Genomic DNA, 72,089 nt, shown 5'->3' on the forward strand with positions numbered 1-72,089 from the left:
TTTTAGACTCATTAAGAACACATTTGAGGACAACTAACATATTATGGACTTTTTTATACAAAATTTCCATATCAGCAATCAAGGACCTCTCATGCCAAGCTAGATTCTTAAACCTGTGTAAAAGTTGGACCAGATTCTTGTTGTTGGTCAAAAGCAATATCCTAAGAAATCTGTTGTTTTTGGCTGTGATGACTACTTCCATCAAAGATTCCTGTACAACCCATTTGTTGAATTTGCATGGCTGGTAACTACACCATACAATTTGGCAAGCCTCAAGCTTTTTTTTTTTTTTTTTTTAATTTCCAACCCTTGTTAATTTCAATCTGACCGTTGCGTACTCCATTCTGATTGGGTCCCAAGAAATGACACTGCAAGGTATATAACTTTTACAGGTTGTACAGTTTTGCCACGTGGCATTCAGGGATGAAAAAACACAGAGTGGGAGGGACAGAAAATGGGACCCATTGGCTCGATTTGCGAGGAGAAATTGTGGTGGTGACGGTGACGTGACCTGCGGGTGATATAGAGTAGGGGTCGCTGATTGGGTGGGGGGTGTGATTTTTTACCCCTGCTGGTGAAAAATTAAATTTTTTAAATTTTTTTAAAGAATATTATTTATTGTTTAGTCTATCTTTTAAAAATGTATAAATTTTTAAAATTATTTTTAAAAAAATTTATTAAAAAATTAAATTAGTAAATTAATAGGGATATAATAGAAATATTAGTAAATTAATGACTTTTATTTTTAGAAACAGGATAATATTTTGAGACATTTCAAAATGAAATAAAGAATAAAAAAGAAATGAAACAGAGAGAGAGAGAGTATTTTTTATTTTTTTATTTTTACAATTTTTTTAATTATTAAAAAATAGTAAAATACTTTAATTTCTGGTCCCGACCACGATCTTCTACTCCGTCTAACGGTCACGTTCTTGGGGATCTCGCTTCCTTTAAATTCGTTGTACTTTGTTGGTGGCATGGCCGCCCCTATCTAACCAATTTCAATTAGTTAAACTAATTTAATATTGCTTCCTTTTTTTCTTCCCCAAATTACCCTTTCATTCTTTGAAGGTAATTTCCTTTTTCTTTTCTTTTTTAAGATCAAGTAAAATAAAAGTGAGATTATGTTATAAATTGCACTCTTTTTCTAAAATTCAATTTAATCATGTAAGTTCATTTTTTTTTCAATTTAGCTATCTAAATTTAAGAATTGTGTTATAGAAAGCAATTTGTAATTTAGGCTAAAAATAATTCATTTTTTTATTTTGGGGGACAATGGTCCTGATCAGGTTGGGTTTAAGGTATTTTTTTCAAACTCAACCTAACTATTAGGAGTCATTTGGGGACATTTTGTTAGTTCTAATGAAAAAAGTTAGATATGTATTCAACTATTTAAGCTCATAACTCAATAACTAATTACAATTTATATAATTTAGCCTAATATTTCAATTTGATCTAAGTCTAAAAATAAAGAAATCAAACTAACAAATTTGAAATGCAACAAATAATAAGTCTAACAAATTATAGTGCATTTGTTTGAGTAATACCATGTAATACTTTTGTTTTACTTCTAATGTGGTTATGTTTTAATTTTAGTAGATAGAGTATGATGGGGTGATGACCATGGTTTTGAGAATTAGCCTAGATTAGTTGATTGAATTGGGTTAATTGAGAATTGATTGTCAGTCCAATTTTTACAAAAAAATTTACGAGTCATTTGAATTGCAGTTAGATCTACTAGTCCAACAAATTTTTATTGTTCAAATGATTCAATGGCCAATCTTAGCTATCTAAGCGCCGCAAAGTTGTCATTCGTCACCTAGATGGCTAATCATCACGCTACCATAAAATTGCATGTAATGTCGCCATGAGATCACAAATCACATTGTCACGAGCTCAAACCACATGGCCATATCTTAATCTTCAAGCAAGATAATGTTATTAAAAATATTTCTTAACTAATGCTTTTGGGCATTTATTAACCTTTTCCCTTTTATTCTTTTATTTGTCTTATAAAATTTGTAAACATACTTCTTGAAAGTTGTGTAAATGTATTTAAAAAAAAATTTTAGTCAATTTTGTTAATTTATACAAACTTACTCTATTTTTTATTTAACTAATCGTGAAATTATTGTAGTTGCATTCATGAAATAAAATACATCTGTGAAATAAACAAACGAGTACTTTTCAAAAAAAAAAAAAAAAAAACAAACAAACGAGTAGTTTGAATCTCTGTCTAATCAAATCAAAATTTGATTAACCAAGGCAATGGCACCTGTACCAAGATACAAGAAAGACAACCCCAAGAATGTTTATTAACCTATTGACCTCATCCATTTAAATATTCTGTACTTGTACCTTCTTCTTTTTTCTTTTTTTTTTTTAATTATAAAAAGTTAGAAATTTGTGTACTTTATACTTAAATATTACGAAATATACGAGGTTAATGTTGGTTAATTTATAACTACAATTGTCTAATAGATGGAATAGCCAATAGCCCAATAGTGACCAACAGAAAAGGAAATTAAGTAATGCATCACAGATGTCATCTTTTGCATGAAGCACAAAATAAACGAGTAGCATTTTGAGTTTTGACCCACAACCAAGAGCATCAGCAATGGGCTTGCAAATGCCAAATCTTAAGAATATTTGGCATTTAAGCCCCAAAACTGCTCAGCAACTAAGAAGGCATATGTCATATGCCAATTTTTTTTTGAGATTTTGCTACAGTACCATCTCAAATGTAAGATGGTACTGTAGCTCAATCCTATAAAAAAAAAAATATTTTAATGCACTAACTTCTCTCTCCTCTCTCATTTTAACCGGGAAATTCTCTCTCCTCTCTCATTTCTCTCTTCCTTCTCTCTTTATTTCTGCTCTCTCTTCTTCTTGCTCTATGATTCTTCTCAACGTCTTCAATCTCCGACAACTCTCTAGATCGGCGTTGGATCGTCTACCACGATCGGAGAGGATCGGCGTTGGATCGGCGTTGTACCATGATCGGAGAGGATCGGCGTTGATCGGCGTTGTACCAAATCTAGATAGTGGTGGGTCTCGAGATCGGCGGTGGTTTCTAGATCGGTGGTGGGTCTCCGTGTTCTTCCTTCTCCGGCAACTCTCTAGATCGGTGGTGGGTCAACAAATCAACTTCCTTCAAGCTTCCCAGCGGCGAATCCGCTTCCTTCGAGCTTCGGTGGTGGTGGGTCTGGTTTTTGACCGTGGGTTGCTGTGTTTTTTTTTTTTTTTTTTTTTTTTTTTTTTTGTGGTGTTGATGGGCGGAGAGGGAGGGTGGTGGTGGTGGTGTTGATGGTCGGAGGGCAGTGTTCTGGTCTTTTCTCTGGATTTTTTTTTTTTTTGTGTGGTGTTGATGGGCGGAGAGGGTGGTGGTGGTGGTTTTGATGGATGGAGGGCAGTGTTCTGGTCTTTTCTCTGGATTTTTTTTTTTTTTTTGTGTGGTGTTGATGGGCGGAGAGGGTGGTGGTGGTGGTTTTGATGGACGGAGGGCAGTGTTCTGGTCTTTTCTCTGGATTTTTTTTTTTTTTTTTTTTTGTGTGGTGTTGATGGGCGGAGAGGGTGGTGGTGGTGGTTTTGATGGACGGAGGGCAGTGTTCTGGTCTTTCCTCTGGATTTTTTTTTTTTTTTTTTGTGGTGTTGATGGCGGAGAGGGTGGTGGTGGTGGTTTTGATGGACGGAGGGCAGTGTTCTGGTCTTTTCTCTGGATTTTTTTTTTTTTTTTTGTGTGGTGTTGATGGGCGGAGAGGGTGGTGGTGGTGGTTTTGATGGACGGAGGGTAGTGTTCTGGTCTTTCCTCTGGATTTTTTTTTTTTTTTTTTTTTTTGTGTGGTGTTGATGGGCGGAGAGGGTGGTGGTGGTGGTTTTGATGGACGGAGGGCAGTGTTCTGGTCTTTTCTTTGGATTTTTTTTTTTGAGTGTTGATGGTAGATTATTGGTTGCCGGTGATGGTGGTGGTGTGCAGCGGTGGTGGCGATGATGGTGGTTCTTGAACAGAAAGAAAGAGAAAAAGAATAAAAAATGAATAAATAATGTGTTGTATTGTACAGTGATAATTGTGAGATATTAATATTTTATTGCAGTAGAAATATTATTTTAATGAGTAGAATTGAGATATAAAATTTGGGATGTTGGACAATTGGAAAATTGTATTGTATAATTGATAAAGTTGCTTTTTGAGGTGGTAAAATAGGATGGGATATAGAAACCGGCTGCGGATGCTCTAACTGTTGGCCATTTTAAGTTGCTCTAAAGCAATAACTAAGTGTCAAAATCATTGCTTTATTTATTTTTTATTTTTTTGGAGTGGGGTGGATCCTAATTAGTAATTAAATAATTGGTTGACACTTCTTACTTTTCTAAATTAATACATTTAGATTTCAAATCTCTCCTTCTCTAATTATCGAAATATTTATATAAAATTGTTCTAATTTTATTCAATAACTCTAAGATAAATCACTAATCATATTATTTTAAAAAATCAAATAGGCTAGTTAATGAACAATTAAATTTGTGTTGTCATCCTATCAAAAAAAAAAAAAAAAATTGTGTTGTCATCTTTCTTCTCAAAAAAAAAAAAAAGGGTGAGTTGTCATCTAAAATCAATTTCTCTTCAAAGGGAAAAAGAAAACTAATAAGAATAGCTTAAAGGTATTGTAAATAAATGATAAATAAGCTCGTAAAGTTTATTTGATACATCACTGAATTCTCTCTCTCTTTATTTATTTATTTATTTTTAACTTCAAGAAAAGGATACTAAAAAAAAATAAATAATAAAGGGTTGGATTACTTTTTGATTATTACCAACCTTTTCAGTTTATAATAATTGGGTCAAGGGTTTAAACTTTAACTTTGTAGTAGAAAATGAGTTAGAATTATGGTGGTAGAAAGAAGTAGTCACCATTTGCAAGCTTATGATTCCAAATAGAATATATCTTATATTAAAAAATAAAAAAAAAATAAAAAAAAAAAATCAAAGAAAAGGAAAGAAAGTAATTTCCTTGGTCATTACTCACGAGCCATCTCAAGAAATAAAGGAAAATGAAAAAATCACTACAAATTTTGATACAAGGATAAAATTTAAGTACAAGTACAATTATTATTATTAATTTTGTATGCAAAAACAACCAGTAGGATTTTATTCTTTCTTATAACTCATTGAGATTTCTATATCCATCAAATTGACCCTTGAAACTAACTTTTGTTAGCTCTTATTAATGAAAGAATCACGTGATTATTACTTACGCGACCAATAACACAAATCAATTGATGAGTTTTCTTAATGTAACCACGTGATGATTGTGTAATTTTTTTGTCCATTAAACATATCACATGGGTTACTTAAAGGGGTAAAACATGTGTTGTAAAATTAATCTGGATAAATTGCAAACTATACACCTAAAGTTTGGGGGTATTTAGATTTTACATACTAAGTTTAGATTTTACAATTTGAAGTTCTATTTTGTCTACATCAACAGTCTCTCCATCTATATTTTCTATTAAATACCACATAAACTTGTCACGCGTGTTTAGTTCATCTAATAAAATGATACCACATTATATTTGTAGCCTAAAAAAAAAACATGGCATAATAAAAATAACGTAACATCATTTTATTGAACAAACTAAACACGTGCAACAAATTCATGTGGCACTTCACATAAAATACGGATGGAATAACTGCTAATACAAACTGGATATAACTTTAAGTACTTCTAAATTTTAGGAGTGTAATTTGAAATTTAACCAATTATTTTTTTCAAAATTCTATATTTGGTAATCATATTAATCATGTAGCATTAACCTGAAAAAGTTTGTTTCCCATAAAGCTAAAAAAAAAAAAAAAAAAAAAAAATTTGAGAGAGAGAGAGAGAAGAGGAAGGGTAAAACCTGAAAAAGTTTGTTTCCCATAAAGAAAAAAAAAAAAAAAAAAAAAAAAAATTTGAGAGAGAGAGAGAGAAGAGGAAGGGTAATTTGGTGAATTGAGAAGACAGAAATAAATAATTAATAATAGTGTTATCCCGTAATAAAAGGGTAGTTCTGTCAAGAAAAAAAAGGCGGACAGGTTTGCAACTAAATATTCAAGTGGTGTCAGATACTACATTATTCTGATTAGCGATGGATTTCCCCCTCTGCCAATTCTACCTTTTTTTTTTTGTTTACACGATGAAAACTAAAAAGCAAATATAAATAATAAAATAAAATAAATAAAGAAAACACAAAAAACAGAGAGAGAGAGAGAGAAAAAAAAGGAAGCGAATTCAAATACCTTCCTAACAGCAACAAAGCAAAGGGCCTTTGAAATTTTTTGATTTCAAAGATCCTCTCCTCTCCTCTCTCTCGCTCTCGCTCTCTCAAACCCTAGCCTCTCCATGAAGCTTTGAGTGAGAGATTACCATTTTACCCCCCCACCGGAAATATCACAGAAATGCCCAAGGAGCCTCCTCCGCCACCATCTCCGGTGGTTTCATCATCATCATCATCATCAAGTCCCACATAAAACCCTCACGCGGAGAGAGAGAAAGAGAGAGAGATATAGAGCGAGACACTCGTGCGTTGAATTTGAAAAAAATTAACAAAATTCAATCCAACAACGTACATTCGTTGATTGATTGAGAACCGTGGGATTGATTGGTTGATTGAAAATATGGCGAAAGGAGGCCCTGTGGGAGAGCGAGTAAGGAGGATCTTGCGGACGTTGTTTTTCATGGTGGCGATGGTGGTGTCGCTGCTTGTGTCGTCGCTGCCTTTGCTCGTCGCCATTGGCGACGTGCTCGTGCCGTTCGTACTCATCTCGAGCTTCACCTGCATCGGATGCTACGGTATCAAAGAGCATTTGAGACGATACGCTTTCAAAAGCTCCTTGACCGATATTCCTCTCGTCTCCGTTGTTAGATCTCTCATCATTATCTGTACGTTCTCTGATTTTTCGCTCTTGAATTGGAATCTTCGTTTCGCTGGTTCCTTAAAGGAATCAAAATTCAAAGCAATATTGATTTTATTACTATTTTTGTGATTTTGAATGAATTGTGATCTTCGTGTTTCTGGTTCCTGAACGAATCGAAATTCAGAACCGTATTGATTTTTATTTATTTATTTTTGGCTTCTAGCTTTTGTTTATTTTTAGTTGTTTTTTGAAGGATTGGCATCTTCTTATTGCTAATTCTTCGATAAATCAAAATTTAAAATATATTGAATTTTTTTTTTTTCAAGTGGAAAATTGTACGGATTTTTTTTGTGTCTTGTATCTTTTCTTCGACTTTTAATTTATTTATTTTTTGTAATTTAAATTTAAATTTTAAAATTTTGTTGCTTTTGAATACATTTTGATCTTCTACTTGCCGATTCTTCAAGGAATCAAAACTCAAAACTATATTTTATGAATATGTTTTTGTCCTCGTAAAATCATGTGTATTTAAAGATTTTTGTTTTTTTTTGGGTGAATTGCAACCTATGTTTGGTTGCTGAGAAAGTACAGAAAAAAACAGACTTTTATAAACGACCTTTTTTTTTAAGCTGGTGTTTGATCCAAAAATAAGGCAAAAATTAATTTGCAGTGAGATATAACTGCTTTTATCACTGTTAATTGTTTTCTTTTCCCTTAATAACTTCTATGCTTTTATGGAAAATACTTATTAATTTTGTTAATCTTCTTCATTTTCTATATTTGAATTTTACGTTTAGATAAAGGAGATTACAGTCCGTACAAGGTTTTTTTTTTTTTTTTTTTTTTTTTTTTTTTTTTTTTTTTTTTTTTTTTTTTTTTTTTTTTATTTTTTTTTTTCATCGTTGTTTTGATTACTAAGAAGCTTAAAAAGTAAAGTCCTTTATGAATCTAAAATTTGCTGTATTTGGCTCAGCTAGCTAAGCTTTTTGTTCTTATTATAGTTCCTAAACAATGAAAATTTTGAGGTTGTAAAATCTGAAATTATAAGATTCCATTTTTTGTAGCTTACAGTACAAGTTTCGTTCTTTTAAGGTGGGCAACTGCTTTTACGTGTTGAAATATAGAAAGTGTGGATGCTCTGTTTTTAGGGAAAAAATAGGAATCAAGTTCTCTCAATTGCATGTGGAACCTAAGAAACACGAACTCCCACTTTGTTGCGCTGAATTTTTAGTATTCTTTTTTCTTTTTGTTATTCTTTTAAATTCAAAATAATATATGGTGTATGATTCCATTCACATTATGAAAGAGAATTTAATGTTTATGAAACTTGATCTTTTTCTCATGCCGTTATTCAATTTTGGAAAATGCTAAAACCACAAAACTATTTTACAAACTGCTGTTTTGGGTTTGTAAAAGAAATTGTGTCTGTAGCATTACTCTTCAATTTTGTCAATGTAATTTTACCAAGGTGTTCCATTGAAGATTTCTTTAGAATTTTGTAGGCAGAATGTTACAGAGATTGATGGACCTCATACCATATTCAAAATTTTATCATGTGGGCTTGGTTATTATCAATTTCAAGTATTTGCTGAATCTGATCCAGTGTCTTTTGACTGCAGGTGTTTATTCAATGTGTGATGCCCCTGCTCTCTCACATGGTCCATACCTTGGAACTGTGACCTTGTGTTCATTTCTCTCAATTCTTCTTCTTTCAGTTAAGGCTTGTGTTTTCACTGTAAATTCTCAAATTGAGGCTGAAGCTTCACATTCCCTATCAAGGCAGAAGCTCCATTTGAAGAAGTCATGGGGTATGCCTGTCTTGTTTCTCTCATCTGTAGTCTTTGCTCTAGGCCATACTGTTGTTGCATATAGAACAAGCTGCAGAGCACGGAGAAAGCTCTTGTTTCACCGAGTTGATGCAGATACTGTAAGTTTGCATAGTATTTGTCTTGTGCTTTTGCAAATTTCGAAATACATGTTTACTTATCGAAAAGTAAGATGCTTGTAAATGTTGTTAATGCCTATTTGTTTAAGAATGAATGTGCTCTTTTCAATTACATGAGGATGTTTTCCTTACAATTAGACCTTGAAGTTGGTGCATGTTCTTGATCTTATAAAACTTGGTTATGCAACTATATTCACTTAATTGTTGTCAGTTTCTTTGGTAGCACTATATGGATTTATATGGTCATAATGTCTACTGTTTTTACTGACTACTCTTTCAATCAAATTAACAGGTCCTTTCATGCAAAAGTGTTTTGTCTGGCTTCCAGAAGGTCCCACGATCTCCCACACCTTGTGGAGGAAAAACCCCAAAAAGTGACAGTGAAATGAGGCGAAAGCCTTTAGGGTCACCTCGTGATGAAGGGGAACTCCCCGTCAGTTTACTTGCCGACATTGACAGTTCATTCATAACATGTCGAGGGCTTACTCTCCATTACAAGCTCAGCTTTCCTGGTTCTTCACCTCGTTCATTGTCCTCCACTGTCTTTCTTGAACCCAGTCCTAGTTGCGGCTCCCCAAAAAAGGCTGTGGGAAGGCCAAAATTTGAAAGGCATGCGTTAAGTGTGTTGTCAAAAAGCCAATATCAAATGCACAGGAGCTATAGCAATCAATTTCACAGCTCTTCACTATATGCTCCGTTATTGGATGGTTCCACAACTCCTCCTGTTCTTCCTGAAGAAATCCCTATCTTGAGCTTAGATGATGCTGGTGAGCAGGGTGAAGTTGGTAAATTGAACTCTGGGACTTTAGAGAGGGACTTGGAGGCAAATTGCCTGTTCGGTATTGTTCTAGTGCATGGATTTGGGGGTGGAGTCTTTTCATGGAGGCATGTAATGGGGGTACTAGCTCAGCAAGTGGGTTGTACTGTTGCTGCTTTTGATCGTCCTGGTTGGGGATTAACTTCAAGAATGCGTCGGGAAGATTGGGAGGAAAAAGTATTGCCTAATCCTTATAAACTTGATACTCAGGTAATTGGGACTAAGATTTGATTGTTATAATCATATTCCTATAAATTACCAGGAAAATGATCCTTTCCATTTGAAATGGATTCATCTTATGGTTCAGATTAAATATAATTTAAAGGTGCATCCAGTGCCACATCAATTACAATTTTAAATGATATGGCATTTTGTACTTTGTTGGATCCAGGGTAAAATCTTAATTGTGAAATGGACTATCTACATTTCAAAGGAAATGGAGAAGATCCCCCACTCGTGTATCTCTCTTTTAATTCTCAACAAAATTGAATTTCTGTCTCTCTTGTTGGGAAGGTGAAGAGATATTAATAGTGTTGTATGGAAGGATGGAAAGTGAAGTTAAATGTCCCTAATACTTGATTTGTCAACATATTTGGAGTTTTGGAATTGGACTTAGATTGAAGTTGGAGTCCTCACTTCATGGTTTTAGATAGGAGTCCAGTTTCAAATCCAAAGTGCAATTTCTGCTGCCAAATGCAGCATCAAGTGTGACAAACTGAGTGATCCATTTGTAAATCCAAAGCACATTTAACATGTACTGGGGGCATTTCCACATTTGTTGATCTCATGATCCTGTTGTGGTTGCTCATTTTTTTTTGGGGGGTCTTTCTCCCACTCATTTTATGTATTCATTATCTTCACCCTTTCTGTCTGGAACAAATTTAGATTTAGGTCTGAATATTTTATCTGATGTTTCAGGTAGACTTGCTTCTTTCTTTCTGCTCAGAGATGGGGTTTACTTCGGTAATTCTTGTTGGTCATGATGATGGAGGCCTACTTGCTTTAAAGGCTGCACAAAGGGTTCAAACATCAATGAATTCTTACAACGTGAGTAACCATCTTCTTTTTCTATGCCGATTAAATCTTTACACACCAAAGGAAAAAGGGAAAAAAATGAATATTTTAAATTTCACCTTTCAGGCAGAAAAAGGATCATATCATTTGGTGTAAGATCTAAAATGTCAAAATACAAATACCTTAACACTGTGTTTGGGTTTGGATGAAGTAATTAATATTTTCATGGAGAATTGAAAATGTAATCCTGCCTAGTAATTATTGTTTGGCATAAATAAAGAAATCTCATTCATCTAAATCACCAAAAATTCCATCCGACTTTACAAGTAAATGATTAACTGGATTTGACCATAGCCAGTAATGATCTTGAGCTTCACGATCTTTCTCTCTGTAGTCTGATCCAGGGAAAACCACTGTACTGACTTTCATTCCTTTTAGCATTGGTATTAAAATATAATTATATGCTTGTTGGGTATCAACAAAGCAACTGGGTTTTTTGGTCAATACCAGTTCTCTGGAGACTTCTTCCAATTAAATTGGGTGTAACTCCATTTGAAGGAAATTTCCATTTTTCTCAATCTCTCAGCATTGAAATTCCATTTTCTGGAAATTCTATTATAAGATTTGAGAAATCAAGATGGAAACTAGATCAATAATCCAGGCTCTTGGGACTGTAAATTTGCATCCTTTGTTGAGCACATTCTTTGACTACTGTTAAGCAGAATGAAAGTGGAGAGAGGACTTTGTAATAATTGTAATGGACATTTTGTCCGGAGGCATGGCTCTAGTTGTCAATGTTCACTTTGCTAGTGATGTTTGATATTATTGGATATATGATGGTCAGCAGATAATGGTGATGGTGTTCAATGTAAATGGCATTTTTTGGGCAGGTTTAGCACAGGGTGTGTGCATTTTATTGGGAGGATTTTGGAAATAAAGCATCAGTAGATGGAAGTTCTTGAATTCCTGCCAAAATTTTCCTATAGATATTTGAAATTCTTCCCTTGCTCAAGCCAAACAAGGAATTCTTTGATGCACTAAAATTCAGCCTGCAACCTTACCTAAACAAAGGATAAGAGTGCTATTTCGTCCCTTACTCATCCATGAATTTTATTTGCACTATTATCTTGAGAGTGCTACTCCAGCTTTTGGGTTCTTGAATTTCAGATTTAAGCTAATTAACAATTTATAGGCTCAAACTAATTCTAACATAATGTCTAAGAGTCAGAAAAGTTGTATAAATAACTTTTTGTTCTGTCATTTTGTGCAAATGTTTCCAACAAATTCCAAAATTTTCACCTTATTTATTTATGTGCATCATTCAGTTTGCAATTCGAGGAGTAGTATTGCTAAGTGTTAGTTTGTCAAGAGAAGTGGTTCCAGCCTTTGCAAGGATTCTTCTGCATACTTCACTTGGGAAGAAGCACTTGGTTCGTCCTCTACTGCGAACAGAAATCACTCAAGTGATAACTCGCCGTGCATGGTATGACGCTTCCAAGCTAACAGCAGAGACTCTAAGGCTTTACAAGGTACACCTGCACCTCCTTAAAACATAGACAGTTTTATAAATATATCAGTATGTTAACAGTCAATTGGTTCGCTGTTGTGTAATGCAATCAGGCGCCCCTATATGTAGAAGGTTGGGATGAAGCACTCCATGAGATAGGTAGATTGTCATCTGAGACGGTCCTTTCCCCACAAAATGCAGAATCATTAGCAAAAGCAGTTGAAGACATGCCGATGTTGATTATCACCGGAGCTGAAGATGCCCTTGTTTCTCTTAAATCTTCTCAAGCTATGTCTTCAAAATTTGTAAATTCTGTAAGTATTGTTCTATGATTTCCTTTCTCTATTACTTACTAATAGTAAAGCCGATCTTGGGACTTCACCAAACTTATTGAGGCAATGTTACATGGGAGATGATAAATCTTGTTGTATCAATTCCCATTGTGGTAGCAAATGCTTGATGATTGTGTGGAAAATCCAGGCAGTTAAGAGACATTCATTCCCGTCTCTTTTAGTCTCTCAATGTTGTTACACATGGAGAAAAAACCTTGGTTCCATCCCAAAAATCCTAAGCAAAAGACCTCTTTTCTGGTTCTCTTGGATCAGCCAGTTACATTGAAATTGATTCCTTGTTTTTAGAAAATACATGAATATCATAAATATTATTTCACAAGGATAGGATATGTAAAAGTAATTTCCTCTCTACTCTAATTGATCTAATATATACCATGATTTATTTTGCGATGCAGAGACTAGTTGCTATATCTGGATGTGGCCATCTTCCACACGAGGAGTGCCCCAAGGCATTACTTGCAGCTATATTACCCTTCATAAGCAGACATTTATTTAATCCAGAGTTGCAAAACCAATAGGGGGATTCATTTGTTTAACTTATAAATAGGGTAGGGGAGTTTCCTTTTGTTTTGCTTTACCTCCTTTTTTTTGTCTCTCTCTCTAATCGTTTTCTTTTCTTTCAATCAATTTACTCAATAGAAAGAGACAAATGCCATCTCTTTCTTTTGGGCATTTTTGATTTGCTAGTTTGGAGCCTAATCCTTATTCTCCGGGGTTGTAAAGCTCTCTCACTTGTATTTTTCATTTGTTTTCTTTTTTATTTTCTTTTCCAGGTTTTCGTTTCAAAAATACTTGCTAAAAGAGACTGTTATTTTCTACTAAAGGAGTGGAAAATAGCATATATTTGTACATGTATCTACTATAAAATTGGGAACTAATGCAATTGGGCATGGTTTTTGTCCCAAAAAATTCACTCTTTAATTATTTTTGGTTTTTCCGATGCATGCTGGATTCCTTTGTCCTGCCCAACAATCGGCTTTAGTTATATATAGGACTAGAATTCAGAATCGGCTAACTGGGAAGAAGTGGCATATTTCCATAAAAGAGATGGTGTAGGAGCAAATATAGCGTTGGGTTGCAATGAAGGTGGTGGGAAATTGAGCTGAAGCTGGTTTGGTCACATTGAAAATGAGTATGGTTTTAACCATAGGCTTAGAATTCACAAGGTTGGCTAAGCCAGTTCTGGCCTAGTAGGGACCAAGTTTGGCTCTAACCATCAATAGGAAGATGACATTCGATCTTGTCATTGTACGACTCACTTAATCCAACTAATCAAGTGAGTTATGTGCAATGCACATGACGGGACACATATCATTTTTCTATTGGTAATTGAATCCAAACCTTTACTAGTAATTTATTCCTTAGTTTTAACATTTTGTAATACACTTAATGAATGAATAAGTTAGGCTCTTCAAAAAAAATTGGTGTAAGTTTTGTGTTCCGATTAAATAAACCCATTTTAGCCCAGCCAATTGAATCGATAAGCTAGTGAACAAGAATCCAAGGCGGTCTAATTGTTTAATTAGACCACTCATGTAATTGAGTCAATAAAACTAGATAAAATTTTGTGGGTTTTTTTCCAACTCATGTAAATAGTGACTCATTAAGGCAATATCAAGTCTGAAGAGGTTGTTAAGAGCCGTGTGTAAGTTGTAGCTTAATTGGCACCTTTTGGTGCACAAGTGTTTGGGGCTCTAAGAGGAAATAGTTCGAATTACAAGATTAACAATATATTGTAACTATTTTAGGGAAAAAAAAAACAATTTGGAGAGGCTATTATTAGAACTATCAAATAGGAAGTTATAATTATAAATAGGGAGGAAAGCAGGGGCTATTTCTGCAATTCTGTTTTGAACGGAGCATTGTGCTGCTCTTGGGGCATTTCTCTTGCAAGCCTTAGAAATTCTCCTTGCTGTTCGCACTTGGTGTAGTTTTTTTCTTTGTATCCTGCTGTGTGATTCTTTGGTTTTTTTTTTTTTTTTTTTTTTTTTTTTTATTTTTTGGTGGTGTTGGTTATCGCAACAAGATTTGTGAAGTGGTTTCTCCAATAACTTGCTGTAACATTTTTTTTTTTGAAATATAATTGCTCATTTATTGAAAAATAAAATATGATTATTTTTTAAAAAATTGAATGAAGATTAAAAACAATGAAAAAAAATCTCAAATGGTCTCACCAATTTCAAGCTTTTCATTGATATATATAAAACAATAAAAAATTTTGAAATAACAATTAAAAAAGACGAGAGAAAACTTGAAATTGGATCTATATAAACAGATTCCGAGATGAGTAATTTAAAAAATTATATAAGAAGGTTTGAAATTTCAAGCTTTTTCACTAAAAATTCAATAAAATAAATAAAGTTGAAATAAAGATTAGTGAAAGAAAAAACTTAAAATTGATTGCAAATAGACTGATTTCAAGAGGTGTAATTTAAAAAATAAAAAAGTGCTCATCTTGAAATCAATATTTTTTTATAGGGTTACAGCCTAAAAGTAATTGAAATAGTACCACTTTTCTTAGAGTAAAGATTAGATTCAGTGCTTTGTTTTAATACATTAAATTTGTCATGTTGGTGACAAATGGTCAAAAGTGGTCATGTGTCATCATTGTGACGAATTCAGTATACTAAAGTATTGGACTTGAGATAAATCTTTTTTTTCCAAAACTCTTAATTACGAAAAGCTTTCTTGAAAGAGAAAAGGGAAACAAATTGCACTTTTCTTAAAATTCAAAGTGATTTAATGTGTTGTGTGCATTAATAATTCAATTAGCATTGACAGAAGGACATTAGAATATTGGTCTTATAAACAATCTAATCTTTAACATACTTAGATTTAATTTCTCTTCCTTTCCCTTTTCTTCCTTTCAAACAAACAAAGTTATTGTTAACTCAAATGTGAAAATGCGTTGAACTAGATAGCATCCTAATCCTATCTTTGTATTTTTAGCATTTGGGTATTAATAATCACTTTCTTCTTTTCTAGGGGTGGGATAGGAAAAAGGATTTTTTGAAAAAAAGAAAAAATCTTAGGGAACCATAAACTTTCGCAATAAAAGGAAAATACAATTGATTATCAAAAAAAAATAAAAAAGGAAATACAATTTTTTTTTATTTTTTTATTTTTAATGAAACAGATGGAAGAGACACTTGCAGATCTTCAAATCACAAATTAAAAGTGAACCTAATATCTTGAGCCAAAATGATATTTTTACGAAAGAAGGTTGTACAAAGTATTGGGGTCCTAAACTACAGACTTAAGGAGTCTTTTGGCTAAATATTACTAAAATTAAAATATATTTGTGTTATAGGTACTGTTTGAAGTTATTTGTGGAAATGAGGAGAGAGATTAAATTTCAGCAACAGTGTTGCCGAAATTCAACAAAAAGTAGGAGAGAGGATGAGAAAAAGGAGAAAAGATAAAAGCCTAATGTTTGGAACAATAAATCTTGAATTTCGACAACAGTGTTGCCGAAATTCATCTGCCCAAATTTCCTACGCTGCCCAGATTTGTGAGAAGTGCAATAATGAGTGGGTGCCAAAAAAAAAAAAGTAATTGTGGAAATGGTATTGCCAAAAATGGTAGGAGAAAAAAAAAAGTGAATGCGGAAGAATTAAAGAAAAATATATAAAGTGTTACGTACACAATATTTTTACAATATTTTCACAATAAATTACAGGTAACTGGTTATTATTAATTCAAATTTAAATTTAACTTTGAAATTACTATTTTAATTCAACAATAACAATAAGTAATAACCTGACACTTAGAATTTATTGTAAAAATATTGTAAAAATTGTGTGCACTTCATTTCTAAAAAATTAAAAAAAAAATTCAATTGTGGCCGAAATACCATTGCCACAATTGAAAAAAAAAATTCCTACAATTTCGGCAATGGTATTGCCGAAATTGTGGGATTTTTTTTTTTCCAAAAATGTGTCACACAATTGAATTTTTTTTTTTTTTTAGAAATGAAGTGCATACAATTTTTACAATAAATTCTAAGTGTAAGGTTATTACTTATTGTTATTGTTGGATTAAAATAGTAATCTCAATGTTAATTTTAAATTTGAATTAATAATAATCAGTTACCTGTAATTTGTTATGAAAATATTGTAAAAATATTGTGTACGTAACACTTTATATATTTTTCTTTAATTCTTCCGCATTCACTTTTTTTTGCCTACCATTTTCGGCAATACCATTGCCACAATTACCATTTTTTTTGGCCACCTACTCATTATTGCACTTCTCTCACACGTCCGGGCAACACAGGAAATTTAAACAGATGAATTTCGGCAACACTGTTGCTAAAATTCAAGATTTATTGTTCCTGACATTAAGTTTTTCTCTTTCCTCCTTTTTCTCATTCTCTCTCTTACTTTTTGTTGAATTTCGGCAACACTGTTGCCGAAATTCAATCTCTCTCATCATTTCCACAAATAACTTCAAACAGTACCTATAATGTAAATATGTTTTAATTTTGACAATATTTAGTCAAAAGACTCAGGCTTAGGGGTATTAATAATCACTTTTTTCTTTTCTAGGAGTGAGATAACAAAAAGGATTTTTTGAAAAAAAAAAAAAATCTTAGTGCACCATAAACGTTCGCAATAAATGAAAAGACACTTGCAGATCTTCAAATCACAATCTTTTAATGATGAACCTGTGTAAGCCACGCTCTACTGAACCCTCCACCATTTGCACCAAAAGGACGTGCACTCACTCTCCCATTCTGACTGAAAAGTGAAAACAACCCACCTTTGCATGTAAATATCATTTGAGCGGTCTTATAGTTAAATTGGTCCATCTTTATTTACAAAATGTTTGAGAGTCTAGAAAAAAAAGAGTTTAAACTATGAAATTAATAATATGTTGTAATTATCTCTAAAAAAAATTATCATTTGAGCATAAATATGGGTCATAAATTTTTCTTTTGTTAAATATGGGTCATAAATTTTTTTTATTTTTATTTATTTTTATAATCAAATATGGGTCATATCATATTTATCATTAATATAACTTCCTCAATGATAGCGAGTTACAAAAGCAGTAGAGTTATCAAAGTTTAAGACCTCCATAATAGCTAAAGGAGGTGTTACATGATAAACAAAAGGCTGTGACTGCGAACAACCAATTTAACATGCATAAATGATGAGGAAGAAGAAAGATTTGCATGATTTCAAATATTTTATTAGAGAGGATATGACTTCTTTTCAAATGGTAATAGATTATTTAAAGTATATATCAAAACTATTTGATGATCGTGTGATTAGATGACATTGAATATATAGAAAAATGTTGGACAAGTATTTAACACTTCGTTTGCTATATTTATTTGGGAAAAGTTAACAAATATCTTAGGGGTATTGATTTAGGAAATATTTTTAGAAATTTTTTATGGGAAAAAAAAAGTAACTGAATTTCTAATAGTTTTAAAAAAAAAATTTCATAAAACAATATTAAAACTTTTTAAAAGTAGTTAATTAACAAATGTCTTAAGAACACCCATTAACCTACCTTATTTATTTATATAATTAGCATTTAATTCCTACTTACCCTAAGGTGCACTTAAAGAATAATAATAATAATAATTAGAAGATATATATATATATATATTGTATCTATGTTTAAAATCGTGAATGTTCATTTTTAATTTTGGCCAATTATTAAAAGAAATTTAATTTTGTAAAAAAAAATTTACTAGAGTATGAAAATTATTTTTATTTGTAATTTATGGCCAGTTTTAACTTTTAAAAAGAAATAATTAGGTATATATTGACCTATTTATATACTTGAAAAATACAATAAGTTTTGTTGAGGTTCAAAAATCAAAGCCCAAGGCCCAAAGAGATAACACATTGGACTAACCCCATGAGAAATAAAAAATAGAGAAATAAAAAAGTTGGGCTCAAGTAATGAAGAGAGAAAGAAAAAAAAGAAGAAAAGGATGAGAAGCCTAAAGAAGTGGGATCCAAAGACTCATGGAGGAACAAACTTTTAAAACCCATAAAGTAAAGGAAAAACCCAATTGGTAAAGATTAGCAAGCTAAAAAAACAAAGAAGCTCGATAGGAAGAACTAGGTCAGGATCTCAGAAACTGCCAGGGGTTCGAGATCCCTGGGACGCATAACACAGCTTAAATAGGATTGAAATGACTCAAAGGAAAACACTAAAGAGCACAGAGAACGAAGGACAGATGAGTCCTTCTCAAGCGCCCAATGATGCAGTCAGGAACCAGAATGTATAAAGCAATCATTCATGAAGAAAGGATCGATATCCCAAGGAACCCAGAATGAGAAAACAATAAGTGGGAGTGGCTAGAAGGAAACTTTGACCCAACAGAAAAGGATTCCGCTCACTTGAAAAAAATGACAAAAAGGAGGACGACCAAAAGCTAGGTTTGAAAAAAGTAAGAAGTTTTGAGAAACATGAAATTGAGAACAACTTTCTAAGCACACCCTAGAGGGAAAAGTCGGCCATGAACTTTCAAAGAAACAGCACCGAAAAGAGGAGATTATGAGAAACGGGAAAAGACTCAGCCTTCTAAGTGATAGGAGCAAAACAAGCTCTAGTGTCTAAGGAGGGGCAAAAGAGAGAAATCACTAGTACTCCGGAGCCCTATGGTTATGCTATAAAAGGAAGAAGTAACCAATGTTGAAAGCACTCAGCAATAGAAAAATCATAAGAGAATCGCTAAGATAACTCTGTAAAACTCAAGGAAAACAGAGGAATATTTTCCGGTATCCCCGAGAACAGCCACTATAGCGCATACTTGGATTCAAAAGAATTCAAACTTTGCAAGTCTTGGAGGCTTAAATAGCCAACTAAGTCTGTAATTTTTTAGTTTATTTGAACCTTGTATCATGTCTTAGTGAGCACACTGTAATTATGATCAAAGAAAATTAACAAAGTACCTCTCATTAATCTAGGGATCCTTAACCATTGTTTTGCATATTTCTTGATTATTTTGCGTTTTCTTTGCTGTTTTCGTTGTCATTCAATATGGATATTCTCGTTTGTTAGTTTATTTGTGTTGTAGGAAACTTGCCATGTGCACCACTTGGATCTTCAACAACCATTTAGCTGCGGTGAACTAAACCCAGTCCACTAAATTATAATTACTTGGCCCAGGATCCTTGGGCTGGTGTGCTGAAGAAAAAGACACGCTCACAAGTTTCAATTAGACCCTAAAGTTGGCCAAGTCATTTCTAAGGCTTTCATGAGTCCAAAACTCTTAACCTTTAGTGTAGAGAATTTTGGACACCTTTATTAAAAAAATAAAAGAAAAATAAATCAATCAAAACACACCATCTCAACAATAGTTTGATTTTTTTCCCATTATTATTCACAATAATCATTGTAAGAGACATCATTTTTTTCTTTTTCTATTTTCAAACCATGATGTTATTTTACTAAAACAAAAGAACAATATAGAGTAAAAAGATTTCACAAAAAATTTTAAAATTTTTGAGGTGACTAATTTTTAATGTTAGGTAAAAATGTGATATAATAAGAACTAGTAGAAGAGTTATGTGGGGCTAGAAAAACAGGTGGCCTTGGCCCACTCCAAGCCAGGCCCAATGGCCCACGCCGAGGATGCATGAAAGGTCCGAGGATGAAAGCGCGATGACCAACCCCCGAGGAACATATCCGAGGATGACCCCGTCCTCGGGCGTCCGAGACCTCGGAAGAACACGAGCACCAACCCACCAAAGGAGACTCCTTGAATATCCAAGGAGGAGAGGGCCCAGTGCCACGCGTCGGCGACGGGAGCACGGCGAAGAAGCAAGCCTTAGGCGAGCTGTCACCTCTGCATTGAATCGCTCACCTAACCTCCCTGGCCGCATTAATGGGGATGTAACCTCTTGACAAGGCAACATCGATCATGGTGAGCCACTTGAGTACGGATAAGACCTGTGATTGGACGGACGGTCAGAGGGAAGGCCAATGGATGATCAACGGAAGGAAGAAGGGGATAGGAGGAAGAGAACTATATAAGAAAGGCGAGCAAAGCAATTAGGGGGGGATTTTTCGGATCATTCAAGGGAACGACATAGAAGGACTTAGAGGTCGTGTTAGTTTCAGGGAGAGGGGTCTCCTCGGACGAGTGCCGAGGAGCTACCCTTAGTTGTAAACTGGGCTCACTCCCCTTTAATAGAAGAAGGCGGGTTTGTATTCCGTTGCTAGTCTGTTAGGGCCTAAACCTTCGTTCCACTCTCTAAAAATGTATTGTTGGGGAACCTTTCTAAATTGAGTCCCTAAAATTGGCGCCGTCTGTGGGGAGGATTAGTGCATTGGCAGGCGCAACGAGCGGCCGTTCCTAAGTAGTTATTTTATGGAAGGTTGGTAGCGACGCATCAAAAAAAAAATTGCAGAAAAGTAGAAGATTCAAAGTACAAGATACAAACAGAGGCTCAGGCAGGCGTGTTTTACAACTAACTTTACAAGCTAATTCTACAAACAGAGGCCTAGGTGGACCTGTTCTAAAACTAGCTAGAGGGAATGGGGCTGAGGCTAGTATGCTCCAAGGCCACTAACAACTCCTTGTTCGGTGCGGCGGAGCTGGAACAAAGAGAGGAGCCGACGCAGGTGCTCTGGGAAGCCCTCCCCCATGACGTTCCCTTGATTCTCTCTAATCCTCATGAGCGTTGGCCATTGGAGACGGCAACACTCGGGCACCATCCATGACATGATTTCGCGCGTTCCTCCGGCAGGGGTGCGCCCCGGGGAAGAGCGTTAGGTACTTCAGGGACATCCCTCCTGGCCACCCGCGATGGCACTATCAGGGTTACGCCAAGGCTCTGCCGCGCCGGAAGTCTGGTGGGGCTGTGGTCACGACGGCTCCTGGCAGGGGCAGATAGGACCTTTGGCCTGTGTGTCCTTACACCAACCCAGGGCCGCCCCATATCTCCTAACTATGGTCACAATCTTGGCAGGGTTATTGAAGGGGCTCGGGGAGCTGAAGAGGACGTGTTTCTAGTTGCGTTGGGAAGTTCATGGAGTGTGGAGAAACCTTTCCCCGAAAGCCTTATATAGAGGGTGAAGACTGGTGGGAATTAATCCACACAGAATTCGAAATGAGAATTATCAGCAGTACTAATCACGAAGATACCAAATCCAAGGGGACAGTGGACCGCTGGATTTGTATCAATTCACGAGGATATTAATGAAGGCGTGTCTCGTGCACCGAAACGTCAAGCGCAGAGCGTAAACGGCTAAGGGACGCCTGTAAATGAAAAAGATGGGACTTGAATGGAAGGCGAGGTCAACACCACGTGTAAGACCATAGTCCAACCCGAGGGGAAGCGTTAGACAAACCAAGGCATTGCATGGTCCTCGGACTCAAGCCTATGGGGAAACTAATCCGCTCAGCTATACCTGGGTACTAGACAGAACCAAGGTATTGCATGGTCCTCGGACTCAAACCTATAGGGAAACTAGATGCTTACAGAAGAATGGAAGCATTAGACAGAACCAAGACATTGCATAGTCCTCGGACTTAAGCTGTGGGGAAACTAACCGCTCAGCTATACCTGGGTACTAGACAGAACCAAGGTATTGCATGGTCCTCGGACTCAAACCTATGGGGAAACTAGATGCTTACAGAAGAATGGAAGCGTTAGACAGAACCAAGGCATTGTATGGTCCTCGACTTAAGCCTATGGGGAAACTAACCGCTTAGCTATACCTGGGTACTAGACAAAACCAAGGTATTGCATGGTCCTCGGACTCAAACCTATGGGGAAACTAGATATTTACAGAAGAATGGAAGCGTTAGACAGAACCAAGACATTGCATGGTCCTCGAACTCAAGCCTATGGGGAAACTAACCGCTCAGCTATACCTGGGTACTAGACAGAACTAAGGTATTGCATGGTCCTCAGACTCAAACCTATGGGAAATTAGATACTTACAGAAGAATGGAAGCGTTAGACAAACCAAGGCATTGCATGGTCCTCGGACTCAAGCCTATGGGGAAACTAACTGCTCAGCTATACCTGGGTACTAGAAGAACCAAGGTATTGCATGGTCGTCCTCAGACTCAAACTTATGGGGAAACTAGATACTTACAGAAGAATGGAAGCGTTAGACAGAACCAAGGCATTGCATGGTCCTCGACTCAAGCCTATGGGAAAACTAACCGCTCAGTTATACCTGGGTACTAGACAGAACCAAGGTATTGCATGGTCCTCGGACTTAAACCTATGGGGAAACTAGATACTTACAGAAGAATGGAAGCGTTAGACAGAACCAAGGCATTGCATGGTCCTCGGACTCAAGCCTATGGGGAAACTAACCGCTTAGCTATACCTGGAGTACTAGATAGAACCAAGGTATTGCATGATCCTCGGACTCAAACCTATGAGGAAACTAGATACTTACAGAAGAATGGAAGCGTTAGACAGAACAAAGGCATTGCATGGTCCTCGGACTCAAGTCTATGGGGAAACCAACCGCTCAGCTATACCTGGGTACTAGACAGAACCAAGGTATTGTATGGTCCTCGGACTCAAACCTATGGGGAAACTAGATACTTACAAAAGAATGGAAGCGTTAGACAGAACCAAGGCATTGCATGGTCCTCGGACTGAAGCCTATGGGGATAGCTAACAACTTCAAAATACCCTAAGTTAGGAAAGACCAAAGCCCTACCTGACCCTTGAGACATAAGGAGACTGCCCACGCATACATTCCTCCCCCCCCCCCAATTATCATGGTTACTGACATAATTGACCGAGATACAATTCATGCAAAGAAAAAGAAAAGAAAGGAAGCAGATAGCACGCAAACAAATTTGGAACCGGGAATGATTTCTGGACAGGTTTATACCACAAGATTTTGTGGGCGGCCCTAACTTGATTGTCGTCCTCGTTTATATAAACCGACGCCCTCAGCACCTTCTCCAAATCTTCCTGGTTGACCAAATGGAAGTGGCGCTCAAAAGCGTGCGGGTCTGCAAACGGAAAGTACCACCGCGTTAGTAAAAAAAAGAAGGGGGAAGAAAAAAGACGAGAACTTGAAACCCCTCCTATTTCCCACTGCCCCACCTGGTATTCCCTCTGTTGTTGGGCAGTAAAGGCCATCGTGCCACTCCCCTGACACGATGAGGAAATCCTCGTTGAGCCCCTTGCTGGACTCAGGGAGGCACTGAATGAGCCGCACCCTGTCGTCCCTCGTATTCAGGTAATAAGACTTGCCCTTAAGGAGCTGAAGGTTGTAGCACCAGTTCACGTCATGGTGGGTCAACCTTAGCCCCATCTTCTCGTTCAGGGCGTCCACACAGCCCAGAATCCTAAAGACGTTTATCCCACACTAGGTAGGGGCCAACCAGAAGTGCGTGAGGTAGTCCCTCATCACCGGCCCCATGGGGATCGTCATCCCCCCTTCAAGGAAGGCGACAATGGGAATTACCACCTCGCCCTCTCGTCTGTGTAAGCGCCAATCCTTGTCCTCACAATATCTCAGACCTACATTGCCGGGAATTCTGTAGTCGGCGATGAATTTCTCCATCGCCTCCTCAGTATCGACGTATTTCTTAAACCTACCCATCCCAGTTGACGCCTAAAAGAATTAAGAAAGAACAGGCGAAGTAGAAGAAGGGGTAAAGAGGGAGAGAGCTTAGAGAGGGATAGAGCGACTTACTGGGAAGAGGAGGAGCTTCTCGGACAGGCTTTTTGTGCTGGAGATGTAAGTGAGAGTGTGTCTGAACTCAGGAAGGACGCGCGGGAATTCTGGAATTGCAAATAAGGAACAGGAAGAAGCGGTTCGTATGGGTATTTATACCTCAAATCGAAGAACCATGCGGGTTTTCCCGCCCATAAATGTGAGACAAACTTCCACCGTTGGATTGGTAACGCCTTATTAGACGTGGGGAGCACAGAGCCGCCTGAATTTAATGATGGGCACGTTACGCGCTCCGAAACGTCAGCGACGTGCCTAGGGCAGATGAANAGGAAAAACCAAATCAGAGGCAAGGAAACCTCTGAGCATTTTCATAGGAACACAAATCCAAGTACTATAGAAAGCAGAAGTATAGCAAAGATGATTTCTATAAGAAAGGAAAATCCAAGCCCACAGGAAAGTTCATACCCCAGCATCAGGAAAATGCTACAACTGTGGAAAGAAAGGTCATTTCAGAAAAGAGTGTAAAGCTAAGGCCAAATCCCTTATCAATACCCTCATTAGTGACCAAGCCGGAAAAGAGGAAATCTATGAGCTCCTAGATCTCAACCAGTCTGACGGTGAGATTTCTAGCAGTGAGATTCGTCAGATCTACCAATCATCCTCCGATTCCTCTAGAGTTTCTTCTAGCACCTCTAGTGGCCAGATAAACCCATTCCTTGTATGGATAGTTGTTGCAGAACAAAACCTCAATGTCATTTCCAACAAGAAGAGCTTCTTTTAGATCTCATAGAACAGATAGAAGACCCAGTCATTAAAGCCCAGAAGTTTACAGAATTCAAGAGAACCTTAGTTAAGGAAACCAGTAAACCTGAAACTAAGCTTCAAGATCCAAAGTTGATTGGAACAAATCTACAAAAGATTTACCAAATCTAAGAAGGAAGTCACAGTTGACGACCTTCAAAGAGAAATCAAGGAAACCAAGTTTGAGGTTAGGACCTTAAACAAGAATTAAACATCCTTAGAATTGATCACAATTTCCTTGACCAAAGATTGAGAAATCTAGAAGTCACTCCTCATCATGACAATGAAGAAGGAACTTCATATCAAAACTTTCTGATGATGAAGTTGATGAAACAGTTAACCCAACTGCAGAAATGGTTCCAACACAAGACCCTGTCCCACCAAATGACAAGTTCTTGGTAACCATCAGTCGGATTAACTTCCAAAAATGGCACTCCAAAGTCAGGATTGTCATAAGCAAAGATTTTGATTTTGAGACCATCGCCTTGATGGATTCAGGTGCTGATCTCAACTGCATTCAAGAAAGTATCATTCCCTCTAAATACTTCCAGAAAACCAGAGAAAGGTTAACTTCTGCAAGTGGAGGTAAAATGCATATTAAATTCAAAATACCAAAAGCCCAGGTGTGTAAAGACAACACATATTTCAAAACCTCATTTGTCTTAGTCAAGAACATGACAGATAAAGTGATACTAGGAAATCCCTTTATGTGTTTGTTGTATCCCTTCAACACAGATAATGAAGGTATCACTACTCATCCTTTTGATCAACCGGTTAAGTTTGAGTTTCTCAGAAATCCTGAACAGAATGAGATCACCATTCTCCAAAATGTTTCAGTTTCAAAGACCCTCAACCTTTCCAATTCTCAAACTCAAAACCAGAACCTTGACTCTTCAATCACAAATGATGTCTCTTTCAAACCATTCCAAGAAACATCTCACATGTTGCATAAAAGAATTTATTCATTAAAATCACATGATTTTCACAAAAACAGTTTAGAAAACAAAGTTTTTGATATACCCTGTTTTTACAAAACTCTGCAGGAAAATAAGCAAAAATCTTATTCCACCACAATGTGGCGTAAGTTGACTTCTTCAGCTCAGAAGAGGAACAGGGGGAAAGCACCGGCATCGGGCTATCCTCAAGACAGAAGGACTCCTGCAGTAGGAACTCCTTTTGTAATGCATGAAGGTGCATCCTCTAAGGGAAACCATAGAGGGTCAACATCCCTTCAGGATTATGTCCCAGCAGAGGTGACATACTCCAGTGGTGACATTAGTGTTACATTGCAGGAAGTTGTATCAGAAGATCTACAATGGAAAAAAGGAGCTTTCCAGACCCTCCCACTTTCCATTAAGTGCATCCTTGACAACCTCCAGTTTGCATGGAACCTAAGCAGATACAGTCGTTTCCAGACAACTCTCCAAGCCCTAGAAATCCATCTAGCCAACCTTGAGTTTGGAAATGAAGTCCTAACTAGTCAACTCTTTGGCAAAGAGGATATCCATTCAACGGATAAAAAGACTATTATGGGTACTGATTATGCTAAGTTTAGCCTTAAGGCTCAAGCTAACCTAAGAAGTGCTGTTGCCAACCTGCTCCCAGAAATACAAAATCATATCCTCTGTTCTTACAATATGTACATATCATTCGACCAATGGTGTGCACACTTCAGAATGCTGGTCACTACCCGCTTTCCGATGATTGGAGAATCAGATGATGACAGAGAGGCCTCCGTTGATAGAGCATTGGCCCAGTCTGCATGGGACGAATACTTTGGAAGCAGTCAAAGGGTTTATTCAAAAGGACACCCTTTTCCTGGCCTGATAATCAACTATGAGGATGGTTATGACGAAGAAGAAATTGACAGAAGTCCTAGCTGGCTCTCTCAAATGTTCGAGTACGGTTTTATCAGATTAATAAAACTAACTCATCATGGCCAGATCGCTCAACTGCCACAGATCATTCAAGATGTCATTACCAAGGGAAGCACTCCCTATGCCTTAGTCAGATGTTGGAGCACTCTCCCACAATGGGATAGTAGCAGCTGGATGGATGTTACACCATCCAAACACCTGGTTTTAATCAACGGGTTTACCCACCAGGGTCCTTGGTGGGAAGGCAATACTTATCTTGATTTCAGCAATCCCCATAATCTTGCTGATTGCTGGAGGACTTTTTTCAGTAATGCCATCCCCATGGTTGCAGAAGAATTATGGAAAAATTATCATTTTGTTGGAAGTACAGGGAGAATTTCTGTCTTCACCACCAGAGATTATTATACTTCAGCCTTAGGCCTCCGCTGGACTATTCCCAGTAATAATCCTAGCGACTTCATCACTAAGCCTTCTGAGTATGAAGATCTAAATTGGTGTGGAGTTTGTGATAAATTCGCCACCTTCCATGAACATGATAACCATGACAGCCCTCCTTCTTGGTACGGCTACGATACTGATTAAAAACAGCAGCCCGGTTATTATGCAAGACAGCTACAGTACCCGGACAAACTACTATTCATCAAACAGTAACGATGAAAGAAAAGCAGGGGGACAAAACACTATTCATGTACAGTGACCATTACTGTTCACTTTACAGTGCCCCGACAAATAATCACGAGGTTACTATTTGCTTTCGGCTGAAATGATTATTCACCCAAGTAAAAGCAATTTACCTTCCGGATTTTCAGCAGCTGAAGACGCTCCCTTCCTCTATATAAGTGAGCCTCCTCTCCAGTCTGAAGCAGGCTTAAAATTACACAAGTCTCAGAGGCTTTAATTTTGCAAGAGTTCAGTCTTAGCTCCTCTTCAGAAAAACCCTCCCTCTCTTTACCAATTGTAAACAGATGGCTTTTATTTCTTGTATCCCAGTTTACAAAAATTGTAACCTGTACCCTTTACATTTCCGCACGGCAATGGAGCTAAAATTTTTAGATTTAGCTCCACTACTGCAAGGGTGTTTTTTGTGTTTGTAGAGCAAAATTTTAGCAATATAGCATTATAGCTATACTGCTGTGAATGCTCTTAGACGTGGGGAGCACAGAGCCGCCTGAATTTAATGATGGGCACGTTACGCGCTCCGAAACGTCAGCGACGTGCCTAGGGCAGATGAATAGACCCCAGTGCTCTTCTCTTCGCCCGAGGATGCGTGCAGCAAGATTTTGAGGGGCTATTGTGGGGCCAGAAAAACAGGTGGCCTTGGCCCACTCCAAGCCAGGCCCAATGGCCCACGCCGAGGATGCATGAAGGGTTCGAGGATGAAAGCGCGAGGACCAACCCCCGAGGAACAGATCCGAGGATGACCCCGTCCTCGGGCGTCCGAGACCTCGGAAAAACACGAGCACCAACCCACCAAAGGAGACTCCTTGAATATCCGAGGAGGAGAGGGCCCAGTGCCACGCGTCGGCGACGGGAGCACGGCGAAGGAGCAAGCCTTAGGCGAGCTGTCATCTCTGCATTGAATGCGCTCACCTAACCCCCCTGACCGCATTAATGGGGATGTAACCCCTTGACAGGGCAACATCGATCATGGTGAACCACTTGAGTAAGGATAAGATCTGTGATTGGACGGACGGTCAGAAGGAAGGCCAATGGATGATCAACAGAAGGAAGAAGGGGATAGGAGGAAGAAAACTATATAAGAAAGACGAGTAAAGCAATTAGGGGGGGGATTTTTCGGATCATTCAAGGGAACGACATAGAAGGACTTAGAGGTCGTGTTAGTTTCAGGGAGAGGGGTCTCCTCGGACGAGTGTCGAGGAGCTACCCTTAGTTGCAAACTGAGCTCACTCCCCTTCAATGGAAGAAGGCGGGCTTGTATTCCGTTGTTAGTCTGTTAGGGCCTAAACTTTCGTTCCACTCTCTAAAAATGTATTGTTGGGGAACCTTTCTAAACTGAGTCCCTACAAGTTATATTAAAAATATTACAAATTTTCCTATCAAAAAAAATATTACAAATTTTATCTCAAAATTTTTTTTTTTACAAACTTTATTACATAAGTTTAAAAACTAATCTATCACCAAATACAAAAAAAAAAAAAACATTTATTTATTTACTAAGTGATTTCTTTAGAAAATATTTATTAAAAGCGGTTGAAACTCATTAATCATATTTATTGACATGTAACTTTATAGTAAATTTTATATAATAAAATAGGTAAAAGCATTAGTATTTTTCTAAATTAAATATTATAAAAATGAGTATATGCGTAACATTACTAAAAAAAGAAAAAAGAAAAAAAGAGAGAGAAAAGCAAGAGGTGGCCAAAATTTAACAAGAAAACCACACGCGCTTCAGATCATCTCTACACTGCCAGACCCAGCTTCCTTTCTTTTAGCACTTCACCTCTGCTACACTACTGCACGTCTACTTACTGAGCCCCGCCAAATCAAACCTGCCCCTCTCACCTCAATATTCTCCCTCTGTCTCTCTCTCTAGTCTCTGCACATATAACGATACTGACCCTCACTGAACATTTTTCAATTTTTGTACTACAAAACTCTGTTTTCCATTCATTTCTCTGTTCTTACTTCTTATGCCTACTACCACACTTTACATTGACTCTTCTTTTCCTTCCTTTTCTTCCTCTGTAATTTTTATATAAACCAAATATATATACACACAACGTACTCTGCTCTGTTTTTGCTCTTCTTTCTTCTGCTTCTACCCACCTCTGCACCTTACTGTCTCGGCGAATCCAACGGCCCAGAAAAAATGGTGGGTTCATAAGCCCCTCTCTCTCTCTCTCTCTCTCTCTCTCTCTCTCTCTCTCTTTTATGGTCGATTATGTATTAAAAATGGTACCCTTAAATTACAATCATAGTTAGTAGTAATACCAACTTTGTTTATGTATTCGAAAAAGGAAATAAATGGGTTTGAATAGGAACATAAATATGGACATGTTGGTATGTATTTGAGTCCAAATGCATTGATTTATGATTGCTTATACTGTAACATTTATGTCTTGACTCTTGAGTTCCCATTTACAAATGCGGTTTATGGGATTTCTGTTTAACTCCAGTTTTGGTGGGTTAGTACTTAGTGCGTGGTGCCTGACTAGTTCCATAGTTGATCCCAAAGTTTTGGAACTAAGGTTTTGGTTTCTGTTTTTGTTTGGCCAATATGGTTTTTGAGCCCTCCTCCGTGATAGTCACCTTTTGGCTTTTGCCACCACCACCACACTATTTGGGTTTGGTTAAAGGTTTTAAACTAATCCTCTGTATAACACTGTTTTCGTTGAAATTTTTTGATGTTTATTTATTTTTATCCTCCAAGATTTTTATTTATTTTTGTATGTTTTATTTATTCGTGGATAATTTCTGAAATTATATAGCTACTACGAGTTTGATCTTAGATTTCTCTTTCTTGTTAGATTTTGGGTTATGTTGAATAGCATAACATTTTGGAAGCTACGTGGTCCAAGGTGGTAGAAGTTATAAAAAGAATAAAACATAGCGAGTCTAACATTTAGTTTTACATTAATATGTACTCTTAAAAATGGTGTGTAATTAGCTGTTGTTTTGATAATGATACTGGTTTTTCCTGGATTCAACCAAGCAGTTTTTTATTCATCACACTTTTTGTTAATATTGATGTGTAAATTTCAGCTGGAAGTCCCATGTCAGTGTTTCCTTTCATATTATCTTGCGGTAATCCTTCAAAACTACATTTTAGTCGTTCCCTACCAAAGCTGTAATTGACTTTTTGCTGTCTAAATATAATTTATAGCGGATTATTTCTTTGAGGTTGTTTGTTTTGGTTTTATCTAAATCATAGCAATATAATTACTTTCTTTTGGTTTCAAGGTTTTTAAAGATGGATTGTGCTGAGCATCATTAATATTTGGAGAAAATACAGTATGTCACGTCTTCGAGTGACAAAGGTTGAAGATAACATGAAATTTAAATGGGGTAGGAAGAAGGGAGTTAGCAAGACAGATGAGCGCATTCAATTCTATGAGTCATTTACTTACGAGGATGTGGAATACTTTGTTTACGACTGTGCTTACATTTACTGCAAAGGTGACACTGAGACCTCTATTTGTAAGCTTGTCAAAATGTTTGAGACTCCAACTCATGTAAAGAGAGTGAAGGTTGTGTGGTTTCATCGTCCTATTGAAATACGTGATATTTTGGGAAATCATAATCCACAATGGAATGAGCTATTTTTAGCACCTGGTCAGGGTGTAGGTCGTCGGGATTATATCAATCCTCTGGTAAATCATACTTCTTTCATGTCCTCTAATTTTTTCTTGCTTTGGAACTTTAGTGATGAATTTAGTTGGGCTTTATACAAAAAGAAGGGCTCTTATGGTATTATTATTCATATACTGTAGTAGTGTGATGTTTGTCTGATTTTATATTACTAAGGAAATGTGCTCAAGATTAATAGGATAAGTTAAGACTTATCTTAGTAAAGAGCAGTTCAATACAAGTTTCACCTTATTTACCATTTTCCAAAGTAGATTATGAGTCATACTGTTACAATTTAACCAATTGAAGTTGGTGACCTGGTCACTCACTGCTATTGTATCACATTTTCAACTAAGAATTAAAACTAGGCTACATGGTATATCCTTTTAGGAATGTAATCAAATCAATGTTCATGAGACGTGACAAAAGTTTTACATTGGCAGTCAACCCAACGTAAAAGGATTTGGCAATAAAGTATCATGGGCATAGTTAGCTACTCACTACTATTTAATTAATTTTATATTTATGTTTGTCTTTTACCACAGAGGTTTGTATAGATGTTCTATGCTATCATTCTGCATATTGCAGCACTTCTTTCTTTTAGACTTGGACAAGTTCTGTGAAAGATTAGAAGAAACAATCTTGGAAGCTAGTTGAAGTGATTGATGGTGAGATCTGGGTAGGAGCTACCAATACTCGTAAATATTTAGGACTTTATTAAATAGTGAACAAAAAAAAGCTATATCATTAGGTTAAAAAATCTGTAAACAGGTTTATATATTAACACTCTTGATTACAGCTATAATTTTGCAAGTAACATCAACAGCCAGTCAAATCAGGGAACCAAATTTAAATATTATTAGCATGAGAAAAAGTGGAAAGATAAGTTGAAGTGTTCTTCAACAGTTTTACATCTAGCATTGAATTTGTACCGTTTAATAAGTTTTCCATTCATCTATTAAATATTCAAGAATTCATCTTTATCAGGCATCCGGAAATTTTTCAGTCAAGGTTTCATTCTTAATATTTTATTGTTATATATAATACCCATTACATTTACACTATATAACGTCATATTGACTTCATGAATCATGATTCAGGTCAGAGAATTCTTATACATAGATGTAGTATTCACATTATCTTCTTGACTTTGTTATTCCGGTAAGGGGAATTTGACCAACTCTTTACCTGACAACCGTATGTATTTTCATATCAAAGGTAGCTCTAGGTATAATATAGAAGTTGCCAAGAGCCTTGTATCTCAACTGGTTGTCACTATCGAATTAAAAAAAAAAAAAGTATAATATAGAAAATTTTGAAGTTTAGTGTTGGTGGACCATACATTGTTCAAAGAGAGTCTAACTTTATTTTTGGGGCCAAAATCTTGTAACTCAGAAAAGGTGAGATTTTCAGTATTTCAGAATAGAGTTGCTTGGATTAGTGCCTAATAGGTGGTGAAATAAGGGGAGTTGAAGGGGTCCTGCCATGTAGAATGAAGGGTTCTTTGTTTATGTGGATTTTAGGTGGGACGGGTTGGCTAGGTAGGGGCAGAAAGCCAGAAAGAGGCATAAATAGAGTTACTAACCTTATAGATTATGTTCCATGCTTTTGGTGAAGGTGTGACTTCTAATATTATTACATAAACTCTCTCCTTTCCTGATTTTAAATAATAGAAATGAGTTTGTATCATTTTGATTAACTGTTGGCATCTTTTGTCCTTATTTAATCACTGCATCTCTTATCTCAAAATGCATCTCTTATCTCAAAATTCATTGAACAGAGCTATCTGTCCATTTTCTTTCTCTCCCTTATTTCAGGAAGTTATTGTGGGAAAGTGCAGTGTTGTTTGTACATCGAAGGATGAGAGAAATCCTTATGCATCTAAAACAGAGTTGAAATGGGCTGACTACTTCTTTTACCGTATTGTTGATGTTGAAAAGTGTGTAATATCAGAGAAGTTTAATGATGAAATAGCTGGAATTAAAGGTACAAATATTGATAATGATGCTTTTTATAAGATATAGGATTATGATCAGGCAAATATCTTGATCTTGTTGTTTGAGACTAAGAAATGTTTCATCTTTCTTGTGAGTTATTTTTCCTGTTGATCCCTTGAAATTTTGACCAATTCTTATGGAATTTAAATGGACAACAGTCTTGAGTTGCACAATGAGTCTTGCTGTAGAATGCTTCTGTATATGTTCATCTAAATATATATCTTGTTCCTACACATATTCATTAATAATTAGGAGTGGCTCAATTTCATTTCTTCTAAAATGTGCACTAATAATAATTTTCCTATGATTCAAAACTGGAAGGCAATATGATCCAAATCCCTAATCTACTATCTGGTAAAAAAAAAAAATCCCCCAGAATTTCATTTCTTCTAAAATATGACTTGTTTCCACATTCATTAATAATTAGGAGTGGCTTAATTTCATTTCTTCTAAAATGTGCACTAATAATGATTTTCCTTTGATTTCAAAACTGGAAGGCAATATGATCCAAATCCCTAATGTACTAGAATTTATGTGTTCTAAATTTTCCTTATCTCTTTAATTCTGAATTGACATTAATTTTCATTCATTCTCTTCAAATATTTGTATGCATTGCAGTGGAGTACTTTTTTAACAAGAGGAAAGATCCAAAGCTCATTAGTCCTTCCAATCTTAAAAGGAATATAAAAATGGAAGCTGGGAGATCAATTTTGTCATCAAAGATTGGTTTGGTTGAGAAGGGGGGCAGTGCTGTAAACGCTGACAAGTCTGGCAATGGAGTAAGCCCAGTGCTGCTAGGTGATTCCTCACTGCAATTATTTTGACACTCCCTCTCATGTGTAGACCCAAACTCTGTCCTCAATAAGTAGGGCCCAACATGTGAAAGTTTTCACTTTTAAATGGAAGGTTGGGTGGTGGGGACAGGTTTCGAACTTCGGATCACATACTTTGATCACATGATAAATTAATAGTTGTCCCAAATGCTTAACCTAATAGAAAATGGTGAATTTGATCACTTAATCCTTATTCTATGCCTACTTTGTATGTGTTACATCTGAATTTAACTTATTGGATGAAATAAACTTGTTTATGGTATGAGCAGAATCCAAAAGGGCCATGACTAGTATGGGTGAGAACAGACGTATATCAAATGAGAATTCCACATTAAGGCCAAAGGCTACTATCAACAAAGATGGGACTGAACCTGGTCAAATATCATTCAGACAAGATCAGGATAAAGCTAATGTGAGATCTTCTGATAGTTTATTACCTATGAACGAATCAGATACCAGGCCTAATAAAAAGAGGAAGCTTCTTCTGGATGGCCAGAAAAAGGTACCCAAAAAGGGGGAGGATATTGATGGGAAGGCTGGCAATGCTTCTGATAAAATGGTTCCTGAACTTGCTGGGAATGGGGGTGCCAAAACTCATGCCCAATTCTTGGAGGTTAGTAGAAGGCCAGATGCTATAAGTCTTGAGTGTTTTAAGTTAATGTTGTATTTCTTAAATAGACAAAGGTTGGTAAAGATATATACTTTTCATAATTTAGTTTTCTATTTTTAATTTTTTCAATTTCAATTATTCATAAGAAGATGTAGGGTCATATGTGACTCATTAACATTGAGTAAAAAACTCTAGAGAAATTTGATAACTGTCTGATGTATATAACGGTGTGACTTGGAATCTTATGTTTTGGTGTTGGATGTTCTCCAAATCCACAATATGGAAGTTGTTTGCAAACAAGAGCACATTCAATTGAGTTTTGTATTCTGAGTTTAAGTACTATTCTAATTTCTATTCTTTTCTTGCTTGCAGGATAGAAGCACTTGGTTCAAGAAACTAGTGAGTTTCCATATTTCTATTTTACCATGAAATTGCTAGTTTACAGTGTGTTTGCTTACATGAATCAATATTGCATTGAGAAAAAAAAAAAAAAAAAAAAAAAAAAAAAAATTTTTTTTTTTTCTGGGAAGCTGCTTTAAACTTCTAATGCGGATAAAAGAGTGAAGATTCTGGTACTTGATTTAAGATCAAATATTCTATTTGATGACTTCAACCTATATTCAACCTTTACAATAAGTTGTCAGTCAGGGGAATCTGGATATTCCATAGGAATAGAATAATTCTCCTGTATTTTGAAATGAGACTTTTCTTTTTTTGCAGCTTCCTTCTTTGGTTTAAATGGTTTTATTTTTTCTGGTAGCCATCCATCTCAATAATGCGTGAAACATCCTTAATCTTTCCTTGTTTTTGTAGCATGAGAATGTTGCAAAGATGGTTTCTCAATCAGCCTTCTGTCATTGGTCTTAGGAGACCACCTTCTATATTGCAAAGAGCGACAATCACATACCTATTCCAATATATTACTTGGTTCCCTCTTCCCTACATTGCACCTTTTAAATATATCCTTGCTTTCAGGTAATTCATTTAGACAACTTTTAACTCAAGAAAATGCTTGACAGAGTTTGTTGTTGGAATGTTGTGAGATGTTGGGCCAATAAACTACCAAGCAAATATCACAAACCAATAAGAAAATAAATCGACCACACAAGAACACTAAAATTTATGTGTAAAAACCTTTCAAAAAAAAAACTTTTACTTTTGTTGCTTTCACAGGCAGGAATTTTTTTTCTTTTCTCCTTGATAGCTCTCACGCAGTGACTGTCACACTTATTTCTTTTCACTGATTGGCTGGTCGACTCTTGAACCTAGACTGTCTGCTAAATTCCCACATATGCACTAGTTTATATAAAAAAACCCATGCAGCCTACAGTTTCTTCTCCAAGTCAGAAATGTATTTTCTTCTCTGAGTTAGTAATATACTGCCTTACTTTTCCTTCTTCGGAAACAAATTTTCCTGTTTTAACTAAAACAAGAAACCTGATTGGCGGACAAGCTTATTAAACTAAACTTCTTGTGGGTGGGACCTGGGTGCTGGGTCCAAAATGATATCCTGTGTACATACATAAAGGACCTTGCTCCATTCTTGGGTGTCTGTAGATCTATGTCCTCCATGCGCAGTAACAGGATCTCTAATATATTTCCTGTACTCCCCATCTTGCTATGGGGAGTAGATAAACTAGTTATTAGTTCATTAGAAGAGCTTATCATCATTTCATTCATAGATACCTTAGGAATGATCTACAAATTGAAGAAAAATGAAAATATAGTTTGCGATATGCAAAAATGATACTATCATATCTTAACCATATTTCTTTCTTTTTGACTTTCTCAGCCTTGGGATCAAAGACTGCAGACAGCTGAAGAAATGGGCACCTTGGTCCTACTGGATAATCTAGATCCATCATATACATCACTAGAAGTAGAGGTACATCTAATAGTTCTCCAGGTTCATAACTCTTGCTTTCTTCTCCCCTAAAAAAGGGGGGAAAAGACAAAACCTTGCTGTATGATTTTGCAAAATTAATTATCTGCATATGAGCTGCACATTGCCCTAATATTTCACATGTTTTCCTTGATCTTAGAGAAGAATTGGTCCATGCTTGGAAAAGAGATTCCCGAATATGTCAAAAATTAGGATTTTTATAGGAGTTAATGATATGGGACTTGATTACAAAGAAGCAAACTTGTCCAACTCCAACCTTATATATTTTTATTATTACATTCAAATGCAAATTGTCACATTTTTATACAGAATACCAGACAAGCTATGTGAGGAATCTATTCAAATTTAAACCTAACATTATAATATGTCCTTGAAGAAATATCATACCTAACTGTATTTCAAAGATAATATTGCTTTAAACCAATCCTTAAAATCGAATGATAGATGCACATGTGGTAATCTAGTACATCTCATCCTTTACATTACAGGATGTACTTTAATAGGAAAGAAAAGCTTACAGACCTATTCCTCACTAATAGAACATTATTTCTAGCACTGTTACCTATATAAATAATTAAAGGGTACAGGTATAGTTCTTTTAATTTTTATACCTTAGGTTCCTCAATTAAATTTGTTAGAATAGTGGTTAAATGATTAAATTCATTATTTCCTAGAACTTGAAGGTTTTGGGATAATTGGTAATTTGTCATTAATATTAGAGCAGATGGTCTTGAGATTGAACCGTATCTCCACTCTACATTCATTTGAAATGAGTCACAAGATAACAACTTTATGAGAATACCACCCAATGATAACGGCTTTGTGAGTAGGTCACCCAATTGACCATCTGATCGAACAAAGGGAGTGACAATTTATTTCTTCTTGAATAAATCCTGAATAAAGTGATAGTTACTCTCGATATGTTTGCTACATTCATGGAATCTATGCAGTCTAGTCTATAGCATCCTATTTGATCCTTATCATTTTTTACCTTTCCTCCTTAGGATTTAGTCTGGCATGCATTTAATAGGAGGGTTGAGGCAAAGATGATACAACAGGGTACTTTTTCACACCCACATTATGGTATGGCAGCTTGTTCTGGCTTTATCCTTCGCATTCACCAAATAGTCTGCAGATTTTATTTAGTGTTGGATCTTTGATTGGCGTGTGGTGAAAAGTCAAACTCATAAACTCCAATGCTTATTGTTTCAACTTTCATGTGCTCACAGGCAAGGCTTTGGTTATATTCAAATCAAAGGATGCAGCTGAGGCTGCAATATCTAAGTTGCAGAGCGAATGTCTGATTCTAGAAGATGGAAGGTACTTATACCATCAATATCTCTATTTTCTATGTTTGTGCATTGTACTAATTATTCTAGTTTTGATGCATTTAGAATTTTCTTTTGGAGACTTCAGAGTTTCTGGTCCTTTATAGAAAAGTGTACAACTACATTTTGAAACTTAAGATGGTATTTAGCATACTAATAAGAGTAGTTATATCATGAATATTGTAAATTGGAGATTCACAAGGGAATCAAAATCACTTTAGATTTTAATATGTACTTGGCACATGACAGACCAAAAAAATGGAACAATAAAATTGAAGAATGGAAAAATAAAGGATAGATGACCTAGGAGTGATGACCTAAGGTTCGTTGGAGTCAGTACCATACCATCAAGAGTATTCTAAGTTAAATTTTATTCATTATAAAAAATAATGTCTCCAGAGGAGTACAATACTATGCTCATATAGACTACTGAGTCCTAATTATGACTGACATAGTAAACCCTAATTCCAATTGATTTATGAAACCCAATTCTAATGACTTGAGAAATTCTTAATTATTGGATTACAAAAATAACCTTTACTAGTAAAGTAAAATGCTAATCACTTAATATATAACGATTGCTGTGCTTTCCATGGTTCTCAAAATACCATTTATGATCCATCACCATGAAGTCTCTTCTCCCTAGACAAGAAAGTCAGGAAGTTCTAGTATTTCAAAGAACTAAAACTTAAACTTATCTGTTGGAGTACTTGAACTATATTAACTCAAAAGGATTCTTATACCAATACAAAGGAACATGAATAACTTGATATGGATGAAGAATATTATGAAACTCTATGCAAGATCAATTTTACATGTATCTGATATTCTTGTTGCTTTGTTTGACCCCAGGCCTGTTGTTGGTTGCAAAGGAACTCTAACACAGCAGGGAGAACCAGTCAAATTTTTTGGCCATCTGGTTCTTGATGTAAACAAGCGTCGAAGGCAACGTGATGAGAAGGTGACTTAATCCTGCCGACTAATTTCTTTTGATTTTGTGTTTCTTTTTCTCTTTGATTCAAACATTATATGTGTGTGTGGGAGTTTAGTGCACTAGGTACATGATTTTTATGTGTGGATTTTTATGTGTGGATTTTTTTTTTCTTTTCCAAAGAGAAATGCAGTATCAACATCACACTCTGCGCAGCCAAATACAATTGAGTATGATTTTGCCATGGAGTGGCGTTGCCTACAGGAATGGACAGATATTTGCTGGAGGTTATTATTTGAGGTGCTTTATTGTCATAAACTCTTTTTACTGTGTTTTGCTAGTTCATGTCTTAGAGCACGTGTGTCACTGGTGGATCATTGTGTGTTGATAATTTATGTTTCATAGTGGTAATTTATAAATAGAATATAAGGGAAAAATTAAAAATTAAAAAAAAAAAATCCTGAACTTCTAATTTGAATTAGAAGTGCCTGAACTCTGATAAATATCCAAATTGATCATTTGGTTTGAATTAATCTCCCTCATTGAGAAAAAAGCACAAGAAATAAAAAAAGAAATCTTTAATTAAATTATAATTTAAACAGCTTTTTTTATTAAAATAAAGTCTAGTATGATTTTTTTTTTTTAAAGGGAAACATAGAGAGACAAAAATTTAGACAGAATGATCAATTTAATTATTTCTCAAATTAGAAGCTTAGGGGTCAATTTGATTTTGACCAAAAGTTAAGGGGTGTTTTGCATTTTACCCATAATACTCCCAATAAAGTTAATTTTTTTATTCAACAAGGGCTTGTTGCTTCTTGACTATTTTCAAATTCTTAAATTCTTATTTAGGAAAAAAAATTAAATTATTTTAATGGGTAATTTATATTAAACTGTTTTTCATTTGATACGATAAGTTACTATGACAATTCTTTTCCTTCTTTTTAAATAACAAGAATATTCTTATCTTGAAGTTTTACTCTTTTTAAGGCATTGAGGATTCACTGCTTGTGTCAAGGAATTTTGACATACTAACGGTATGGATATAGATATATATGGAAGTCGAAAAGGATGACCTGCTTCAGTTCACACATATTTTTACTAATTAAGAAAGTTGAGGAATTTTATAGGCCATGCCTTTATACTGAAGGATCTATTCTCATGCATGTATAACAGTATTAAAGTCGTTACTCTTAAAATGTGAGAAGATTTAGAAAAATCTATTTCAATATAATTTTCAACTATATTATCATGCTATATATGGTACAGTTACAAAATTTGGGTACAAACTTGATTGTAGCCTAAAGCTACATCTCTATTCAATATTTTTTTATTGAGTGTGAATTTTGACAAATCCATTATTGGATTACGTTTTATCTTATATCCTACATGCTTACAAAATTTTCATAAGATAAAAAAATCAATAGCTACATCATTAATCAAATACTTAAAATTTTAAGTTTTTGTAGTTTAAAATTTATGCATAAAAAATAAGTTTACGGATTGAATAGTAAATAATATCGGATTGGCATGAAATTTGACATATATATTAAAAACATAAAGAATATGCAATTAAACGGTTTGATTTTCAAACATTTATGTTAATCTAGAAGAAATGTACTTGAGAAATGCTGTTGCATTGCAAAGGTAGATTGCACATTTCATCTATTTTTACAGTAAAATGCAATGGAACAAACCTTGGGGATGCAAGTCCCAATTTGAAAAGTCTTACAATATATTGCAGATAATCATATTTTTTTTAGGTAACTTATCTTTTTCTTTTTTATTTTCCCCCAGTGTGTTGTCCCCAGATTTTAAAATTTTCCCTTCTGTTTATGTAGGCTCAAGCGAAGGAGATGCAAGAGCTTAGGAGCCAGCTGAAATCAACTGAAATCAATGAACTTACATGAACAGAATCATTTTTTTGAGGAAATTTTTGTATTTGTAAATTGTGAGAGCCACAAATGGATAAATGCTCTAATATATTTTGGACAGCATACAGACACAGGATCCCCTCACACATGCATAGGATAAAATGAATTGGAGATTCTATTTTTGGTGTAAATTTACTCTTTCATATCATCAGGTCTTATTAAATCTTTGGTTATAAAGAAATGAAAGTATTGAATTATAGAATGATACCAAGTTCGCATTTTCTTATTTTGTTCTCATCCTTGAATTTTCTTGATGAAAGCCTTCTTATTGTGTGATTATAAGTGGGCTGGAATATGCAATGATAACTTAAAGCCATAGTAGATTGTACCTAATTTTCAAAACTTTTATCTCAAAAAAAGAGGTGAAATTTTCACTCAATTTTTTGGTGGCATTCGACAAAATTTAACTAGTACTCACGTGCCATTTGTTTTTTTTCTGAGATACCCATGTGCCATTTGGATATTCAGTAGCAACTCCCCTTAAATTTACTAGAATTGTAGCCTTGTAAATTACTAGCAATATATATTTTACTCCCAAAATTGAGATTTTTACATTATTGGAGTAGCTATTTTTTTATTCAGAAAAAAGAAAAAGAAAAAAAAAGAAAACCAGAAAATAATAAATAAAAAATCAAACTACAGATTTTAGAGTGAGAAATAGAAATTACAAAGCGGCGTTCTAGTATAATCAAAGAAAAAGTACAACGCTTGGTTTCGAATAACATTCTAAACAAGTGTAAAATTACGTTGAATAATTATTCAGAAAAAAGAAAAAGAAAAAAAAGAAAACCAGAAAATAATAAATAAAAAATCAAATTACAGATTTTAGAGTGAGAAATAGAAATTACAAAGCGGCGTTCTAGTATGATCAAAGAAAAAGTACAACGCTTGGTTTCGAATAACATTCTAAACAAGTGTAAAATTACGTTGAATAATTTACTAGTCTATAATCATTGATCTAAGTTTAGAGACTAGGTTACATAAGGGGAAAGAATTAGGGCTTCTTTGGTTAGCTGGAAAAAACACATTTTTTTTGTTGTTTTCATTTTCAGTTTTTAGTGGGTCTCTTCATTAAAAAATTGGTTCGGTTATAATATTTGTATTCAATTTTCATTTTTAGTATCTTAAAAGTTAGATTTGAATACAAAAAATGAATACAACTTTTCAGCGTTTTCTATGAATATGAATACAGTGGCATATATTATGAAAACACAATGTTACTTTTTTTTTTTTTATATTTTTAGTGATGTTATGTGTATGAGTGAGAAAAGTTACTTTTTTATAAAATAGAAAATAATGACCAAATCTGAGTATAATGTATTCTATACCAAAATTATGTATTCAAAACAACTTACCAAATTAGGATTTGAATATAGAATAAAGAAAATCAAAAGTGGATACACAACTTTTTAAAACCAAACAAACCCTTAGCACCCATTTTGCCCCCACTTAAGTCCATCTTCTAGAAATTAATATTCATTTTTATGTCATGTCATAAAAAATATAGAAAATATGAATTCAAAACATCATCTATGTGATCATAGGCTCATAGCATTACTTGGAATCCTCCTCGCTCCAACCTATTTGCCAATACTTTGAGGTGGCATTAGTTTGCAAAAGAGTATACGAGTTGTTAAGCCTTCATTTTGAGCTTCGTTGCTCATGCTTTCTATGTTTCCATGCTCCTAGTTGTTAAGCCTTCGATTTCATGATTGACTTCATCTCTAAGAGTATACGAGTTTGTTTTGCCTCAACAAATAGGACTTTTATTGATGGTAATTACGTTAAGTACTCTATGTCAATTATGAAGATGAGCACCATGTAACAACTAAATTCGAGAGAAAACTCAAAACTGTGCTAGGATAAAATTAATGAAATAGTCATTTAATTTATGGAATGCTAAAATTCAAAACTGTCAATACCATTAATATACATAAAAAAGTAAGGGGAAAAAGCATTGTCCTCCCCTATATATTTGGGTAGTTCACAATTCCCACATTTATTTTTTAAACCAACTAATTTCATCTTCTATATTTGAGAAATAAATTTTTTGAAGAAATTATTAACTACACACCATAAGAGAAAAAATTGAAGATTGGACTATTGTTTTCTTAGATTGTATTTGTAATTTCATTGGATTCAACTAAAAAAAGTAACGGATTGGAGGTATTTGCTCATTTTCCAAACATAGAGGAGGAAATTGATTGGTTTCAAAGATAAGGAGGAAAGTTGTAAACTACCCAAAACATAAAGTGAAAAATTGCTTTTTCCCCTAAAAGTAAATATAACAACTAAAGATCTAATTAAGAAAACTACAGCTAGAAATCAACATCTTTGCATTAACACCTAATACAAAACCCAAAACTAGTGAATTAGAAGCGACAAAACAAAGAAGAATCAGTCTAGGATATGTATCTTTTTGCTTTAGGACTAGACTGTTACTGGTAACACATGGAAGTCCACCCTCAATTGCCCAAAAGACTAGTCACTAACTAAACATCATTTGTTAATTGCTAATTTGAATTTTAGCATATATAGCAATCAGTACACCCCTCTCCTTTATAAGCCACATTTCTTCCAATAGGCGGTTTATAATCACCAACCAGATAAGATTGATAAGTAGTTCAAAAATAAGGACCTGCATGTATCACGTATTTCAAAAGGCGAAAACATGCACGTTTTACACAAAAATTGATATAAGGTTCACAATAACCAAAACTGAAATGGAACTGACCAAACAGGAAAACAACATATACTGTACATGGAAACCACATGTAGCTTCCAATGGAAATGATATATTTTTTATTCAACAAGGGCTTGTTGCTTCTTGACTATTTTCAAATTCTTAAATTCTTATTTAGGAAAAAAAATTAAATTATTTTAATGGGTAATTTATATTAAACTGTTTTTCATTTGATACGATAAGTTACTATGACAATTCTTTTCCTTCTTTTTAAATAACAAGAATATTCTTATCTTGAAGTTTTACTCTTTTTAAGGCATTGAGGATTCACTGCTTGTGTCAAGGAATTTTGACATACTAACGGTATGGATATAGATATATATGGAAGTCGAAAAGGATGACCTGCTTCAGTTCACACACATTTTTACTAATTAAGAAAGTTAAGGAATTTTATAGGCCATGCCTTTATACTGAAGGATCTATTCTCATGCATGTATAACACTATTAAAGTCGTTACTCTTAAAATGTGAGAAGATTTAGAAAAATCTATTTCAATATAATTTTCAACTATATTATCATGCTATATGGTACAGTTAGTGGTTTAGGAAACATCATCTTGTCCTACTCAGGTTTAATCTATTACGTTCTTTCTGTTAGGACAAAATTTGGGTACAAACTTGATTGTAGCCTAAAGCTACATCTCTATTCAATATTTTTTTATTGGGTGTGAATTTTGACAAATCCATTATTGGATTACGTTTTATCTTATATCCTACATGCTTACAAAATTTTCATAAGATAAAAAAATCAATAGCTACATCATTAATCAAATACTTAAAATTTCAAGTTTTTATAGTTTAAAATTTATGCATAAAAAATAAGTTTACGGATTAAATAGTAAATAATATCGGATTGGCATGAAATTTGACATATATATTAAAAACATAAAGAATATGCAATTAAACGGTTTGATTTTCAAACATTTATGTTAATCTAGAAGAAATGTACTTGAGAAATGCTGTTGCATTGCAAAGGTAGATTGCACATTTCATCTATTTTTACAGTAAAATGCAATGGAACAAACCTTGGGGATGCAAGTCCCAATTTGAAAAGTCTTACAATATATTGCAGATAATCATATTTTTTTTAGGTAACTTATCTTTTTCTTTTTTATTTTCCCCCAGTGTGTTGTCCCCAGATTTTAAAATTTTCCCTTCTGTTTATGTAGGCTCAAGCGAAGGAGATGCAAGAGCTTAGGAGCCAGCTGAAATCAACTGAAATCAATGAACTTACATGAACAGAATCATTTTTTTGAGGAAATTTTTGTATTTGTAAATTGTGAGAGCCACAAATGGATAAATGCTCTAATATATTTTGGACAGCATACAGACACAGGATCCCCTCACACATGCATAGGATAAAATGAATTGGAGATTCTATTTTTGGTGTAAATTTACTCTTTCATATCATCAGGTCTTATTAAATCTTTGGTTATAAAGAAATGAAAGTATTGAATTATAGAATGATACCACGTTCGCATTTTCTTATTTTGTTCTCATCCTTGAATTTTCTTGATGAAAGCGTTCTTATTGTGTGATTATAAGTGGGCTGGAATGTGCAATGATAACTTAAAGCCATAGTAGATTGTACCTAATTTTCAAAACTTTTATCTCAAAAAAAGAGGTGAAATTTTCACTCAATTTTTTGGGTGGCATTCGACAAAATTTAACTAGTAATCACGTGCCATTTGTTTTTTACTGAGATACCCATGTGCCATTTGGAAATTCAGTAGCAACTCCCCTTAAATTTACTAGAATTGTAGCCTTGTAAATTACTAGCAATATATATTTTACCCCCAAAATTGAGATTTTTACATTATAGGAGTCGCTATTTTTTTATTCAGAAAAAAAAACCCAGAAAATAATAAATAAAAAATCAAATTACAGATTTTAGAGTGAGAAATAGAAATTACAAAGCGGCGTTCTAGTATAATCAAAGAAAAAGTACAACGCTTGGTTTCAAATAACATTCTAAACAAGTGTAAAATTACGTTGAATAATTTACTAGTCTATAATCATTGATCTAAGTTTAGAGACTAGGTTACAAAAGGGGAAAGAATTAGGGCTTCTTTGGCTAGCTGGAAAAACCACATTTTTTTGTTATTTTCATTTTCAGTTTTTAGTGGGTCTCACCGTTAAAAAACTGGTTTGGTTATAATATTTGTATTCAGTTTTCATTTTTAGTATTTTAAAAGTTAGATTTGAATACAAAAAATGAATACAACTTTTAAGCGTTTTCTATGAATATGAATACAGTGACATATTCGTAATTATTATGAAAACACAATGTTACTTTTTTTTAGTTATGTTATGTGTATGAGTGAGAAAAGTTATTTTTTTATAAAATAGAAAATAATGACCAAATTTGGGTATGATGTATTCTATACCCAAATTATGTATTCAAAGCAACTTACCAAATTAAGATTTGAATATAGAATAAAGAAAATCAAAAGTGGATACACAACTTTTTAAAACCAAACAAACCCTTAGCACCCATTTTGCCCCCACTTAAGTCCATCTTCTAGAAATTAATATTCATTTTTATGTCATGTCATAAAAAATATAGAAAATATGAATTCAAAACATCATCTATGTGATCATAGGCTCATAGCATTACTTGGAATCCTCCTCGCTCCAACCTATTTGCCAATACTTTGAGGTGGCATTAGTTTGCAAAAGAGTATACGAGTTGTTAAGCCTTCATTTTGAGCTTCGTTGCTCATGCTTTCTATGTTTCCATGCTCCTAGTTGTTAAGCCTTCGATTTCATGATCGACTTCATCTCTAAAAGTATACGAGTTTGTTTTGCCTCAACAAATAGGACTTTTTATTGATGGTAATTACGTTAAGTACTCTATGTCAATTATGAAGATGAGCACCATGTAACAACTAAATTCGAGAGAAAACTGAAACTGTGCTAGGATAAAATTAATGAAATAGTCATTTAATTTATGGAATGCTAAAATTCAAAACTGTCAATACCATTAATATACATAAAAAAGTAAGGGGAAAAAGCATTGTCCTCCCCTTTATATTTGGGTAGTTCACAATTCCCACATTTATTTTTTAAACCAACTAATTTCATCTTCTATATTTGAGAAATAAATTTTTTGAAGAAATTATTAACTACACACCATAAGAGAAAAAATTGAAGATTGGACTATTGTTTTCTTAGATTGTATTTGTAATTTCATTGGATTCAACTAAAAAAAGTAACGGATTGGAGGTATTTGCTCATTTTCCATACATAGAGGAGGAAATTGATTGGTTTCAAAGATAAGGAGGAAAGTTGTAAACTACCCAAAACATAGAGTGAAAAATTGCTTTTTCCCCTAAAAGTAAATATAACAACTAAAGATTTAATTAAGAAAACTACAGCTAGAAATCAACATCTTTGCATTAACACCTAATACAAAACCCAAAACTAGTGAATTAGAAGCGACAAAACAAAGAAGAATCAGTCTAGGATATGTATCTTTTTGCTTTAGGACTATACAGTTACTGGTAACACATGGAAGTCCACCGTCAATTGCCCAAAAGACTAGTCACTAACTTAACATCATTTGTTAATTGCTAATTTGAATTTTAGCATATATAGCAATCAGTACACCCCTCTCCTTTATAAGCCACATTTCTTCCAATAGGCGGTTTATAATCACCAACCAGATAAGATTGATAAGTAGTTCAAAAATAAGGACCTGCATGTATCACGTATTTCAAAAGGCGAAAACATGCACGTTTTACACAAAAATTGATATAAGGTTCACAATAACCAAAACTGAAATGGAACTGACCAAACAGGAAAACAACATATACTGTACATGGAAACCACATGTAGCTTACAATGGAAATGAGATGCAGTGTGCATTGATCAACAACCAAAAACTGAAATGCATATAGAATCATGGCAAAATGCTGTAACACACGGTAAATGCTCCAGACAATCTTGAGGCTAAGTCAAATATCAATCGCCTTCTCCTCTTCATTCTTCCCTTTGTCGTTAATATGAAAGCCTTCAATTTTACTAGTAACCTCATCATCCCCAACCTTCACTTTCCCAGCTGGGCCATTCCCAGGAAGTGTGTCATTCTCATCATGATTTGCAGGGCCTGTTTGCCATATTCTAATGGTTCCATCTTCAGATCCAGAAGCATAAGATTCCCCTCCAGGTGAGAAGCGAACACAATGGACAGGACCATGATGACCCTTGTTGCATCCTACAACCACAACGCAAATCCTAAATTAGTGAAAAGGCTCATTATAAATGGAGACCATTACTTTGAACACAGGAAAATTAACAAATATCACTACCCTTAAATTGACAACAGCCCCGGCTATTTGGTGGAAATAAAAATTATTACTTACAAATCTGAATTATCTGTTTTTCACAGCCAACAAAATATGTGTGGTTATTGAAAAATTGTTCTGCAAGAGCATGATACTTTCTTTAAAAAGAAAAAGAAAAAAGAAGCATATTAGGCACTTTCACGCAGTATCCAAACACCCTCAACAATTAGATATGCATGTTCCCAGATGGATGCAGCAGAAATTAGGAATAGAAAGCATACATCAGAAGCAAAATGAAACTGACAACTTGAAAAGGTTTGGACAAGGCATGATGTATAGCCCTCTTAGTAATAACACAAAGACGATAGACAATAGAACTTGAATAAAGGTATTTATAACCTACCAATCTCCTCTCCTGTATGAAAATCAAACATATGAATCCACATGTCTTCTCCTCCAGCAATGAATTTGTTGCTAAGCTTTGGTTCCAATGAAGCTGATTCCACATTGAATGGCATGTTGTAGCTCTTAACTAATCCAAAACTGATGGATTAACAAGCAAATAAGTTATCAGGCAAGCATGCACAATCACAAACATTACAAAAATTCAAATACCCAATTTAAAACTTACTGATTTGCATCCCAAAACCTAACAGTCGACCCATCAGCGGTAGTTATATAGCGGCCATCCCGACTCACTTCAACGCTAGTAACAGGTGACTTGGTCTCAAGTAATTGAACTATTTTGTCACTTCTTACATCCCATAACCTGTAGAGCCACATAAAGATGATAATGTCAGTGATACAAAAATTAAAACACAGATCCAACTCAAACAGAAGAAGAGAGTATAATCTCAAACTAATGTTATCTCTGCAAGATTAGATGTTGCAAATGAACTGCAATTGCAATCAAATTAGTCTACAATTGAAAGAGCATGTGGTGGTTGTCTTCTACCATTATTACATGGGTAAGGGTTCGAGACAAATAAAGATCAAGGCAGCAGATGAGGATAAATTCCATTAGCTGGAACCAAGCATGACAACATACAGGTTCTACAATTTAGAACTAAAGGTCTCATTGTGCCTACATAAAGAATTATTTATAAAAGTATAGCTGAGGTTTCCACACCCAACTGAAAGAACCATGGCTGGGAGTCTTGCTGGAGTTCCACAGCCAACTCAAATTCAAAGAGAAAATTGCTTAAACTGCTCCTCCCTTATATTTCAGTTAAGCATTGTTTGATGGCCTTCTCTAAGATGCACACATACATTGGTGGCTTCCTTTGTATCATAGACACAGTCAAATATGTGTCAAGGAGGTTTGTGGATTTTATGAAAACTTTCAAATGAAGTCTATTTGACATACACTCTTCAATTATCCAAGCTTTACATCTAAATGAGTATATAATCTAAAGAATTCCATTAAATAATCAAGAACTGGCTTACATTTTAAACATTATATGTCATCTCACTTATTTGTCTTGATTTACAAAGCACCAATTTCAGAACTTAAAATTTTTTCTGATATGTGACATGTATTAGATCCATTTCTTTACATATAAGCATCTCTTAACTTCATGCTAAGCAATCTAGGAAATAAAGAACAGACACAAATTTAAATGTGTTAACATTGATCAATCATTAACAACTGGGCATACCGGACACCGCCACTATCGGTACAAGAACTTAATATTGTCTGGTCACTATGAAGCCATGCAACAGTTCTAACTGAACCAGGAGAATCATCAACTTCTCTTGGAGGTGAATCAGGACGATTCAAATCAAAAATTCGGAGTGTCTTCTCAAATCCACCAGTGAGTAGAAGGTGTGTATCCTGTACAAAAGCAACTCAGTTGAATTCTAGTTCAGACTAAACATTAAGGGGGAAGGCACAGTTGCTCCTATTAGTTGTATAATTATCCTTATCAATTCTCATAGCCTGCCTTATATTGAATTGACCTTTCAAAATCCATCTTTATAGTCATTTAAGAAGTTGTGCAAAATGTCCCCCTCTGAAAATCATAAAGAAGCAAAAAGGAATACTCTCCAGAGATCAAATACAAATAGAGATACTCTATACAGGGGAAAAAGCAAAATTTAAGTCTACCTCTGAAAATGCACATGCCCGAACAATGTGCTTGTGTTCAAAAGAATGCAATACATCCCCAGTCAATGCATCCCATAATTTCCTGCATGTATAATATAAGCATAAGGAATCTCCATATTGCTACAAATGCTATCATATTATCAATTGCTGCTGCAAGGAAGCAAGATAAAAAGCAAGAGACAAAGAAGAGAGGGGGTTGAAGGGGTATGATAATGATCTTAATTGTAAAAGCATCTTGATGTCTCCTAATACAGAAATTAAATCTACCTAGGGTTGCCATTAATATAAGCACATTTGTGAAACAACAATGTTCATAGGCAAACAATAGACTTCAAAAATGAGGTTTCCGTCCACATAAATAATTCGGAGGTATGATGTTGCCAGAATGTATGTCATAATTGTTATACTGTATATCTATATGTGCTTTATATATTGTCTATTATACTGTACCATGCATGACAAGTCAAATACTTTAATTTAAATTAAAAGAATTACATCGTCTAGGGAAAAAATTAATTAAAAAAAAAAAATACATTTTTTCATGTACATATTGCAATGCGTCTTTCAGCACAATGAATATCACATACTGATATGTAGCACTATCATTCGGAATGATATTGAGTAACACTTAAGTTATATATCAAGTACCACATAACATCAATAACTATTCTGTGCTACCTAAATTTACACAAACTTTTCAAATAGAATCTATTGCTAACATAGTTTTGGTTATATATATATATATATATATGAACTACCAAAATTGAGCAGGCGTGTCGCTAATGAAAAGGATAACATATTTCAATATAAATAAGCACAATTACATACGCTGTAAAATCTGCAGAGCCAGATGCAGCTCGTAGACCATTAGTATCCAGGCAGCAGCTCCACACTGCACCTTTATGTCCTTCAAAGGTCCCAATCCAATCCCCAGTCTCCCCATTTCTCAACATTGGACTACCATCTAAATTTCAAAATCAGCACCAATTTTCAGTTGAAGAATCATGAGCTCTATAACTAACCAAAATTAAGTAAACTACTAGCCAGTCATGAAAGTTTACAGTCATAAACCAACACAATAGGAAGTAATTAATTATACAAATACAATTAAATATAAAGCAAACCCATTTTCATAACAATGTGTTACAATTTAAAGTCACAATTCAAAACCACACAAAAGAGACAACCCAATTCAAAAAAATGTGCCACAAAACAAAACCAAGTTCACCACAAATCAAATTAAGAAAATGTTAACAGTCCTAATCCATCAAAAAAGCCAGTGATTACTAAAAGAACAACCTTTTCGAAGAAAACCCATTTCAGATCAATGGGTTTCAATCCAAATTTGCAGTTACACACAGAAAAACAGAAAGTCAAAGAAAACCCAGATGAGAAAAATTGTTTGAATCCAAAAATCACAGCCAGAGATTGCAAAATGAGACTTAAAAACCTTTGCTGGCACTGATGAGAAAGAACCCATCCGGAGTGATCGGACTGTAGAACAAGTCGACGACAGGTCGTGAATGGCCATGGCACACAAGCGGTACCGCCACCTTCTTCTTCTCCATCTCTTTTAGTGTCTCAGAAACAAAGTTCAACAATCCCGGAAACGTTACAGAATATTTTAACCCACAAAAGAAAATAGAAAAAACACAATCTTCTTGCTAATAAAAACAATGGGTTCCAATTCAAGAACTCTAAAGGAAACGAGAATCACAAATTCACAGCTTAGCTACACAAAAATTTGTCGAAAGCTGTATTGAAATTTGAAGAAAAGGGTTTTCTTTATTTTCTTTTATTTATTTTTTTATTAAATTTTTTGGGTTTTTAAAAAAAAAAAAAAAAAAAATCAAAGTGATAGTGAGGAATTGTATGAGTAAACGGTTTGATAAATGTGATTTTTTTTTTTTTTTTGGAAGGAAATTTTAGTTCCTATAGCATATCAATCAAATGGTGTATGGGAAATGAAAGTAAAATAGGGAAAACTAAAATAAAATGAAATTAGGAAGAGAATGAGACAGAGTCAGAGCTATGAATCATTGGTATAGTGTTTGGGCTGAAGAGCAGAGAGGCTATTACGGAAGAGACCTGGTTTTTATAAGCGTGAGAGAAATCGTTTAGCTTCTTTTGGGATCTTCTTGTAAAAATGTTTGTACATTGACATAATTTCAGTTTTCTGTCATAGTGATAGCAGTGCAAAAATGCACCATAAAAAGAAAAAAAAGAAAAAGAAAAGAAAAGAAGAGACTCCCATTGTAATAACATCACTTGCTTATTTTTTTTTTTGGCAAAAATAAAAAACTGACCTTCTAATTTTTATTGTTTTTCATTTTAATCTTCTAACTTTCAGATTTGTCAATTTAGTCCTCTAAATTTCAATTTTTGTCAATTCAATACTCTGTTACAACTTAGTTACTGCTACCGTTAGATAGGCTCTGTGGAAAAGGACAAAATGGTAAATTGAAGATTGGAGGTGGAGTTGAGATGACACCGTGGAAGAATAGTTAGAATCGCCGAAAGAGTCCCATTCATCTTCCGAACTGCCATCAATACAGTTCTGGTTAAAACAGTTGCAGCGGTTACGGCAACACCTGACCGCACCGAATTGCTTCTCGTTATTGTTGTTGTTATTGTTCTCTTCGATGAAGTTCTGTACCATATTGTCCGAGCACACAGAACTTGGCTTAAACTTAGCGGCCACCACTGGCGCCACCACAACCGAGCCATTAAAGCCGTCCTTCTGAAAATGCGGCTCCTCATCCATTGCTTGCTCACTCCCAAGTGCAGGAGATCGTAGCAATATAATTCTCGAAGTATCGATGTCGAACCATAAAGAGCAGGGTAAATTCAAAGACAATATAATTAAATAACAACTTGGGTGAAGAAGAAAAGTACTTTTGCTTGGTGATTGTTAATAAGAATAATAATAAAAGCCAATTAAAATCAATAATGTAAATACTAGGGCATCGGAGTGTTTCCCTATATTGATATGAAATTCTTTGTGATCTAAGAAAATATATATTTCATAATTGATTGTTCTTATACAATAAAAAACTTATGATTTGGTTGAACTGAAACAATTCAAAAATGCATGATAACCTCGATTAATAATGCGGTTAGAAAAGTTTTCAGAAAAACCCATTCACTTTGAAACCTAATTTCTATTTGAAATTATTAGAAATTCATCTAAACAAAAAGAAAAACATGATTGAATTTATTGAAAGCATGGAAGAACTAATACATCAAAATAAATCTAATTGAACAATCAAATATGTTGTTGATAAAATCCTAGAAAGAATCACATTGAATATTTATACCATATAAAAGAAACATAACCCCTAGCCCTAGCAAAGAGTTTAGGCTGCCATTAGAGAAAGGAAAATACAATGTTTTCTCTGCCAAAATTCGTTCTTCACAGCCTCCCTTCAAAACCTTAACGTCTAAGTGTCCAAAGAAAATAAAACTTTTACTATTTTAATTTCCATCCAAGTTTATAGTAGTAACTTGTAAGTTAATTTCGGCCTTCGATAATTGAGAATTTCGAAAAACTCAAAACTGGAAAGTTGTAGATATTTAAGTCATAGTTCCAAATCAGCTGACCTTGTATCAATTGGATTTTTGAGGAGAAAGATATGCCAAAAATACTGATCAGTGCTCATATCAGATTTTTCCTTTTTAGCTTCTGCCTCTTTGATTTATTTCCTTATTTGAAGCTTCCAATCATGATAGACGATCCAAGCACTCTAACTGCACCTCCTTAGACATTTAAGCATGGTCCTTTAGCTCCACTTTAATTCTAGTTTGGCCTTCATTCTCTCACAAATTCCTGTAAACTCATCTTTTTCATATGATTTCCTGAAAGTAGAAAATTACACACAATGAATAGCATCTTATTCAAGAAATTATGTAAAGATAAATAATAGGAATTAATGCAAATCATGGCTTAATTATACAAATTAAGCATAGTAATAAGGAGATAACGCCCACATAAATATATAACAAGTATACATTTTAAGACGTTATCATCCACAACCTTTTTCGGTGCCACCGTGGAATTCCTCAAAATGTTCGGGAACTGAATCATATTAGTATATAGAAAATTAGATATGGATAAGAGAGAAAGAAGAGAGTTAGTCAGACTCAGAGAGGAGAGGGAGCTAAAAGTGTTTTGGTGCCTTTGTTTGTTTGTGGTGTCTGCTGCTAGTCTTTTTCTTTTGCCATTGCCAAAAGAACAAAACACAAATTAAGGAGTGTGTGTGTGTGTGTTAAAGTGAAGGAGACGGGTGCGATAAAGGCGGCAATCGGGGATGCAATACTAACATTCATGTGGGTATTTCTCTCATCAACCGTAGGTGCAATGATTGCGCTGATAGCCACAGCTCTCGGTTTAGAAACCCTTGTCTGGCCTTCTGTCTTAATCACCACCTCCATCGTCTTTGTTCTTGCATTGAAGTTGGACCTCATCGTCTCTTCTAGCGCCACCGTGGAATTCCGTAGAACGCTCGGGAAATCAAAAAACCTCTTCAGCCGAGACTTCGCCATCGGCTTCACTAAGTTGATCCTCATTGTCTCTTTCGACATGTTTAAATCGATTGGCTGGATCTTCATTGATAAAGGCATGATCAGCGTGATAAAAAATCACGAGAAAATTCTCAACTCCACCTCCAATCTTCAATTTACCATTTTGCCATTTTCCACATAGCCTATCTAACGGCAGTAGTAACTGGGTGGTAATGGAGCCTTAAATTGACAAAAATTGAAAGTTAGAGAACTGAATTGACAAAACTGAAAGTTAGAGGACTGAAATGAAAAACAGTGAAAGTTAGAGGGTCAATTTTGCATTTTTTATTTTTTGAAAATACATCCCTTATTTATTTTTTTTCTAGATAAATATATAACAAATTAAAAATCCTTTGTTTATCGGATAATATTTCACAATTTTTACAAGTTTTTGAATTTGAATTTTACAATTTTGGGATGTTTAGATTTTACACCTTAAAGTTTTAGAATTTAAATTTTACCCCTTAAAATTTGAAATTGTTTGAATTTTGTACTCTTAAATTTTAAAACTTTGGAGTGTAAAATGTAAAACACTTTTAAATTTTAAGGGTGTAATTTGCAATTTAGCATAAAAATAATATCAATGAATTGATGGGTGAATTATCAAAACATAATTATCTTAGTAAATTGTAAATTTTTCGTTGCAAGAAGAAAGTTGATCAAATTGTCAGTATCATACTATCATAAGTCACACGAAAAGAATTTGAACTCAAAATCTAATCTGACATTGAACGTAAGATGAAATGTGGCATATATTGAAGGATATGATTGAAGAAAAGAAAAATAAATACCAGCTCTTTTATCAGCTATCAAGCCCCTTGGCTCCACTAGGGAATCATTTTAGTAAAGCTAATATTGTATTGTGTTACTTACAAATCTCTCAAGTAGAATGTGGAAAGAGTGTCAATGAAAAACTAAAAACTTGGTAAGCAAGAGCCATTTGGTGGAGGAGAACAAAGATTCATTTGTTGGTTTCATTCAATTTCACTCAAATCACTGCCCAAAGGTAAAGAGTGCAAGGGGCCATTTTATAGTATTCCAATTCCATGCAACTTTACTTTAAAATGCTAAATAAATCTGAAAATTTTTAAGTTTTCTAGATTCTAATCCAAATTAGCAGGAACTTCTTGTTTACATGCTTCCTTTGGTGTTATGCTGCTTTTGTTCTTTATTTGATTTTGCCTACAAGTGTGAGACCAAACAAAAAATAAAAAGAAATTTGTTATTACAAAACTGTATCTTGAAGTTGTAAGGGGCTTTGGAGGCAATGTGCACAGAAGCAATGCAGGAAGATATTGAGATTTTAGTGACCAAAGTAAAGAGGTTGCTTCTTTAGTTGTTTTAATGTTTTTATTGACGAAACTAAATCAAAACTCGTTAATTTGCTTTTATTTAACAATTGGCTTAAGCATTTATAAGCTTTATTCAATCTAGTATATTATTGATGATAAGAATTGAGTTCAGAGTCCAATTATACTGGACCCATCCGGATAATGCCATATGCCTATTGCTGAACACGTGTTATCATCCTTATAGGTCCAGTTCAACTGGTTAAAAAATTGAAGTGTTCCACTCTGGTTTATTTCTAACTGATCCAATTAAGAGCAGTATTATCGGAGAGATTGTCGTGTCCTTCCCCTTTTGTTTGTAAATCATGTTTTCAGAGAGGCTCATGGATTAGCCCATTATTTGGCCCGCTGGGCCCTTTTGTATGAGAAGGTGGGAAGCATCAGGCCCAGTGTGCTGATGGGCAAGGTTCCCCGGTCTTTTTACACTTTTATTAATAATTTATTGTTATTTTTTTTTCTTCAATGAATCCTCTTATTCACCACAAAAAAAAGGAAGTGTTTCATTACTTAAGACTTTTTTTTTTTTCCCTAAATTTTGGACTTTGTGCTTGATTTTATCTTCAATGTTTGCTTGCTGATCCTTGGAAATATGGAATCCACCATTAGGAAAGGAAAAAATATGAGCCATTTATCTTTGCATTTTACGTCTATTAAAAGAGTTGTACAGCAAAACACGAACTTGGTAAAAAATCAGCCTTGAGTTGAGAACATGTTTAACAGTCTTAGAGATTATTTATTGTAGCTTATGTGTTTGCTTTAAATGATGGTTTTTTTTGGCAGGTGCTTTAAATGATGTTACTTATTGAATTCAATTGTTATCAATAAGTATTTCCTGCTACGAAGGAGTGCAGATAAAAAGATTATAATACAAATCTTAGTGGAGCACAAATGTGAGCAAGATGATTTTTATTTAGTAAATTACAGTTGTATATAGGGTGTAATGTGCGAGAATGTCACACTATACATTCCAATTCATGGATTGGTTTATATATATGATAACATAATGACAAGTAACAACTCAACAACCATGTTAATTGTGGGTTGTGGTTTAAATCTTATCATATTTTTTAATTAAAAAAAAATAATTATGTCGATTTGCAATACCTTAAAACATTTTTCCTTTTGTTTATTTGGTTACCAAGCCAAGCACTTTGCCACCTGAATTGCAACATATGTGTTCACTCGCACACCATAAAAAGGTATGTGGGGGGCCAAATCCAATTATATGGCAATAAGAATAGGGCTATTCATGTGTGTACTTGGAGACTTCTGCAATGTGAAGCAATCCAAGTCAAAGGAAGAAGATAGTGAAAGCCCCATGTCAGTCTTTTTTTGCCAGTTTTCTTGAAAGTATATATAACATACTTTAGCTAGTGTTCGTTTGGAGCCTTGCACAATTCACGAATATAAATTTTGATGGCTCCATGAATATGTTCCTCTACTTGCCAAGTTGCGATAACCCTAGCTAAGCCACCAATAGTGTGTGACGTTTAAAATCTTGCTTTGTTGTTTGTTCTTAAATTTGTCATGGCTAAGAAATTCTCACACTTGGTGCCCTTATTGGCTCTATTGGTTGAGGAGAACAAACGTAATATTGTTATTCTAAGCTATTTTCTATCACTTAGAAATCATCACACCACATTTTCCATATCCTTGTTGCACGTGTTGTGCTCATTATCATAGTTCTCAGAACCGGACCGGACCGGGAGGTTGGACCGTGAAAACCGTGAACCGTGATGAAAACCGATTTTTTAAGCATAAAGAACCGGGCATATGTGGCAATTCCGTAAACCCCTAAAACCGGGGTTAGACCGTACGAACCGGTCAAGAACCGTGCGGTCCAACCCCTTAGCAATTTTTTTTTTTTAATAAAAACAACTTAACACAATTTTATTCTATTTAATTAAATTATCCATCTCTTACAAGGAATAAAAAAAATTATAATTAAAATCCTTCAAAGATATTCAACTTTACTTTAAAAATTAATCATAAATTTTAATGTTTTCATGGTTATTATTTTATTTTATTAACTTTCTTATTTAATTATTAAATATATGCTTGAAATTAATTAAATTATCCATCTCTTACAAGGAATAAAAAAAATTATAATTAAAATCCTTCAAAGATATTCAACTTTACTTTAAAAATTAATCATAAATTTTAATGTTTTCATGGTTATTATTTTATTTTATTAACTTTCTTATTTAATTATTAAATATATGCTTAAAAATCATTAAATTTCCCTCACATATATAGATATATTAGTCAATTTTACTAGTTTTATAAATTTAATATCTATATTTCGGCTTTAATTAATTATTAAATTAATTATGACGTCATCACGGTTCGACCTCGGTTCGATCTCAAAAACCTTGAACCTCTCCCTTTTACGGTTTAATGAACGGTCCGGGTCTGAAAACCTTGCTCATTATTAGTCATTACATTTTTTTCCTTGATAGGGTTCAACAATTTTCAAGCCTGATTTTTTATAAACCTGTCATTTTTTATGAACTTTGCTTTCAAGAGATGCTCAAGGCATATGACTATCACCAATTTTGACTGCAAGCTTGCTTGGAAGTTGGGAAGGATACAAATTAGCAACACCTTACTAGAATTAACTTAGCTCCACAACTTGGGCTTTACTTCTAATAGAGAGTTTGGCCACTTAAATGTACAGGCTACAGTTATCCAGTGATATGGACTTCGAAAGTAACAATTCTCACAATAATAACCTCACCTGTACGGTGCAATTTGTTTGCCTAATTATCTCTGAGAGAGAGAGAGAGAGAGAGAGAGTTAGGTCATTAGCATGGTTCGGCGTTGAAGGTGTACATCCAAGTATAGCTTGAAATGATGCATCTTTACTATTGAGATCTATATTATCCAATGCGCCAATTAGCCAGGCTCTGAAATATTTAGATACTAATCTTAAGGTGTACCACTAGTTAGGTTTGCACAATAAACCTATACAAATATTTCTAACAAACCCCTCCAATTTAAGATGAAATTTTGAGGTCAATTTTGTGAGAAAGTAGACACAAAGAAAGACACAAATCAAAGTTTTAATGTGATTTGGCCCACAAGGCTAACTATATATAAACACCTTATTTTGTACCCCCAACGACTTAAACCTCTAGTTGTCAATGAGAACATTAAAAAGAGTAAGTATCAGCGAAAAAAACAGAAAAATGTTAAAATAATTATAAAAAAATTATAATGTTACGTTCACAAGGTTCATAGTTGCGTAGTGCGTATGCAATATTACATTACATATTCATTAGCTAGATTACACAATTGATAGGACTTCTGACCTAAAGCAAAGAAACATAAAAAGAAATAATAATAATAATAATAATAATAATAATAATAATATGAACCTTGAACGTTTTTGTTGGAAACAAAAGGAGGTCTAATTATCCATATGAACAATCTGAAATGTGAGAGAGAGAGAGAGTTAACATGGTTTGGTTTTAAGAGCACTAGCAATAGTGGTGCTAAATAGCTATATAGCTATTTTTAGCACCACTATATATTAAAAAGAGTACTATGGCAGTGAAGGTATATGTTGAATATGTTACTGTGAAAGAAAGAATGAAACAGAGCAATACAGAAATGAAGAAAGAAGATGACCAAAACGACAAGGTTTATAAGCAAAAGAAGAAAGGGAAATTAAAGGAAAACGACAGTGTTTTGCATAAGTGATTGACACGTGAGAGAGCATACACGTGAGAGTGTTTTAGTGCTGTACAGTTGTCATACCAGAATTGGTTAGTTTGTTAGAAGTTGGTTAGATTAGTTTTGGTTGTTACTTGCTCTGTAACCGTGTATATAACAGAGCATCATTGTAAATTAATTCAATTCAATTCATTCTAATCAAAACCCCTTTTTTGGTTTTCACTCAAACATTCTCTCTCTCACTCAATTCTCTAAAACCTTTTAATATGGTATTAGAGCTTGAATAGCTCATCAATGGCTTCCGCGTCCAACACTGCTTCAGGTTCAGAATCTCTTCCCTCCAACACTTCTGATACTGCAAATCGAAGATCATCCAATCAAGCTCCTTCAATGGAAGATATGAATATTAATCCTTCGAGCCCTTATTTCATTCCACCATCTGATGTTGTTCTGGTTTCCCAACCGTTGATTGGCCTAGAAAATTACCTGAGTTGGTCAAGGGCTGTGTTTCTATCTCTCAGTGGTAGAAACAAATTTGGTTTTCTTGATGGTTCGATTTCTACACCTGATCTATCTCATCCTTTGTACAATGCATGGCACAGAGCAAATACCACTATTCTTTCATGGATGGTGAACTCTTTGAGTAAAGATTTGGCTACAAGTGTCATGTACATTCATACTGCAAGGGAGTTGTGGATTGATATGCGTGACAGGTTCTCATAGCCAAATGTTCCACAATTTTTTGAAATTCAGAAAGAAATCTCAAAGCTTTCACAAGGTTCATCTTCGGTGAGTTCTTATTTCACCAGCTTTAAAATTTTATGGGATGAACTTGTGCATTATCAATCTTTCTCTACTTGTACCTGTGTTTGTATCTGTGGTTCTCAAAGAAATCAGCTGTGTGCTCAGCAAAAGGATCAAGTTTTTCGATTCCTCATGGGACTCAATGATAGTTATTCCACTATCACCAGTCAAATCTTGATCACTGAGCACTTCCAGCTTTGAACAAAGCTTATTCTTTGATCCTACAAGAAGAAAAACGTAGGCAAGTTGGTCAAGCTGATTTGGTCATAGAACCAACAGCTTTGTATGCTAACAACTCAAACTCTAAGGGGTTTCAAGGTCATCAAGGTCATCAGGGTGTGGTTCATGGAAGAAATGGTAATTTGAAGAAAGAAAGACCTGTGTGTACTTACTGTGGGATTGTTAGACACATAGCAGATAAATGCTATAAACTACACGGGTATCCTCCAGGATATAAGCACAAAGGAAAGACTTCTGTCAATCAGGTCTCTAGCAATGGATCTTTAGGAGGTTTCTTTTGCAACAATGGTGTTTTTGGAAATGTTACTCCTCAGCCTATGCATAATTTTCCTGTTCAACCTGATCAGATGCATTACCTTCCACAACCTCAATTCAATGCACCCCAATCTCAATTCAGTGCTCCTCAGTGTCCTATCACTCAGAATCAGTGTGAGCAACTACTTTCTTACCTTGCTTCTCAGTCTAAAGTTCCTCAACCCACTCATCAAGCTGCCTCAGTCTTGTCTCCACTGAGTGGTGCTACTGGAAATACAGGCTTTAATTCTTCCATGCCTTATCTTGCCAATTTCTCAGGTAACTCCTTTTGGCTGCCTCCAAATTTTTCTCATTCCATATTTTCTGCCCATATAGTTGATAGGCATGCTCATAAGGCAAATGATTGGATTATTGACACTGGTGCATCAGACCATATGGTCCATTCAGTGTCCTGCTTATCCTCTATTACATCTACCATTAATACTTTTGTTTACTTGCCAAATGGAGAAAAGGCTTTAGTTACTCACATAGGCACAGTTCATGTCTCAGATCAACTTACACTATATAGAGTTCTTTGTGTTCCTTCTTTTACTTTCAATCTCATCTCAGTTAGTCAGCTCACTAAAACCCGGTTTTGTTGTCTTGTATTTTTTGGTTCTTTTTGCTTTATCCAGGACCTGGCCAATTGGAACATGATTGGATTGGCTAAAGCATCAAAGGGTCTTTATCTACTGCAACAGAATTTTTCCCCTTCATCTGCTCTTGCTGCTTCTTCACAGCTTCCTAGTTCAATTCCTTCTGTTAATACTTCTGTCAATAATGTTGATTTGTGGCATTTTCGTTTAGGGCATCCTTCTTATGCTAAAATGTCACTGCTTAATCAGCTTGTATCTGGTTCCAAGTTTAATAAAGTAGCTTGTTGTGATATTTGTCATTTTGCTAAACAAAAGAGGCTATCTTTTCCTAGTAGTTCTCATCTATCTCATTGCTTTTTTGATCTTGTGCATTGTGATCTTTGGGGACCTTCTCAGTTCCAACTGTTGAAGGCTATAGATTTTTTCTTACCATTGTGGATGATTATTCTAGATGTACTTGGGTTTATTTACTTAAATCTAAGTCTGAAACACAAGCTCTTGTTGAACAATTTTCAAACATGGTTGAAACCCAATTTAGTACAAAAATTAAGTGTCTTAGAAGTGATAATGGCACTGAATTTTTTATGAAGAATTTCTTTAAATCAAAGGGTATTTTGCATCAACTAAGTTGTGTTGAGACTCCTCAACAAAATGCAATTGTTCAGAGAAAGCATCAACACATTTTAAATGTTGCAAGAGCCTTGAGGTTTCATTCTTCCTTGCCTTTGAAGATGTGGGGTGACTGCATTCTTACTGCAGTCTATCTCATTAATAGGCTACCCTCAAAACATTTAAACAATAAAACTCCTTTTGAAATGCTTTTTCAAAAACCTCCTTCCTATACTCACATTAAAACTTTTGGCTGTTTATGCTTCACTTCCACTCTTTCTCAAAACAGACACAAATTTGCACCAAGAGCTAAGAAATGTGTTTTTCTAGGATAATCCCAGTGGTATTAAAGGGTACAAGGTCATGGATTTGGCAACTAACTCCACATTTGTTTCTAGAGATGTGTTTTTCTATGAACATCTCTTCCCTTTTGCTTCTGGTCCTTCCTCACTGCCCTTATCTGAGTCTTCCCTTCTTGATTCCACTTCTTTTGTCTTCCCTCATTCTACACCTGATTCTTGCATATCAGATTCAACTTTTTTAAACAACAATGGTGTTGTCCTCTCTAATTCTGCAGATTCTGGTTCTGCAGATTCTGGTTTTGCAGATCCTGTTTCTGCAGATCAGTCTTCTAGTCCTTCTTCTCATTCATCATTTCCTCCTGTCCCTACACTTCTTGTTGATTCTGAACTTGATACTGTTCCTATGAATGTCTCTAGGCTAGCTTCTCCCTTACCCCTCAAAAAATCCACTAGACCTCACAACCCTCCCTCATACCTTCAAGACTATACCTGCAAATCAGTCACTTCCTCACCATCTGCACCTTCATCTGGCCTACCTTATGACATATTTGCCTGCCTTACCTACTCTAACCTTACCAAACATTACAAGCAGTTTGTTATGGCTGTTGACTCCACTTCACCAGACCCTACCTCTTTTCATAAGGCTGTTCAGTCTCCTCATTGGAGAGCTGCTATGGATACTGAAATTGCAGCTTTAGAACTCACACACACTTGGACTCTAACCACCCTTCCTCCTGGTAAGATTCCAATTGGCTGCAAGTGGGTCTACAGAACTAAGTACAAATTTGATGGCTCCATTGAAAGGTATAAGGCTCGCTTAGTTGCTAAAGGATATACACAGAGAGAAGGCCTTGATTATACTGATACATTCTCTCCAGTAGCTAAGTCAGTTTCTGTCAGGATTCTTTTATCTCTAGCTGCTGTGAAAGGATGGACTCTTCACCAAATGGATGTCAATAACGCCTTCCTCCATGGTGATTTGTCTGAGGAGGTTTACATGAGCCTTCCACCTGGTTTTTATAGCAAGGGGGAGTGTACTTCTTCCTCTAATTGTGGTCCTTTGGTTTGCAAACTAAACAAGAGTCTCTATGGATTGAAACAAGCCTCACGGCAATGGTTTGCTAAATTTTCTTACACTTTGTTGAATTTTGGATTTGTCCAATCCAAGGCAGATTATTCCCTTTTCACATACACTAAAGGTACTTCTTTTACTGCCCTATTAGTGTATGTGGATGACATTTTGCTCACTGGTAATGATCCTAGCTGCATTGCTGACTTGAAGCATTTGCTTGACACTAAGTTTGGCTTGAAAGACTTAGGTTCCTTGAAGTACTTTTTGGGTCTTGAGGTTGCAAGAAGTGATAAGGGTATAAGCTTGAATCAAAGGAAGTATTGTTTGGAAATTCTGCAGGATACAGGGTTCTTGGGGTCCAAACCACTTAGAACTCCAATGGAACAAAATTTACACCTTTCAAAAGATGTGGGAAAGCTACTTCCAGATGCAAGTCAGTATAGGAAGTTGATAGGAAGGTTGCTTTATCTCACCTTAACCAGACCTGACATCACCTATGCAGTACATAGGTTGAGTCAGTTTTTAGCTGAACCGAGAGAGCCTCACATGTTAGCAGCTAATAGGGTGCTGCAATATCTGAAGGGTACTCCAGGTAGAGGTCTATTCTTCTCTAGCAACTCCAAAATGCAAGTAAAGGCTTTCTGCGATGCTGATTGGGCAGGCTGCCCTGATACCAGAAGATCAATTACGGGTTACAGTGTGTTTTTAGGAGATTCCTTAATCTCATGGAGGTCTAAAAAGCAATGCACTGTCTCTAGATCTTCAGCAGAGGCAGAGTACAGGTCAATGGCTATAACAACTTGTGAAGTTGTGTGGGTTCTTCAATTGCTACGTGATTTAAGAGTTGATCATCCATGTAGTGCTCAGCTTTTTTGTGACAACCAGGCTGCATTACACATAGCAGCCAATCCTGTCTTCCACGAGCGAACAAAACATATACAGATTGACTGCCATTTGGTCAGGGACAAGATAACAGAGGGTGTGATTAAGACTTTTCACGTTTCAAGCCAGTTTCAAACAGCAGATATCTTCACCAAAGCTTTGGGACTTCCAATGTTTAGCAGGTTGATGAACCTTTTGGGCTTAATTGATATTTTCTCCCCAACTCTGAAGACTTCAAATGATCAAGCCAATGATTCTGAAAATCATGACTTGAGGGGGAGTGTTGAATATGTTACTGTGAAAGAAAGAATGAAACAGAGCAATACAGAAATGAAGAAAGAAGATGACCAAAACGACAAGGTTTATAAGCAAAAGAAGAAAGGGAAATTAAAGGAAAATGACAGTGTTTTGCATAAGTGATTGACATGTGAGAGAGCATACACGTGAGAGTGTTTTAGTGCTGTACAGTTGTCATACCAGAATTGGTTAGTTTGTTAGAAGTTGGTTAGATTAGTTTTGGTTGTTACTTGCTCTGTAACCGTGTATATAACAGAGCATCATTGTAAATTAATTCAATTCAATTCATTCTAATCAAAACCCCTTTTTTGGTTTTCACTCAAACATTCTCTCTCTCACTCAATTCTCTAGAACCTTTTAATAGTATAGGTATATTTTTTACCTATCTTGCTCCAGTGCACAGCTATATATGGCTGTGCATTGTAGTTGAGAGTTAAAAAAAAAATTATTACACTTCTTTCTCTTCTCTCATTAAAAAAATGTTCTCTTTTCCTCATCCACTTGATCTCGTCCACCTGATCTCTGTGGAAAATATGCTTACAATTCCTCAACCACCTGATCTTGTCCTCTCCATCAAACTCATACAAACAAACAACACAGCTTTTCGGTGCCGGCACCACCATGATGTCCTAGACCTTCATCACCAGCAAGAATTCTTGGATCAGGTGCTTGAATAAAGAGGTATGGGAAAGTGAGAAAATGAGGTTTGGGAAGAAAATGAGGTTTTTGATGAAAATGAGGTTTGTGTTGTCCAAAGCCAAGGAATATTGATATAGTAGAGGAGACTAAGAGTACTACTACTGATCAGAGGCCAAAGGTGGTTTATGTGAAAAGGTGTGCTCTTGCGGCTAATTAGTGATCGGATACTTCGGTTAAAAAATAGGATTATTGTTTTCCTTGTTTGTATCTGTACAAAGAAAAAGATAGAGTGAACAAGTATCTCGTATACATTTATGTAAAGATTCTTTGAATATTCAATGAAATTTTAGATGTTTATAGCAAATTTTCATAGCAAAACAAATTGTCCATGGTTTAGCAATACATTGGTTATTAATAATGATGTGCATCTAACTGAAGCCGTCCTCCTCACCGAAGCCCAGCTTTGTGATCGGTGATTTTTTTATTTTGTTTGTGATTGGTAATTTTTTATTTTATTTGTGAGGTCTAGGTTGAGGAAAAAGATTGGGAATTTGGGTTGGTGGTTTTTTTTTCCCTGCTTTGGACTGGTGGTGGTGGTAGTGGTGGTGGTTGTGGGTGTGGTTGTGGCTGATGGTGGAGGTGGTTGTGGTTGGTGCTGTGGATGTTTTTTTGGTAGTTAGATGTTAAAATAGATCTATTGCTGCTGGATGTTTTGTTAAATGAGTAGGTAAAATAGATAAAGTAGCATTTTATGGCGCGAAATAGCTAAAAAAATAGCTCCACTGTTGTGAATGCTCTAAAGGCCTAGATCCATTCTATAACCTAGTTTTTGAACTTAATTCTTGGGTTTATAAACTGATTCCATGTTAATGTAAGTTTGCTTTCTTTCTAGATTGTAACTAGTAAATGAAACACTGCATTCTTTCTTTCTTTTTTTTGGTTAAATGACGATTTCATTAAATCAAAAAACTACATCTAGTTCAGTACATAGTCTGTTAAAGAAAACACCATTGCAATCATCCTCCACAACCTTAGCTAAGTCCATAGGCGAACTTAAAAACAAAATGTACTCTAGTTCTTAATTAGCCCCTAGTCTAGCCATCAAATCTGCACATCAGTTAGCCTGGCGGTAGCAGTGCTTAAACTGAACTTGTTGAAATCTGGTTATCAAATGCTTGCAATCGTCCAAAATGGGAGATATTATATGATTTACATAGGCATAATTTTGAAAGACATCCACAATCACTTTGGCATCTATCTCAATAATAAGGCAAGGGATATTCAAGCTACTACACAACATAAGATCATCCCTAAGCCCCCAAAGTTTAGCAGCAAAACTGTCTGTTGCTCCTATATGCCTTGTGAACCCTGCAACCCAATTTCCATGCTCATCCCTAACTACTCCTCCACATCCAGCCCACTCCATACAACCTATAACTGAGCCATCAGTGTTCAACTTTTTCCACCCTATCAGCAGTTTCTCCCACTGGATTCTCTTGCTAATTTTACGTACTGGGTTTTGTGGTAAAGTGACACAATACATATACTCTACAGCTTGGTTGTAAATCTCCCTATACAGGTTCGGATTTGGACTCTTTCTATTAAAGACAAAAGAATTCCTGCTCTTCCAAATGCTCCACACAGCAAAGTTAAACATGATTCTCCATGGTGGCTTCCTTTGAATAAGACTACAGCTCACTTTCCCATTGTTTTGCAGCCAATTATGTAGATTACTCCTCCAAACTTCACTACTATTTCCATTCACACCCAGCTGACTCCAAATTTGCTTTACCCTTGAACAATCTCTAAGGGCATGCAATATGGTTTCCAGTTCTCTTTGGCAGATAAGACTCCCTTCTTCATCCACAAATCCTCTTCTAGCAAGGCAAGCTTTACCTCCTATGCTATTGTGAACACATCTCCATAAGAAAGTCTTAATTTTAGGGAGTGTTTCTAATTTCCAAATCTAGCTAGCATCTATAATTCCCACATCAACCACCTCTCCAGCAAAGGAATAGGCACTTTTGAGATCAAAGAAACCTCTAGCATTACCCCTCCAACCTATCCTATCCCTTCCTCCATCCGCTAAAGAAATAGGAATGGCTTGGATGATCGATTTAATTTCAAGTGTAAGCTCAAAGGGAATTCGATTCCAATCCCAACCTCCACTCGTCAAAACATCTTTAATCTTCCATTGGCTTGCTTCACGAATTAAAGGACCATGAATGAGATTGCGAATAGGACCTTTACATGTCTAGTTGTCCAACCAAAAGCTGAGAGTATTGCCTCTATGAACAAACTACATGTTGCCTTCCCTACCTTTTTTAATGGCTCTCCAAATTTAAGAGCAAGACAGTCTATCCATATTAACAACATTTATTCTCCTATTGCTGTAATATTTTCTTTTCAGCACTTTCACCCACAAAGCATCATCTTTCGTATGAAACCTCCAATTCAACTTGGCAAGGAGTGCAATGTTTCTACCCTTTGCCTCTTGCAAACCCAGCCCACCTTCTTCTTTAGGTTTTGTTGCTTTCTACCAGCCAACCCAATGAATTTTCCTTGTAGTCTCCAATGAACCCCACATGAAGTTTCTATTAACCCGGTCTATGCCATCCAAAATTCTTCCTAGTAAATAAGTGCCTTGCATGACGTAAGAAGGAATTGTTGCCGAGGAAGCTTGAATCAAAATAGCCTGGCCAGCTAAGGAGAGCACGTTAGCTTTCCATCTCGACAATTTTTGCTTGACTTTATCCAGGATAAAATTAAACTCATGAGTGGTGGTACTCGGATGCTTGATGGGAAACCCAAGGTATTTGCCAAGAGAGGCCGTGGATGCAAACCCAAGAATATCACAGAGCGGTTCTTTTATATCTCTATCCACATTAGGAGAGAAATATACTCTTGACTTGGTAATGCTCACTGATTGCCCCAACATGCTACAAAATTCATCAAAAACATCTCTAATAACAGCACAATTCCTCCCATTTGCCTTCCTGAATAAGACTAAGTCATTCGCAAAGAATAAATGCAAAAAAGATGGCCCACTTTGAGAAGCCTTAACAGATTACCACATTTTTGCCTCACATTTTTCTTGAATAAGTTGACCAAGGAAGTCCGTACACAATATAAACAAGTACATTGAGAGCGGATCTCCTTGCCTAATCCCTCTCGATGGATAAATGGGGTCCAATGCTTCTCCATTCACCAATATTAAGGTCAAAACTGTTGAAACGCAGCTCATAATGAGATCAATCAGATCAGTGGGCAAATTGACTCTAATAAGCATGCCTCTTATAAAGCTCCACTCAAGCTTATCATACGCTTTCTCTAAGCCCACTTTAATGGCCAAATACCCCACTTTCCCCTTCTTTTTGCTAAAGGTGTGTACAATTTCCTGCGCTATCATTGCATTGTCAATGCCTTTCCTCTCCAGTACAAAGGTAGTTTGAAGAGGGGATATAAGCTTCTCCAAATAAGGCCTAAGTCTAGCAATAATAATCTTGTAATCACTTTATAGACTGTACTGCATAAACTAATAGGCCTATAGTTGCCCAATGTCTCCGGTCCTTGAATCTTTGGAATAAGGGAAATGTGAGTCCTATTCAAGAAATCTGGTACTTTCCTCTCAACAAAAACTTTCTTCACCAAACCAATCACAGAGTTGCCAACAGTTAACCAAAATCTATGAAAAAATCCCGCATGCAAACCATCTGGTCCTGGGGCCTTAAAAGCCTTTAGAGACCACAAGGCATTTTTAATCTCCTCCACCGAAGCACCCCTACTAATACTATCCCTTTCCTCATTTGACCATCTGCCTTGCCAAATAGTGGTAAAAGGAATAGACCAAGAAGCACTAGAAAGAGAGGAGTACACTTCATTGAAACCACTTCTAATGAAATTTTTAATTGCCTCTTCCTCATACAGTCACTCTTTTACTGAATCTTTAATCGCCAAAATCTAATTCCTTTTTATCCTAACCAAGGTACACACATGATAAGAAGCAGTGTTTTGATCTCCTTGAATCATCCAATTAACTCTAGACTTTAATGCCCAAATCCTTTCTCCTGATTCAACACATTATCAAGCTCTTTAAGCAACTCACTCTCAAGATTTAGGAGGAAGTTTGACAGTCTGATCGCCATAGCCCGTTGAATACCATTCAAGTGAGCCATAATATTGTTTTTTCTAGCAAAAACGTTCCCAAATTGTGTTCTATTCCACTTTTCTGCCTCTTTAGTTAAACATTCTATAGCCACCGCAAGCATGGGGTAATGTCTCCACGCTTGAGAGACTAAGTTGGGAAAAGTTGGGTTAGACAACCAACAAGTTTGGAACTTGAAAGGTTTTTTCCTATTGACAACAACTCTCGGCTGCATTTTCAAAAGCACAGGGCAGTGGCCTGAATGGCATCTAGTCAGGTGTACCACTTTTGCTTCAGGGTACCTAAGGCACCAACTGGGGTTAACAAAAAATCTGTCAATCCTCTCTTAAATGAGAGCTTAAACATTTCTTTTATTAGTCCATGTGAAGCGCGGACCAGAGAACCCAATGTCTATCCTACTACATTTATCCAAGCACTCCTTAAAAAGTAAAGATCTACTAACACTGATAGCCCTATCTCCAAATTTATTGCCCTCCATAAGAGGCTCGTTAAAATCACCAGCTAACATCCAAGGCATATTATGCATTCTTTCTTTTCATAGAGTGCTTCTAGTACCAAAATTTTTCCCTTTTTAGATTTTAGTTCGGACCAATGTCATGTAAATTTTTTTATTCTTTTTTACTAAGTAGATTTTCCAACAGAGATACATTTCATAAAGTTAATAGTGAAGTTGTGCGTATGATTTTATGTTTTTTTGTTTACACCAATTTTAAAACTTTTTTTTTTGGTTGCGTGTGTGCGTGTGGATTTGTACGTTTGCGTAGCTGTATTTCACCCAAAAAAAAAACACGTCTTGCTAGCTGTATCTATTTTTCGTCTGGCCATTGGTTGGTCCATCATGTGTTGTGTTTCTTTGAAACCTTGTGTCGTGTTTTGTAATATGCCAGATATTTAAATGAACGCCCATTAAAAAATAAAAAATAAATAAGGGCCAATAGTTTTGCAAGAGAACGATATCGCAAGGGTCCAAATCCAATGTCGACTAGTCAAATTAATTTTTTGCCCAAATCAAATCAACCATTGACCAAAGAAACAGTGGCGGCTTTGGAATTAGAAATTTTTTTAAGGTTGAACGAGTTACCAATTTTATTTATTTTTTTTGTTTTATAATAGGTTTTTTGTTGATTAATTTTTTTTATTTGTTGTTGTTTAGTCTTGTCTTGTTTTTGTTTGGTTTATGTTTATTGTTATTTGAGCTAATATTTATTATTGTTATTTAAGCTTAAAAAAAGAAAAACAGGGATTAAGAATTATGTTTGGAGGCAGAATTAATTTTGGAGTAATGTTATGTTCACAATATTTTTACAATAAATCTTATGCAAAAAACTGTTATTGGTAGGTAATAGCTTACTACATTAGATTTGTTGTAAAATTATTGTAAAAATGTTGTGAATATAATAGCACTATTCTTATTTTTGTTGAATTGAAATTTTTGTAATTTTCAAGTCATGGTGTTCAAAATATTTATTAGGATAGTTATATAATAGGTTATTTTGCATATAACATTTTTTTGACAAGTGTGTATATATATATATATTTTTTTTTTTTTCCACGTCAGGGTAGTCCTGTGACCACTTGGCTTGCAAGTAGAACCTGGCTTGCAAGTCAGGGTAGTCCTGTGACCACTTGGCTTGCAAGTAGAACCTGGCTTGCAAGTGGAGCCGCCACTGCAAAGAAACAAAACTTCAGTCATTTTCACTCAAACTTGAGCTTCAATCACGTACTTCTTCTTTTGTCTTTATGGACAATCCCCATTTCTCAATGTTAAAACTTAAAATTCCTCTCTACCAAAAAAAAAAAAAATAGTTAAAATTCCAATCGTGCTGACCAATAAAATTAAAAATAAAAATCTTTCCAAAAAAATTTAATAATAAAAAATTGCTCAATATCCTCCATTATCTTTATTTATATATTTATTACATGATCCAACCAGAGCTTAGTCATCTCTAACCACTGTCCTATCTTCTTCTTCTTCTTCTTCTTTTTTTTTTTTTTTTTTTTTTTTTTTTTTTTTTTCACTATAAATACGATAGTATTTCTAACTTATATAGTTTGTTTCAAAATTATTATTATTTTTTATCATTGGTCTAAACCATTAATTGATTTTTGATGTAAACAATTTATAGATTAGACAATAAAAGACTTTACCAATTAAATTAATTAAAATCCAAGTTATCTCATATATTCTCATTTGCCAAATTGCCACTTTGAAGCAGCCAGTAATAATTGTGATAGTTACTGTCTATTTTGTCTGCTTATTTGAAAATTCAATGTCTCAATAACTTGCCCATATTGTCTCTTGGTTGAGGAGATAGAACACGCGTTTATCTAAAGAAAATTAATTTCCACCCCATGGAAATTATCATTGGATATCCTCACCTTATTTGTGAATATGGTTATTCGTCAAAGCTCTTGCAATTTCCGAAGCCCAACTTTTTGGAAACTCTTCTACATTTCATTTTCTTTGAATTTTCTTTCAAGCGATGCACATGCAGTTGCGTACCACATAGGGAGGGAGCTAGCCACGTCATCTAAAAATTTTAACTAATTTTTTGGTGTTTTACCTAACTTTGGTATGATCCCTAGAACCTTCCTATATCACTAATTTTGAAGAAAATAATAGTACTTTTTATAATCACATAAATCCGATTCCTAATTATTAAAAATAAAAAACGAATCCTAGCTAGGTTGATAGTTGATACCCAATGATGGGATCCATCATTTACATGAGTGTAGAGACTAAAAGGAGCAATACTATTTGTATTCACATAAAATGCAAGTTT

At 35.0% G+C, this 72,089-nt stretch overlaps 3 protein-coding genes across 4 annotated transcripts; 2 read left to right on the plus strand and 1 right to left on the minus strand.

Annotated features, from left to right (window-relative positions):
• The first annotated feature begins 6,233 nt into the window (after positions 1-6,233).
• Positions 6,234-13,455, plus strand: LOC112027106 (uncharacterized). 2 transcript variants are annotated; one of them, XM_065761027.1, is made up of 8 exons: positions 6,234-6,923; positions 8,518-8,825; positions 9,136-9,870; positions 10,579-10,707; positions 12,000-12,203; positions 12,295-12,495; positions 12,930-13,082; positions 13,308-13,455. In XM_065761027.1, the coding sequence occupies exons 1-7, from the start codon at positions 6,659-6,661 to the stop codon at positions 13,050-13,052; spliced, it is 1,965 nt and encodes a 654-aa protein (XP_065617099.1). In that variant the 5' UTR covers positions 6,234-6,658; the 3' UTR covers positions 13,053-13,082; positions 13,308-13,455. The 2 variants fall into 2 exon arrangements, with proteins under 2 accessions (XP_065617099.1, XP_023915548.2); XM_024059780.2 differs by having other exon boundaries at positions 6,235-6,923; positions 12,930-13,455.
• Positions 13,456-30,817: 17,362 nt separating this feature from the next.
• On the plus strand, positions 30,818-40,663 carry LOC112027079 (protein ANTI-SILENCING 1). Its single transcript, XM_065761025.1, has 9 exons — positions 30,818-31,174; positions 32,969-33,137; positions 33,767-33,946; positions 34,251-34,669; positions 36,384-36,476; positions 37,499-37,553; positions 37,724-37,814; positions 38,675-38,783; positions 40,595-40,663. The coding sequence occupies exons 1-9, from the start codon at positions 30,818-30,820 to the stop codon at positions 40,661-40,663; spliced, it is 1,542 nt and encodes a 513-aa protein (XP_065617097.1).
• Positions 40,664-47,059: 6,396 nt separating this feature from the next.
• On the minus strand, positions 47,060-51,645 carry LOC112027109 (uncharacterized). Its single transcript, XM_024059783.2, has 7 exons — positions 51,273-51,645; positions 50,651-50,786; positions 49,823-49,904; positions 49,374-49,549; positions 48,347-48,484; positions 48,119-48,258; positions 47,060-47,645 (listed from the first exon to the last, which is right to left on the minus strand). Exons 1-7 carry the CDS (start codon positions 51,388-51,390, stop codon positions 47,386-47,388), a joined length of 1,050 nt encoding a protein of 349 aa, XP_023915551.2. The 5' UTR covers positions 51,391-51,645; the 3' UTR covers positions 47,060-47,385.
• Between the last annotated feature and the right edge of the window lie 20,444 nt (positions 51,646-72,089).

The sequence above is a fragment of the Quercus suber genome, unplaced genomic scaffold (genome assembly GCF_002906115.3).
Source record: "Quercus suber isolate HL8 unplaced genomic scaffold, Cork oak 2.0 scaffold_392, whole genome shotgun sequence".
Lineage (NCBI taxonomy): Eukaryota > Viridiplantae > Streptophyta > Magnoliopsida > Fagales > Fagaceae > Quercus > Quercus suber.

Coding starts and splice junctions, on each gene's coding strand:
- LOC112027109 (XM_024059783.2), bottom strand. CDS start 51,390: ATGGAGAAGAAGAAGGTGGCGGTACCGCTTGTGTGCCATGGCCATTCA. Junction 49,905..50,650: donor GGCTCTGCAGATTTTACAGC/GTATGTAATTGT, acceptor TTATACATGCAG/GAAATTATGGGATGCATTGA. Junction 49,550..49,822: donor GGGCATGTGCATTTTCAGAG/GTAGACTTAAAT, acceptor GCTTTTGTACAG/GATACACACCTTCTACTCAC.
- LOC112027106 (XM_065761027.1), top strand. CDS start 6,659: ATGGCGAAAGGAGGCCCTGTGGGAGAGCGAGTAAGGAGGATCTTGCGG. Junction 10,708..11,999: donor CATCAATGAATTCTTACAAC/GTGAGTAACCAT, acceptor TGCATCATTCAG/TTTGCAATTCGAGGAGTAGT. Junction 12,496..12,929: donor CTTCAAAATTTGTAAATTCT/GTAAGTATTGTT, acceptor TTTGCGATGCAG/AGACTAGTTGCTATATCTGG.
- LOC112027079 (XM_065761025.1), top strand. CDS start 30,818: ATGTCACGTCTTCGAGTGACAAAGGTTGAAGATAACATGAAATTTAAA. Junction 33,138..33,766: donor TGAAATAGCTGGAATTAAAG/GTACAAATATTG, acceptor TATGCATTGCAG/TGGAGTACTTTTTTAACAAG. Junction 34,670..36,383: donor TCTTAAATAGACAAAGGTTG/GTAAAGATATAT, acceptor TGACTTTCTCAG/CCTTGGGATCAAAGACTGCA.